The 71,086-nt window shown below is 47.0% G+C and overlaps 1 protein-coding gene across 6 annotated transcripts; it reads right to left on the bottom strand.

The window, feature by feature from the left end:
- Positions 1-19,595: 19,595 nt before the first annotated feature.
- On the bottom strand, positions 19,596-42,543 carry TFAP2A (transcription factor AP-2 alpha). 6 transcript variants are annotated; one of them, XM_013056825.2, is made up of 8 exons: positions 42,363-42,543; positions 33,140-33,197; positions 32,763-33,000; positions 29,606-29,657; positions 27,339-27,570; positions 25,315-25,433; positions 23,260-23,401; positions 19,596-21,366 (listed from the first exon to the last, which is right to left on the bottom strand). In XM_013056825.2, the coding sequence occupies exons 1-8, from the start codon at positions 42,433-42,435 to the stop codon at positions 21,078-21,080; spliced, it is 1,203 nt and encodes a 400-aa protein (XP_012912279.1). In that variant the 5' UTR covers positions 42,436-42,543; the 3' UTR covers positions 19,596-21,077. The 6 variants fall into 6 exon arrangements, with proteins under 6 accessions (XP_012912279.1, XP_012912280.1, XP_004753751.1 ...); XM_013056826.2 differs by lacking the exon at positions 42,363-42,543 and adding an exon at positions 35,468-35,678 and having other exon boundaries at positions 33,144-33,197; XM_004753694.3 differs by having other exon boundaries at positions 32,763-33,197.
- Positions 42,544-71,086: the final 28,543 nt, after the last annotated feature.

A 71,086-nucleotide genomic window follows, 5' to 3' on the forward strand; every position in this document is an offset into this window, starting at 1 on the left:
ATGTGTCAATCCCTGTTAGAACTCACTCCTCTGTCTGTAATTATATTTTTTACGCACCTCCCTCCCCACCTGCCTGGAAGCATCTTAGTGGAATTTTTGAAATACCAGCAAACAGCTCAAAAGTGTTGAATTAGTGAACAAACACGTGAATATATGAATTATAAACACTGACTACTACAACAATTAAGAGGCCAGTATGTCCTTAATAGCCGTGCCTCTTTATTCCTTGACGAGCTGACCCAAGTTTCAAACATTAAAGACCTCTCCAGGCATTGCCCCAGACAAGCACAGAGGGCGAAAAAGCACTCAGGGCTTTTTTTCTCAAACACCCACAAGGTCTTGCCCACTTTTTCGAGGATGACAGGCGCAAGGGGCGGTGACAGAGTTTTTGAGGGTTGTTTGATGTCTTTGTGGCCACTTCTCTACCAGACACAATAAGGTGTGGGAAGTGGTAATTATGTTGTCTCCAAGCCACATTGCAAATGTACTCACCAAAATGAGAACTTGGCCTTTCTCCCTGATGTGCCTGGCTTCGCTACGAGGAGTGATGGCCAACAGCATAGCCGATGGCCTGGGCAAAGCGGAACAGAGCACCCTGCACTTAGGAGGGAGGGGACCCTAAGGATACCGTGCAGGGCGGCCAGCGGTTCTCAGACGCCCACTCCCACCAAACCCTGAGATGCCACCAGATGTAGGGAGGCCACTCAGGAAGAGTCCAGTCATTGCCAGTCATGTTTCTTCCTTTCAATGGGCACTGTCTGTCCTCCTCGGTTCCCTCCAGCTCCATCATCACCCGTGTCCCCAGGCAACTGCTCAACCAGAGTTCAGTCTGTTTCAGGGATTGCTGGTGAAGAGTAGGTTGATGGAGGTACTAGCGATTATAACAGTAATAATAATGGGGTGCCTGGATGACTCAGTCTGTTGAGCTTCCAACTCTTGAGATCAGCTCAGGTCATAATCTCACAGCCCTGAGATCAAGCCCTGGGTTAGGTTCCATGCTGGGTGTGGAGACTGCTTAAGATTCTCTTTCCCCCTCTCCCCTTGCTCCTCCCACCCACCATCTCTTTCTCTCCCTCTCTCTCTCTCTCTCTCAAAAAATAAGAAGAAGAACAACAACGAAAGTACCAGGATGCCTGGCTGGCTCAGTCAGCTGAGGATGAGACTCTGGATCTCAGAGCTGTAAGTTCGAACCCCACGATGGATTTAGAGATTACTTAAAAATAAACTCTTTAAAATAAAATAATAAAAGCAGAAGTATCATATATTCATGTAATATTTCAATATTTACAAATGTTTCTATCTGTACCACACTGTCTATAATATAAACTAGACCGATACTAACTACATTTTATAGATAAGAAAGCTGAGGACAAATGGCTTGCCCTTGATCACAGTGGCTAAAAGTCTCGTAGCAGATGCACTCGCCCTTCTAGTGTCCTAAGTTCCAGATCACAAATTGCCAGTTACTCACAGGTGACCTGAGATAGGTTACTTACCCCCTTCCCTTCAGCCTTGGTTCCCTCCTTTAAAAATAAAGATACTAACAACAGGATCACTCTGAAAGGGCTGTTGAGAGTTTAAGCGAGGTAAAGCCTATAAGGCACTGTGTACAGTAACTGTCAAAAGACACAGGCTAAAAAAAAAAAAAAGATAGTTATTAGTATTAGTATTTGTATTTAGAGGATATGAAATATTAAGCCATGTACACAAAGCTAAAATGACTTGATTTCAGCAACTCTTGAAGGGAACAGGAAAATATTCAAATTGTCCTACATATTTACAAAAAATAAATCTGTTTTTTCTCTTTCAGAAATAAAGCCTTAAGACAAAATGACCCCATTAAAGAAATGTAAAACATCCTCCTTCAAAACATATTCTTTAAAAATGTGATACACACACATACACACATATGCATAATAGAATATTATTCAGCCTTAAAAAACAAGGAAATCTTGCCACTTGTAACAATGTGGGTGAACCTGGAGGACATTACGCTAAGTGAAATAAGCCAGACACAGAAAGACAAATATTGCATGAGTCCACTTATAGGTGGGAGCTAAAACAGTCCAACTCATAGAAGCTGACTAAAACGGTGTTTGCCAAGGGCTGGGGGTAGAGGGAGATGATGAGATCTTAGTGATAGGATACAAAGTTTCAGTCACACAAGATCAATGAATCTAATGTACAGTGCGGTGACTACGGTTGTAGGTTGTAACATTGCTGTATCACATACTTGAAATTTGCTACCTTTTAAGAATTGTCACCAACAAAAGTGAGGTGATGGATATGTTAGTTAGCTGGAGGGTGGTGATCATTTCATTTCACAATTTATACATATATCAAAGGACCAAGTTGTATTCCTATTTGCCCAATTCTTTATCAGTGAGGCTGGAAGAAAACAAAAGCATATGCTTTATATCATGACTTTCACCAGTAGACCTTAAATGTCTTCTCCTAAGCTCCATTTAGTAAAGAGGGATTTGGAAGGTAAAAATTAAAGCTTTTCCCCAAAGTTAGATAAGAAGCCATTTGCCCAGCCATGTAAAACAATACATCTACCAAAACATCCCAAATCAAAATGTCAACTTCATGAGGGGAAGGATTTTTGCCTATTATAGTTGCTTGCTATACCCCTAGTGCCAAGAACTGTTCTTGTACATAATAAGTTATGAAAAATAGGGCGCCTGGGTGGCACAGTCGGTTAAGCGTTTGCCTTTGGGTCAGGTCATGATCCCAGGATCCCTGGGCTCCCTGCTCAGTGGGGAGCCTGCTTCTCCCTCTCCCACTCCCTCTGCTTGTGTTCCCTCTCTCACTCTGTCTCTGTCAAATGAATAAATAAAACCTTTAACAGATTCATATATATATATATATATTATATATATATAATCTTCATATATATATATATATATATATATATATATATATATATAATAGATTGCTCCAGCATCTTGGTCCATCTTCAGATGCTATCAGGTAGATAGTCCATTTCACTTTTTGTTATTGGTCCATTTAATCATTTACTTATGCAACACACAGCTATTAATCCCCTACGGTGTGCCAAAGGCGGGCTGGAGACTGAGGATAGAAGTACCAGAATAAGGTCTGCTCTGAGAGCTTACAGTCCGATGGCAGAGAGGAAGAAGGTGTAATGACTGTCCTGCAGGTTGTAAAAGACAATGAACTCGCCTTGCGGTCTTCCCTCTTCTCCCAGGCATTTCCATGGGGAGGCTTTTCTTGCCTGCATTTGGAGGACGTTTGAGTCACTAACTAGCATTCGGTTGCAACAGAAGAGAAAGAGAAGAGCCTTTCATTTTTATGCTCACTTTGACCCCCCAGCCCCTGCGCCTCGACGTCTTGGGTTGCGGCGCTGCGGCGGCGGCATGGCACGGGTTCCCGTCCAGTGAAACACGGCGGCCAGCCCAGATGGGATGTAATGGTGCGGCGCTGGACGAGAGCTCCAACCACATTAGCCATAGGCCGCATTGTTGCTGCCGCTGCTGTTATTTTAATTATGATTGTACGTTAACTACCACCTTCCTTCCTCTGCCTTCCTTCAGCTGCAATGATGTATGGTACTTTTTGGTAACTGGATTTCATTAACATTTATGAACTCTCATAAAGTAGTAGAAAAAGCAATTTGTGTGGAAGAATTTTCCACCTCATTAAACAGTGTTCTTTTGGGGGTCAAGCTGATATTTTTTGTTGTTGTTGTTGGATTTTTTTTATAGGTCCTTTGTCCTTCCCCGAGCCCTGGGGGATGAAAGGAGAGCCCTCCACTGCCGGCGGGGCCCGTGAGCCCTGCAGAGGGCGCTAGACCGAGCGCGGGCTCCTCGCTCGCCTCCGCCGGCCTTTAGCGGCCGCCTTTGCAGACCAGTCCCCGGTGCCCACTCTGGGTCGCTACGCCCTTCTCCCTCCTGGGCCACGTCTGACTCCTTTCCCGCCTGCGGATGATGTCGCCTGGCTAAGGGGAGTGGGGATGGGGGTGGTCCCCTGTCCTGAATGCAACTCACATCTGGGGCCTAAGAGTGCTGCGGGGCTTTGTCCGCAGCCCACTGTGCTAGGCAGGCGTGGCTTGTCCTCAGCTCGGCTCTGGCTCTACGACACCAGCCTTGCCAAAGGCGCACTGGCGTCCTCCACCCAAACCCCCTTGCCTTTGGGGCGAGCTCCAACCCCACAAGAAAGAGTCTTTTAAAAAAGCCCTTCCCGACGTTTCAAGTTTAGTTGCATCGTCTAGCCACCGGCTCCTGACCCAAACAGATTGTGTTTCTTTTCACACCCGGACTGCAAGCGGAGCCGGCCTCGGTGGGCAGGGGCTGGAGCCAGGCAGTTCTCGGCCGATGCGGGCGACGCCTGCACTCCCCAGTCAACCCCCACGCCCCTCACCACCAATGCGGCACCCACCCTCTGGGCCTGGGCCCGGGACCAACCAGAGGACGTGCTGGAGCCACTGAAGAGGGCAAAGGAAAGCAATGCCCGAAAGAAACTCTCCAGCGGCGGATCCAAGGGAGCTGGGCAATATGGCAGCGATTGCAAGGGGCTTTGGTTAGGGACGCGCTCTGTCCCCAGTTGAGCTTTGTGACCTGCCTCTGGGTGCGGGGCGGTGGGGGGAGAAGTGAAAAGGGCAGGGTGGCCCTAACATTCGGGCAAATAAAGCAGAACCCCGAAGACGCCGTGGCCTGAGTGCGCTGCAAAGTAACCAAGGACCCAGGTGACAGGTGCTGGGGGGAAATTAACATCTAAGAACCTCCTTTCTCTCGAATGTGAAAATGTAAAAACAATAGTCCAAACTCAACGATCTGTGTGTCCACCGAGATTAAAAAACCAAACTCAGCTCTCCAAGAAACCGCTTATTGGGCGCCTGTGGCATGGTTTCCTGCGGGACAGCTCCCAACCCAGATCTTATGACCTCTAAGACCTTTCAGCAGGTGACTGGGGCGGGGGCAGGAGCGCGTCTGCTCTTCAGCCTCTGGACAGGCTCTTCGCATCAGCCGGTTTGGTGTGGACGCGGTCCCTGGGCTTTTCCGATTTGCTGAGTCAGCCCCCGGCGCCGCGGGCTTTGCTGTTTCCAACCCAGGCGACTGTGCTTCGCTGACTGGTGTGTCGACTTGGTGGTGTAATTATTGTTTTGTTTTCTAATATGTAATTACTCTTTGTCGTCGCTATTATGAATCCGCCGAGCCTGACTTGAGCAGCAAGATGGATTCAAGCTTGGGGTGAGGACTCGATGCGTGGGAAATACTAACTTCTCCCCACGCAGTGGGCCCACGCATCTCTCCGCCGCCCCCTCCAGCCCAGCAGGAAAGGGTGCGCCCCCTGGGGTTCCCTGGCTGGCTAGGGGCCCTTAAGCCCGAACTCCACAGGCTGGGGCTCCACTCTCTGTTAGCAGGAATTGCTGGGACTTTTTTCTTTTTCCTCTACTACATATTTATAAAGAGGGAGGGAGGAAAGATTGAGAAAGACGGGCCAGAGGCTGGAGGACAAGGGGGAAGAAGAGGCAGAGAGATTGATTCAGGGAGTTAAGAGACAAAGAAGGAAAGGCACAGAAAAAGGGAGATGAGAAGAAAGAAGCAGAGAAGTTCGCTTACTTTAAAAATGTTTCCTTCCAAGATTTAAAACGAGATACTGGAAAGTTCCCACCATTGCCCACTGTTTTACCACGCCCTGCATTACTAATCCCCACCCCCCCCCCACACACACACCCCCACCGCACACACCAAGTGGCCGCTGGGTCCCAACACTCGGGCACCCCCAACCGTGTCTCCCGCTCGGAGCCAGGCCAGCAGGGTCCGGTCCCCCACCCCCACCCCCACCCGACGGGGCGACTTTCCGGAGGCCTTGAAAGTGCCAGAACAAAGAACCGACGCCGGGAGCGCCTCCAGCTTGGTCCGAGCTCAGTGGGCTCCGCCCTTACAGTCGGATCTCAGGGCTGAGCTGGGCCGCAAAGGTCCCCAACCGCTTCGCGGGCGGAAGTTCACGGCTGGGCTGGGCGCCGCCCGGGCCCTGCCCGCCTGCCTGCAGGGCTGGCGGAGCGGAGTGGTCAGCCCTGCAGAGCCTTTTTCCCAGGCCGGGAAGTGAGGGCTCTGGCCCAGGAAAGCGATCCATTTTCTCTAACCATTTGCCCAAGAGCTGTCAGGTTAGCGCTGCCTCCTCGGCCACCCAGAGAAGAATGTGTTAAAAAATTCTTGGCACGGGAGTCTCCCCAGACCCAAATATACCACACCGTGGCATTCGCGGCGCTGACCGCGGGTCCCTAACCTCGGCCACCTTCTCCCGTTGAAATATGCACATCGCTCTTCAATAATTTAGACACCTGGGAGACTGGACAAGTATAATTTTTTTTCTAAACACACGAGCATCCGGGTAGCCATCAATCATGCTTTTGTTTTATGTGAGATGGGCTTTGGGTTAGCTGCCTGGCTCCATCCTATTTGCATGCGGCTACTTAATGGGCATTTATGTTAGCTTTGAAGATCTGCTTAAAAATCTAAACCCAGAAAAGGGAGGATGGGGCGCCCCCACCCCTTGTGGTTCGGGTGAATTTGCCTCTGGGGCCCCTTCCTTTCAGGAGACGGGCCCTGCGGGTCTCGATTACAGATGAATTTTGATTCCGAGGTGGGACACGTAATGGAACGGAAAAGATACGTCCTTTCCCCCTAAATCTCAGGGTTCTTTCTAGCAAACAATGCTCCAGTCAGTATTTGTGTATGAGACAAGTAATTGTGCTCCAAATGCTTAAATAAATCATTGATGGGTGAAATTACACATGCTCACTTAAAGTGTAATGTGATTAAGAGATTATGAGATTGAAGCTAATATCTTGTCTCCCAGCTCCTGGCCCCAAATCTTGACACCAGAAATTTATCAACTACAACTGTCCTGAAATTTATAGATACAATAGGTGTCTATGGACAGCGAGTCAAAAACAACCTCTAAAAATATATAAAAATATGGACGCGTGCATCCATATCACATTGGTCGTGGTTTTCTTGTATAGAAGGGCGTCAGAAGGAAAGAGGAAAAAAAAAAAAAAGACTGAGAGGATACGGAGAGGGTGTTTGCTTGTTTTATGTCTCATTTTTAAAAAGTAAATGGCTGGTGGGGGCGGGGGGGCGGAGAGGGGCGGGGGGACCGTGGCGGGCGCTACGTCTGCGAGCTGATTACTCCCTGTCTGAAAGCGGCTCCATTTCCCGCACGGTGGGTAAGTCCTTTATCGGGGGAAGCCCCGGCCTCGCCCGCAGCCATCCTTCGCCTCGAGGCGCGCGCTGGGCCGGGGCGCGGGAGCCGCTCGGCGACTCCGTAATGACCCGAGTTCGCCGCAGCTGCGCCCTGACCCTTTGTGATGGCGCAGATAGCGCTCGGATGAAATTATGTCCTTCTCCGGGTGTGAAATTACCATGTTTATTAATTGAGCCAGACATTAGCTTTACCTTTTCTTTTTAAGCCGTGAAAATTTGTGATTCAGGGCAAATGATTCTCCGACAGACGCTGCGCTCCGCGCCCGACCCCTCCCGGCCCGCCACCCCTCCCTTCCCCGCGCTCCCCTCCCCCCCGCCCCACGTCCCGGCCAGTTCGCGAGAGCTTTCTAGGTTTCCAAGCTGGAGAGCCCAAGGAGAAAAAGCGAGCGGGCCTGAGTATGAGAGCGCGCGTGTGCGTCAGTGCGCACGCGGGATTTTTTTTCCACCTCGGGAAGTGTTCTCAAACAATAATAATAACCCCCGACTTGGAATTACAGCATTTCCCCCAGAATTCTTGATCAGTAAAACCCAAATCGTTTTCAAGACAAAGAGGCATCAATCAGCGACAAAGACAGATTTAACGTATTAAATCTTTATTAAAGTGAAGTCATTCTTATTGAAATGATGTATTGGGTGTTCAAAAAGATTGGACTTTTTTTTTTTTTTTTTTTTTAACAATGCTTACGATGGAGTTGGTGGCGGAGAGCAAGAGCTGTGTCTTGCCCTTATTGTTCTGGGCTGAGGTTGGGTTCCCGGGGCTCTGCCCAAGCTCTCGCGCCCCAGGGAACCCTGCCTTGGACTACGGAGAGAGGTTGATGCCCTTCCTTCTGCCTGGCCCCACTCTGGTATCCCGCAGAGCGAGTGCCGCCAGTCCCCTCAACTGCCTACCTTTGTCGCCGCATTAGGGAAACTGGGGTACAACAGACACGGATGCCCATAAGTTCGAGAAGTTAGCGACCCCGGAGGACCTAGAGAGTAACGTCCTAGGATGTCCCTTGGTTTTCTGAGAACAAGCCTGCCTCAGTTCTCTTGATAGCCTCAAGAAGGTCCTTGCGCCCCAAGTCTGAAGGGGAAGGGAAGCTTGTGTTTTCTCCCAACGCATTCTCAGGGGGTCTCCATGTCCTTCCTTCCTCTGGGCCAGGGCCAGGACTCAGGTAGTTGACCTCTTTGCCCTCTAGGAAAGACTCTCCATTTAACTGGCCCTTCAGACCTGGAGTCCTGTCAGCGGTGGGGGAAACCAGGGCCAGAGCATGTTCAGAGAAGAGTCCTCTCTCCCCCAGGGACAGCTGCCCGGAGTTTTGGGCATTGCCTGTTAAATGGCTCAAATTCTTATCTCCCTAGGAGAGGTGGAAGAGGGAGGGGGATCTAAAACCCTAGGCTGCTCCTCAGAATGGCAGCCACAATTTTAACAAGATGTATTTGCGTCTCCACCTTCAGACAACACAGACATCCACCCCACTGAAAATGAACTATTGGAATCAATTTCCTTGGAATACTCCACTTTTTTTTCTATCATATTTCAGCAATGGGCTGAACACTATAGCTCCTTGATTCAATTTAGTATTTGCATAACCAGGAGAAGAAGGTGCCTTTGCAGACTCAATGAATAGGCCTCTTGTTTGTTGTGTGTGTTTTGGGATTGGACTTCTAAATACAGGTAGGGGAGGAGGGCAATGGGAGGCCACATCTAGGACCGTGTTGCTGCCCCATGAGTCGGAAGCAGAGAAGTCACTGCTGGGAGAGTAACAGACTATTGTTCCCTGCCCCTCCGGATTTCTTCATGCCTCCCCCATACCCACCCATAGAATTCTCTACTTTCGAATATTCACGAATTGGATCCTTTTTTTTTTTTTTCCCCCCGAATTGGATCCTTCTTTCATTTGTTCGAGGCAGCCCTGCTTTAAAGAGAAATCACTTTGGTAAACTATTTGAAATAATTCGGTGGCAAGGAGAGATAGCGATGCTATTTTATACTCTGCGTAGAGGAAAGGAACAAGCAGATTTTTCAGGACAGTCTTCAGAAATAGAGCCAGTTTTAATAAGATCCCAACCAGTGCACTAATTAAATATTTCACAGGTCCCAAAGTTAATGTGCTAACATGGGGATTTTTCCCCCCACCAAGTCATACAAATTGGCCTTCTGTAACACCATCCCCTGCCCCCAAGAGCCCCTCCCAACCCCACCCACCCACACATACACACTCCCTGCCGCAAACTCCTACCCACTCGTTTTCTGAATGGCATTACAAAGAATTTTGTTAAAGAAAAGTCAGACTAATTGCTGCCAGAAGACCCGTCTCTTAGAGAAGTCTGGTTTTCATAAACCAGATTCTGTAAGGGTTGTGGTTAAATCTAAGCCTAGTAGAAGGTTCCTAAGGTTTTCTCGGCAGAAGAGGGAAATACAAAGAAACGCTAAGTTCAGCCAGAATGCTCCGTGGGGAGAAAGGGGGAAGAAGATGGTGTGGGAGGGAAATTCAACAGGATTCCCTGAACTTTTGTTTTTTTCTAGATTCCTCTCCTTGGGAGAGCTTTCTCCAAACTCACTAAGACCCACTGAGATCATTTTCCTAAGTACCTCTGGCATTGTACGGTCACAGACCAGTGACTTGCTTCTCATAATGTGGCTGGGAGTTCTACTAGAGAGTATAATAAGAGACTTTCCAGCCCCAAGATTCTCTGTGGCACCCCCTGCTCAGTCAGCTCCAGCCTTTCTCTCAGACCTCCTGACTGATTAGTAGCAAAAGGTCCCTTCAGACACGTGCAGGTAGATACCCCCCACCCCCCATCAAGCCCTGTTGCTGGAGTGGGGGTCCCAGTCCAGACATTCCTGCCAGCCTCTCCCCAGCTTACAAGCAAGATGCTTCTTGGCCTTGAAACAGAGTTAGGTGGCAGTGGTGTAGGTGGGGTTTAGAGAGATCCGTGTCTCTTTAAGTGTTTGAAAAAGAAACCCCTCTCTAAGACAGGTCTCCTTATCAACTGGTGACTGAAGTTTAGATTTTCCTCATCCGAACTTTCCTCCTTTCTGCTATTCCTGAAGCTTTTATGGGCACAGTCCCAGGATGGTGAGAAGTCCCCTGGAATTCATCATCAGAATGGGTCTCCCCCCCCACCCCATGCCACCCTGATTCAGGTGACCCTGAATGCTGGAGCCACCAGCTGTGTCTTGAGATGAAAGAGGAGAAACCTGCTCAACTCCCAGCCTCTGGAGAACTTCATGGGGATCTCCAAGACCCTTCTGGCTTGGAGAAATATCCACAAAGTCAGGACTCATCACTCCCCATGTTCCCTGGTATTCCAGAAAACAGTTTCCTACCTGGGACCTATTATTTGGGGTCCTTCCATTCAATCCGCTATTGAGGTGTGTGTGTGTGTGTGTGTGCAAATAAAACATCCAATAGTGATGCTCACTGAGCACCATTAGGGGGTTCTCCCACTCCTTGCCATCCTGATCTATCATATTTAACTTCTTCCTCCTCCACAAGATTCCTTCTGCATTCCCTTCCCAACCCCCAGTCTTACTGCAGGGTTGACAAGAGGGACAGAGGAGGTCTTGGTGTTATTGTCTTCTTTTTGTTGTATAATTACCAAAGGATCGTGATATAAGCCCATGAACAAGAACTTAAAAATCCCTTTTCATCTCTTTCCCACTGACAATCCTCATGGTTTAGGTTTTGAAGGGTTTTAACCATACTTCAGTGGTTCACATAGCCATTAGAAAGTAATTTTTTGCTCTCAAGATATAAAGCTACTTAGCTTAAGAGATGGGTCTCATTTTCCAGTTTCCAGGATGAGTCAGGACAGCCTTCTGCCCAGAGACCTATCACTTCCCCATCCCACAGGCTGTATATTTCAGAGGACGTAACGCAGCACATTTCCTATTAAAACTGTGGTCATGAAGGTCTGACAAAATAAACACCTGGACCTTGACATCAACAACAAATATGGCTTATCTGCTTGGTTAATCCAGGGGACCTCAAAGATTCATTTGACTCCAGATATGGGTCAAGGCTAGTGGTGTTGGCATTGACGGGCCGTATGTATGGAGAGAATATAACCCTTTCAAGTACTTTATGAAGTGCTTCCTTAGCCTGGGCTTGTGCCAAGGAAGGGGAATCACCAGAAAGCCCCATGTTGTTTCACTCCATAAAGTGCACTGTATTCTAAGACCTTAGAACCCATGGCATGTCCCTTTACACTGCCTTTCTCCTCCTTGATCATCATGAAATAAACTGTTGCAAAAGGAAAACTACCTAAGTCCCTGAAATCCACCTACTATAGGGTGATTTGAGATTTGAAGAAAACTGTTCATTACTCTGACGTTCTCATTTTATAAACAAGCAGCAAAGCTGTGTTCCTATAATAGAGCTACAATGTCTTCTGTTTGTGTATATTTGCATAATAATTGCTACACAAAATCAAACTCCAAGCTTCGTCTTTTGCATTCGGCTTCATTATTTTTTTCACAGCATCAAAAATATTTTGTCTATCTGCTTCTAAGGTCTTTTCCAGAGTTCATCTTTTCACTCTGTCATTCCCTCTTTCTTTTTGGCCTAATCAATGAAAGCATTTTGCTCCCGAAGCTAGAAATCCAGCCCAACTATCAAATCAGGAGACGTAAGACTTGCATATTCACCAAGAGGATATTACCATAAGGCGGAGATCTTCAGATTCAACTTTTATTTGTGCCTGTCACTGGCAACAAAAGAGAGGTTGGATGTGTCCAAGGGAATCAGTGCTGGGGATCTTTTTGTGTCAAAGCTGTGTGATAAACAGACTACCAGTAATATCCTTTAGACAGGATCCTTCCCTGCTGCCTATTTCTGCTGAGCTTGTTTTTGCCTGTCTTTTTCTCGCACTACACTGCCCAAACACTCCACAGAGGCAGTCGATTTCTGTAATTTCAAGGAAAAAAATAACTGAGATGAAACATGTTTTCTCTTTGAGGGTGACCTCTGACCTTTCCTATCCAATACACCTGACACCAGGGCTTTAGAAAGAGACCCGTTTAGGTCTGGGATGCTGATGTTGGCTTTCTCTTTTTCTCTTTCTTTTCTTTTATTTTTCCTTCTCTCTCTCTCTCTCTCTCTCTCTCTCTCTCTCACCCTGTCTCTCTGCCCCCTTCGGTCCCTCCCTCTCTTACTCCCTCTTCCTCTCTCTGCCTTCTCAGAGGCCGAACTCCATGAAAAGTTGGTGCAATCCTCGCAGCTCCCCGCTCCGCCCGGGCCGAGGAAGACGGGCGGGACACGCAGGGCGTTTTGTTAAATGCTCCCGTCGTTCGCAGGGGCTGGGACTTGATAAAAGGAGACAGTTTTCTGAAAAGATTTGATTGAAATGGCGTGTGCCAGGGCTGATGGGAGCCAGCGAGGGACAAAGCGCCGAGAATCCATGGACACCCGAGCAATTATGCCTCCGCGCTGAAGGTGGATTAGCGCGCTGGAAAGAAGCATATGTTTGGCCCGGGGCGACACTTCCCCCCGGCTGAGCTTAGAGAATGGGAGCGCGGAGAGCGGCTGGACCCGGAATATCAACTATCTGCGAAGCCCCCCTCCCCAGCCCAGCCCAGCCCAGCCAGTCTCCCCGCCCCCGCCCAGAAAAGTCGGAGCGCATTTTTACAAAGAGAGGAGGAGGAAAAGGAGGAGGAGGAGAGGGCTGGGAGGAGGGGGAAGGGATGGGGGGAGGGAATCCCAGAAGTGCCACTGGGCCTGGGATTGGCGAGAAGCGCCACCCAAGGCTTTTATCTCGGGTCATCCTACTGGGACGTCCAGGCTTGGGTGCGGAGGTCACCGAAACGCTCCTCCGTGAAATTTCAGTAGTTCAGTCCGGGATGTTCGCTCAAACGGGTGTTGGAAGGTCAACCAAATTGTTGCAATAAAGCAAGGTCTTAATGACTCTTTAAAGATTCAGGTGGCTAATGGTCAATGTCGCGGGAGGGCAGGAGGCGCTGAGCGCGTGACACAGGTTCTCCGCGTCCGGGTGTGTCTAGATGAAGGCAAGGCCTCGGGAGAGGTGTCCGACAGTGAGGTGTTTGGTGAGATGGGTTGAGTTGTGGAAAGAAGCTTGGGGAGGCCTGGTCAGAAAGGAAGGGTGGAGGTGCCTGGGGTCGAAGTCCCACGCAGTCTTAGCTGCTTAGAGACCCAGGCCAGGGATGCAAAAACTGCGCGCCGCCCTGGGAGTCGTGGAGGCAGAAAGTTTCCAAGATCCTGCCTCCGATCATTAATTAAAGCACCGCTCCTGTGAAAATGGCCCTTAAAACTCTGACCCGGAGCCTCCCGGCTCGCTCTCACTGCACCGGTGAGCGCGCGCAGGGAGGCAGGAGGCTCAGGCAGGTCCCAAAACTCTTTCTCAGGGTTTTACAGCAGCTTAATTGGGTCTAACCTAGTCGCAAGGGCCGCCGCCGAGGCCGCCCACACCCCATCCCGGGGCTGCCCTCCCGGCGCCCTACGGTCCCCAACCCCGCCTTCATCCAACCCCAGGCTGGGCTCGAACCTCTGTCTCCCGTTCCACCGTCACCACTCCCGCCTCCCACCTCTAACGCCAGACTTTCAAAATCAAGTTGCACTTTGCTTCCGATCCAAAGAGGCACACGACGGGATTCGGGGGCGAATTTAGCTAGGGCGGCGCCCAGGCCGGCGGGCGGGATCTGGGTGGATCCCGCGGGGTGCGTGGAGGGGGTGCGGATCGTGCCGCTTCCTCCTAGGCTGGGGTCCTGGCGCCCGGAGCTGAGATCTGGCGCTGGGGACCGACTCCATGCTGGGGACAAAGGCACAGCCCAGACTTGGGGGCTCCAAAAAAGATGGGGGTGGGGGGGAATTCTGAAATAGGATTTGGTAGCTGACAAAGCAGACGGAAATTTGATCCTAGCATTAACTCAGCGCCTTAGGGAAAAAAAAAAAAATCTTTTAAGCTATATTAGCTAAATTTAGTTTGACCAAACAGTTCAAATAAAAATACAAATAAATCTGTGTACATAGATGTGTATATTTCCCCAGGAGAGGCTAGATTCTAAAAGGGTGATGAACGAGAACAATTCAAGAGAGAGCTCAGGGGCAGAAACAGGGGCCCAGGCTTCCTGACTTGCAAAATTTGAGATTTAGGGTGGATAATGGGACAGCAGGGCATGGTGGTGCAGAGAGAGGCTGGACCAGGAGACTCCACTTCTGTTTGAGGCTTGGGTTTAGGATTGTAACTGGAATTTAGTGTATATAATCTTAATTTCCATAGAAAAATCACCAGCAGCGAAAGCAGAGCATAGAACTGGGCCGCAAAAAAAAAACAAAAACAAAGAACAACAACAAAAAACACCTGGTGCTGTTGTTGAAAATATTCCCACCTCTACCGGGAAGTTAGTATGGAAAGTCAAAGTAATTCTGTGGAGTTTCCCCAAAGATGATCAGACTCGGTTTCACATTAAAAACTGAGAAACAGAGAGAAAAGGAAGGAAGAGAGGAGAGAGGAAGGAAGGAAAGAAGGAAGGTCCATGTTATAAATACCATTAAGTGTCTCCACTATTGAAAGTTGTTCTCACCTGCACTTGCTTCTCCTCTAACATAGATCTCTCCAGTAATATCCTAAGTGTTACTTTTTTTTTGTTGTTGTTGAGAAATACATCTCTGTGTGAAAATAAAATTGGCTGTGCTGTTCTTTTCAGGCATCAAAGATGAAAAAGAAACAACACAGTTGGGGCGCCTGGGTGGATCAGTGGGTGAAAGCCTCTGCCTTCAGCTCAGGTCGTGATTCCAGGGTAGTGGGATCGAGCCCCCCATTGAGCCCCGCATCAGGTTCTCTGCTCAGCGGGGAGCCTGCTTCCTCCTCTCTCTCTGCCTGCCTCTCTGCCTACTTGTGATCTCTCTCTCTGTCAAATAAATAAAATCTTTAAAAAAAAAGAAAGAAAGAAACAACACAGTTTTACACATGAATAACATTTAAAGTTAGTTGTATTCCCCCACCACCCCGGGGGTTCAACCTCAAATTTCCTTCATTCCCTCCTGTGCTTTTGCAGTCATGATCCCAAGGGGCAGAATATTATTTTTCAAACCCAGGAACCTCTCATATACATGGATAACTTAGGCTTCCCTCCCAATATCCTTCTCTCTTCCCACTCTGGATAACCATCCTGCTGTCCTCAGTGGGAAACCCCAGTTACTTCTTTGGAGGGAGAATTAAATTGTGTTGGTGATTTGATTGAGAATGTTTCTCATCTATATACACGTGGGCACAGATGAGTTTGGGCTACTGCTTTGGTAGAAAGAAATCAATGTCATGTTCAACCATACAACTGCTCTGTTTATAAATACTCCACCTCGGACTAATTGATCCCTGCCTTCAGAAACACAGTTGAGTAAATTCTGATCATTAATGGGATTTTCAGTTCTAACTCAGGGTTAATTTGGCAAATAACGTATCTACAGACAGGCATCTGAGAGGAACCCATAACAGGGTCAAACTTTTTCAGTTTCTCTCCCACAGAGTATTCACAAGGAGGACAGTATCCTTAAGAGTAGTAAGTAGTAACTGTTGGAAACTGAGATGGCTATCTGCGCAGCAATCAAGGTTAGTATAGAAAAGAATTGTTCATTGACATTCACAAGGAAAAATACCCCTGAGCATCCTAAGAGGTGATGCAGGGGTGTGAGAACTGCTGTTACCTGGTGTGTTGTGTGGTTTCATTCTTCTCGGATGGGTGGTTGGGTGAGGGGAACAGTTGACTTGGATTTGTCTGTGGTGCGGGGGGGGGGGTGTATTTTCTCTCCTTGCATTTTAGATTTCTTTTTTACCATATGACACTAAGTGATGGGGAAACATAGATGTGTTTCTTCAAATGCCCAACTTGGATAATCAAGCACATTAAAGAACAAATTTCAGTCCTCTGGCCTCAGGACCGCTGACATCTCTGCACCTGTAACTCAGAGAATGAAAACGCTGGTTATTTATGTCGTACTTTCCGCCTCTTGGATCTCCAGCGAGTTGACCCGGTTTTTATGGCCCTTTTACCCAAGCAATGAGGATTCTTCCCCTCACTTCTCCTCCCTCCCACCCCCCCAACCCTATAACTGAGTGGCTTAGGAGATCTGTAACTGGGATGAAGCAGCTGTTGGCTTCATGCCGTCCTCTAACTTGATTATTCTTTGGACACGTTAGGCAAGCATTAGTGATTGATAATGACGCTAATTAACCCCTTTCCTTTCCAAACAGTAAACTGCTGCCAGCAGGATGCTACAAACAATAAATATAAAACACTGCATACATCAATTTCATTTGGGCACATTTAACCACACTGCTTTCAGTTAACAATTTCGCTGTTTGTCCAACCACTTCTCCAAAAGCCAGAGGGAGAAGGCAGAGGAAGAGAGAGGGTTAAGAAAAGGAGCCTGCGGCTTTAAGACCACAAAATGCTGTCTTACCCGTCAGCTGCAACAAAGTTAAGCTCTAATGAAAACCATGCGTAATTTTTTTTTTTTAAATTTCAGGTCAATACTTTTTTAAAACTTAATTAATCCAGCTCTGTTCTTAACCTATTTAAACTTAACGCAAGGTTGATGACCACATAGGACTTTTTTCTTCGTGGGGGAAAGTAGCTCTCCTGCCTGCCATTAAATTAGGATGAATTTACTTTTTGATTGAGAAAGAAATGGGGAGACCCTGTTTCAGAAAGACTGGTAGAATTCAGATTTTTAGCAGGATTTGGGGAAACCAGGGCAAATTTGATCTGATTGTGCAGCCTAATATAACCTGAGTTGTAAAGAAATGTACATTAAATTTGGAATTTTGATAAATGAATATTCCTAGCAAGTGAATAAAATGTATTCAATTAACTAAAACCCTGTGCACTTCTGAACTGAAGTGGAATCGACTGTAATTGATTTATTTGAAACCAGAGGTTAAGGACTGAATTAGCTAAGTACAACTGGGTATTTCAAGCCACTGACTTCTCAAATGTCAAATCCCTTCTATTTTAAATATTATTTCAGCTGCGGGGCATTGCAGTCCTGATGGTAGTTCCATCAAGAACTCAAATTATATTAATATTCGATTTTAGGGAGGAATGGATTGGATTGTGATTTTTCAAGGGTGTTGGAGAATAGAAGGGGTAATAAAGGAGCATTGTGTTTTTATAAAAATTGGGTGTGGTAATTAGCATAGCCTAGCAAGTATCCTTATAATTCAAGTATGTATCCTAATTTGAGTTAATCCAAAGAGAATCACGGTTGTTAGTATATAAACATGTGACCTGTCAAGAATCACCATGTGATTTAAAAAATACACATTGGTCACAATAGACAAAGTAAAAAATCTATATAGTCTTCAATTAGTCCCATAAAAATTTCTAATAATAACCCCTCTACTCCTCCCTACCCCTTAAAATATATAACTTCTTTTAAATTTTTGTTTAAAAAGAAAGAAAAAAAGTCACAGTATCCTACTTCTCAAAATGTCCAACTACAGAATAAAAATAACTAATTCTGTGCATTTGGAAACCATTGTTTATTATGACCTTGTAATGTTCTAACCCACTATTTCCTTTCTATCTTTCTCAGGATGCAAGGATTATATTGGGTTCAGGTTTTCCAACATAACAGGCATCTGTAAATCCAGATATGAATGAATGGTATTTAATAAGATTGTTTTCGTTTTAAAATGAGTATTTATGTGTCGTTGGAGAAAGAGCAGCAATGTATGGCTGTTTATGAATGCTATTGTGCCTGAGGTTAGGATCCCCCACACAATCTGAGATGCAGCCAAGAAAAACAGCCCTGATAGACAATGCTTCACTTCACCTGCTACGATGCTGTGTGCATTTCATTTCTGTCAAGAGTATGTACAGTTAGGGTTCATTCGCCTCATTATTTTGTTACATCTACGGTTCCAGTTAACCAGTCTCTCTAGGAAATAATAAATAACCGCTTTAAAAAACAGTTGCCGCGTGGCTTTCTAAGGATACACTTTCCATTTGGAAAAAAAAAAAAAAATTTTTTTAAACCCACCATTGTTGTGAATTCTCTGGCTTTGGAAAATAGAATTTAGACTCCACCAACTCTCGTTCGTCTGTCGAGATTGATTTCACACAGCCTCCCATAAGGAGATTAGAAGGCAAAAGGCTGCAAAATGGACACTGTCTAATGCTTTGCTTCCTTAGTCCTTCGGAATGTCAAACTGGATGAACAAATGCTAAATTTCCTCCAGTGTGTATACCTAGACACTTTTTCTATGACCTTTCCTATAAACCTTCCAGTTAACTACCCCCATTGTCTTCTTAAAAACCATTTAAAATCTCCCTCACTTCCAAAGCAAGGTCTTTCCAAATCAGACTTTATAAAAGCACTAAATTCGCCATTTTTACGTACAGGAAGTCCTTCCTGCTCTAAGAGCTGAGCACACAGCCCCGTTACTGTAGAAGACAGATAGGAAAGGTCTGGGAGGCAGGACGCACAGCCCTCCCCCATGCTCTCCATCCCACCTCAGAGCACGGTGGGTTTGTATTTCTAAAAGGTCCTAGGAGGAGCCCCTTCGTGATAGAAAAGGGTGGGTCAACATTTAGGGAGGGCAGGCAGAAAAGATTCTGGGAATCCACATAATTCCCCACTCACCTCTGCTATCTCAGGAGATCCTAAGAAGAGCATAGTGGTGAACTCATCCCTAAAGAAAATACTAAAATAAATGAGAGACAAGGTACTCTTTCTCTCTTCATGCATTTCTGCCACTATTCCTTTTCTCTTTCCAGAATACCAAAGCTAGATTTTGCTCATTTACATGTCTTAGGCACAGAGAAGCCTGAGCTAACAAGTAAAGGTTTAAGTGGGTATTTCCTTTGTGCTAATGAACTAACAATTCAAATTTCAGTTATTCTCTAAGACAGGTTCCAAAGTAGTTATGGGGATGGGGGGGGCAGGGGAGGGTCTTCTGTTCTGTTCTTCATCTTCCTTGTCATCCTTAACGTTTGGTTCTGAAGGTTTTATATTGTGGTTTCCAGAACACAAATGAAAACCTAAAGGATCAACATAAATAAAATAAAAACTTTATTTTTAATAATAAAATTATTGTTTCTAGTAAGGAAAAGATAGTATGTCATTCCTTTAGCAGTACAAACAATATTTTATCCAAAAGAATACATTGGGTTTTATTGTGTCATTTGTCTGAATACAGACTCCGTGGAATATCAAAATGATACCCTGCTCTGAACTCCAAGTTGAAAGTAAGTTTTTATTATACTTGAGGGAAACAGTGGGTTCAGCTGCTTATTGCAAGGAGCAATTGTCAAGGGAGAGTTAAACTCAATTACTGTAACCATACTGAATAAAAAATACTGCCAAGAACAAAAATACGCCTGGGTAAAGACAGCCACTGAATAAAAAAAAATCGACATAAAGCGTATCAAATATTTATTTATCTGGGCAACAAAGGACTATGATACATTGACAGGCATGGAAACTACGCCAGCACAACTCAATACAATACAACTCGAACTGCTTCCAAAATGGCCAGTGAAAATACAGAATACCAGGTGGTCCCAAATGTTTGAAGTTCTTTGAACAAAAAGAGAGAGCGAGAAAGAGAGAGACAGAGTGTGGGGGTGGGGGGAATCCCTTACCCTTGGTTTAAAGACAATACTCATTTATTGCTCAAATGATGCTTTTCAAGGGAGGATAGTGAAATAAAATAAACTTTTTTTTTTTTCTCCCCACAATACATAGAAGGGTTATCAAACCACTCAAGTTTAAAAAATCTTTCCAGGGTCTGATATCAACTTTTTTCTTTCAGTTCAATGAAATGCTAAATGTAATACTAATTATATATAAAATTTTATTTTACTTTTTAAAATTCTGTTCAGCTGTTTCATTGTCATCTTTAACATGCTACAACAGGGCTAAATTCATGAATCCCAGAGGGGGGGAAAAAAATCCCCCAAACCTTGAATTTCTAAATAAGTACCATGAACCACATGAAGAACTAATAGGGAAGATTCAAAACCCACTAAACAAGAGGTAAACGAGATCACCAGATAAATTAAAAAAAAAAAAAAAAAAAAAAGAGAGGCTTAAAACAGACTCACCATATTTACAATTCCCATTAAATTACACATAAATAAATATATACAGAGACGTGAACACGGATTCCCTTATATAACTGTGAATCGTGTTGCCAGAGAAAGTTCAAGTTGGTCGCTTTACCTTGGAGAGGAAAAAACTTCTACAACTGAAGACATGACATGGAACTTCGTGTATTTGTGTTCAAGTTTATTCACAATACTGATAAAAATGTCATTTTCCTTTACGCCTTTTTTTTTTTTAAAGTATGGCTACAATCTGAAGTATGTAAGGGAAGGTGGTGATTCAGTCCCATGAAGCGCATATAGTATTTTTTTAAATTTTTATGTTATTATTATTATTATTTATTTTATTTTATTTTTTTAGAAAAAAATGTTTTTAGCTTTTTTGTGGTGGTGGTGGTTGTTGAGTTGTTGGGTTTTTTGTTTTTTAAAAAATCGTTCACAAACTTGGACAGAACTTTTCTTTGCTGGCTCCACGGCCTGTTCTGTTCTCTTAGGCTCCACAGGAGGGCAAAGGGGAGTTGGTGCCGACGAGGGACTTCGAGGCTGGGGGCCCAGTCAGCAGGTGCTGTCCCGCTGACGGCTGAGAGTCCCCCCAGCGTCTGGGGGACTGAAGGTGGTGGCGGCAGCATCAGCAATAGCAGCAGTGGGGAGGGGGGCGGGGGCGGGGCGGGGCGCTGGTCCCAGAGCTGTCACCTGCCCATGGCGGTAGGGGACTGGAGACGACTGGGTGGGTGGGCTCGCCGGACTGCTCGCCGGACTGGTGAGGCGGGAGAGGCAGGGCAGGGAGGACAGCCTCACTTTCTGTGTTTCTCCTCTTTGTCACTGCTTTTGGCGCTGTTGTCCGTGTGGCTGTTGGGGTTGTTGCTGAGGTACATTTTGTCCATGGCCTTGAGGGCCTCGGTGAGATAGTTCTGCAGGGCTGTGACCGCGGCGCACACCGCTGGGCTGCCGAAGCCGTGGGAGATGAGGTTGAAGTGGGTCAAGCAGCTCTGGATGCCAGGCTCCAGGATGGGGTTCGGCCGCGAGTTCCCCAGGGGAGATCGGTCCTGAGCCAGCAGGTCAGTGAACTCTTTGCATATCTGTCTGCAGCACAAGTAAAGCAGAGAGAAAGGGGGGTTGGGGAGCGGGAAGAGAGAGAGTTGAGGCTCCCCTGTGGGCAACGTGAGCAGCAAAAAGAAAACCTTTCTCCCTGCAGAACCCTGACCTGACCCAACGCCCCAGAGACAGACTTGGGGGCGGGGGGCACAAGACGGAAGACCCAGTCACCCCTCCATGTCCACTGAATGTGGCCCCTCCTACCTTCACAAATTCTCCCTCTCTCGCTCCCCAGCTACACCTAAGGACTAGCCCCCTTCTTTCTCACTCACACCAAACACCCCTGACACAGAGAAACATTGCACATGTTTAGAAGAGAAACAAAGGAGGAGGAGAGGGATGAGGAGTCAGAAACAAAAGCATTTCCCAATAGCCAATAGCATGCAGCCATCAGTTGTCCTGTTCAAAATATCAGAGAGACCTGCTTCCTGCTCTGTTCTAGAGAGACCTCAGTTGGTTGGATGAAATCCTACAAATAAGGCTGGATGCAGACAGAAAGGCAAACTTTTCTTGGGATTGTTTGCCTTTAAATAAATGCACAAAAAATCGGTTACTTGGGGGCAATGCAGACTGATATTGACAGCCAGCTCAGAGAGACAGACAGACAGAGTGCTGGGGAGGAAGAGGGACAAAGGGAGCTCAAGCAGGCTCCAAGCCCCAGTCTGAGAGGCAGGGATAGATCTCAAGACCCTGAGATCGTAACCTGAGTTAAAATCCAAAGTGGGACGCTTACCCAACTGAGCTACCCAGGTGCCCCTCAGACTGATTTTTGAGAAGAAATAGATGCTTCAATTTCAATTTCCCCATTCCAAGGGAAAATTGTGAACACAGGTGTGCTTAGGAAGCTAAGGGAAGAGAAAAAGTTGAAATCTCAGAAAGGGTCTTGAGAAGTCGGAAATACAGACAGCGGAGGCCTGTACACCGGAAGCTGTGAATCTGGGAAGCAAGGCCTAGGTGGGGTCTTCCTGGGGCACCAGCAGTCTGGAGGGGATGGGGGTACTGGTATGAGGCAGGTGGGGAAGAGGGAGAATGGGGGAGCACTTGGCAGGCTGCCTTCTCCAAGGCCAGCTGATGTCCCCAGGCTAGACACTGCCCCAACGGAGGCCTCACAGCCTCTGCCCTCTGGTTCCAAGCCCTCCTGTGACATCAACTTTGATAATTAAGGGCTTCCAAACAAGCCTTTTAATTTCCAGAAAACATATCAAAACAGTCATTTTCTTTTCACACACCACCTGGAAAAGCCTATTCAGCCCAAGCACTGACGGGAATATAACTTGGGCCATTTTGAAACCTATTTGACATCTCACCTGTAGGCTAAAACTTGTGGGCTGTGTGTGTGTTTGTGTGCCTGTGAGAGAGACAGAGAGAGTGAGACTTTCCAGGAGGGAGGCGAAAGAAAGGCAAGAAATGGGATAAGGGATTAAGGCTGAAACTAGGACAACTTCTGGCTTCCACATTTTGCAGGCCACTGCTTAATCCTTGCACATATTGATAGGAGACAAAAACTGATACAAGCGAGCCTGTTTTACCCGTTTACAGACTCAATGCTGGTCTTTCTAAAACGACAGTCACCAATCCACACTCAGCTTCCATCAAACCCCTACCATACTCCACCCCCATACACACTTTTTTTGTTTTAACTGAAAAGGGGGAGCAGAAGAGTGGATAAGATTAGGAGCACACCAAGAATCCCACTTACATTTATTTCCCCTTTAAGGCTGAGTATGGATTCTAAGACTGTGTTGGTAACTTCAATTATTTATGACAACAAAACTGATGAACACCAAACGAAGAGAGGAGAAAAGTGGGACCAGAAACAATTCTGGTTGTTTCTCTTGACAGTAAGACACAGACCCCGGAGAGGTAAGGTAAATGCCTTACTTTGTAGCCAGAAGCATGTTTTTTCTTGTCACTTGCTCATTGGGATCGGAATGTTGTCGGTTGAGAAATTCAGCTACTGCTTTGGCAGGAAATTCAGTTTCACACACGTACCCGAAGTCCCGGGCTAGGTGGACTGCTTCTCCTGGCAGGAGGAGAGAGGGGAGGTGAGCACAAGAGAATGAGAAGAGTTGAGGTCAGATTTTCCTTCCAGCACTCTTATTTTCTTAACCCAGATGTTTAAGAAAACACAAACTACTTGTTTTCTCGTTTCAGGCATTTTATTTCCTTCTCTGTAGGATCTGGCAGATGAATTTATCAGGAAAAATGGCCACTTGTCCCAGTCAAGCCAAGAGGACTTGAAAATGCATATCCCATCCCCCACCCACCCTGATCCCTGATGACATTTCCCCAACTTCTCTTTTAAAATGTTCCTTGGATTCCAACCTCACACCTATCAACACATTCATAAATGATATTCATAATTACTCGCTGAGTTTTTCTGTAGGGGAGAACAACTAAAGGTTTACATTTTAACTTGATCGCATATAATTATCTGTTCATCCAAACCGATTAACCAAGAGGATTTGAGGGTCACTCCACTGAGTCTGTCTGTGTTGTTGATTTTCGAATCTTTGGTTTTAATTTCCTGAACCAGTTGGTTTTTACTGCAGGGCTTCCTGCCATTAGCTCCAGCTCCGGAAGAACGCATGCGCCAATTAGAGCATCAAAGCCCTCTCTGCAGAGCTTGTTTCCATAAAATGGAGCGGATCACAAACAATAACAGTTCTCCAGAAACTGCCTCCCTGGAACAGGACTCAACCCCCAAACTCATGCACACTCTCACACTACACCCAAAGCCACTTCGACCATTTCCTTTGCACTTAATTCTTTTGGGGTATGCATAGTAGGTTCTGTATGTACTCATGGTATTTTTAATGCAAAGCTACTGTTGTTGAGCTTCTGGCCCCGAAGAACTGCATATATTGTTTAACAGTTATCATCTTTAACGCTGTTCACAGATTGCCTCCTGGGAGTCCTCCTCAAGTGCATGATTTTAAACTTTACTACAGTTCTTTATAAAGCTGGAACCCAAACTCCACTGTGATCTATCTCCTCAACTGTAAGGTGTAAAGAAGACAAAATGCCTTCTTTAAATATAAATGGTAGTTTTGATATCTACCTGATCATTTAAGGGTCTTTCTTTTTCCAATGGCAGGAGACATTTCCAACACAACACAAAGGAAAACGCAAGACAGCTTAGACATTCCTTCTAACACATCTAAACTTAAGCCAATTTACTATGAGAAGAACTTAAAAGGAATCCAGAGGAAGTAGGAATGTGAGTGGATTCTGATGACAGTGTATCTAGAGCACAGAGTGAGAACAGGGGTAGCTTTTGTTTTAAAGGGGTTGGAAGCTTTGTGTGTGTGTGTGTGTTAAAAACTGCCATGAGGAACTTTCAGCAAGGCTTGTTTTTCTTTTTTCTTTCCTAGCCCAACAATTCAAAATCTAAGATTGCTCACTTTTCTTCCCCTCCACTAGAGAAGCACCATTAAGTAAGAGATAAGGGAGCATATGTTTGGAAAACAAAAACCTAAAAGGGCATATAACCCTGAGCTTTCAGGACGGTCTTAAATCAGGATGCAGGTCAAAGATTCCCAAATTAATTCAGGAAGTAATGGTCACGCATTTCTCAAACGCAGATGTCAGAATAGCTTAGGTGATTTACTGCTGAGCTCTGTGGAGGAGACAGGAACTTGGAGAGAATATGCAGTTCTTAAATTTTCACGTTGTTCAGGTCAGAATTGGGTTCAGGGAGGTGGAATTTTATGGCAAAGGGGAAGAAGAAAGGACAGGAGCAAGTGCAAATAGTTTCTTGACGTGCCAGGATTCTGTTCCCTTCCAGCTCTACTCGCCAGGAAAAAAAAAAAAAAAAAAAAAAAAAAAAAAGAAACTGACCAACTGACACAAAATACAACCAAACATCTGGCCACAGAGTATTACCCATTTTCCCAGAAGACAGTTCCCTTCTTGTTAGCAAGTGGACTCGCTTACCCTCCACTAGTGACGTGAGCAGGGTGACATTGGCAGCTTTACGTCTCCCTGCTGGCAGATTTAATCCTATTTTGTCCAGTTTTTCTCTTAAAGATCTTCCTCCATTTTTAGACTTCGCCCTGTTTCACAAATACATGCAAGAAAGGGATTTAGAAAACACTGGGTGGCTCTGAGTCACATTATAGTCACTTTAACAACCTCCTAACATGTGCTTTTTAAAGTTGAGAATCATAGCCCCGAGATACTTAAGGGAGGGAAACCTAGGAAGGAATGGCAGGGAAAGATCATGGGAGACAAAGGCTAAACTGTAAAACACCCCCTGTGTTCAGTTATTCCTGCAGCCCTGGTGGCAGGTTGGAAGGTTTTGATTCCGCAACTCTCTAAAGAAGAACCACAAACAAACAAACACGGTTCTCATCTCTGGGGTTTGAGTTATTTTTGAGTTCAACTGATTACTGTGTATTTTCCCTGTTGTTACAATCACAGAAATCCCAATGGGGTCTTTAAATTGTCTTTGCAAGAATCACTGTTAGGCTGTTCAGAGTAACCAAAGTTATCATCACTCTCACGTTTCCTGTTCTGGCTTTAACCCCAATGGGAAATTCATTTTACCAACTGTTTACATGCCATGTCAGTAGCCTAACTGGAAATGTCAAAAGCCGGTATCGGCCTTTAAAAATTTCACTGATTTCAGAGACCACGGAGGTGGTTCTTATAAATAGATGTCTAAATAGACTCCGGTAATCAGAAAGTGGTTAAGATAAATTGTTTAAATAAAACAGCAAATTAATTAATTTCAGATTTTATTCCCTACTCAAGTGCTCTTTAATTGTGTGGATTAGATTATACTCCCCTAGGTAAACAGTCTCCAATACTGGGGGTGGGGGAAGGGGAGGAAAAAGCAGAGGTTTCAGATCTGTCAGAGAAAGATTACAAAAGGAAGCCAAAATGACTGTGAAGGAGGAAGAGGAAGAAAACACTGGAAAAGCCGATGTCTGAAACCTTCCAAAAGTGGTTTAATACGCTTTGTGTGGAGCATGCCCACCAGAGCGGGACTATGGGTCCAATGATGAATAAATAAATAAACGGCAAACTTAAGTTCTTGGTCTACTTTAAAAAAAAAAGGAAAAGGAAAAAAAGATCACCTGGGAAAGTTCCGGCCAACACCCACCACTCACAAAGCTGGGTGGAACCCTAAGAAGGCGAAGCCCAAAGCAGGGAGAAACCTGCCCTGAGGGAAGGTGCTTCACCTCGCAGACCCTTAGCCAATCTTATCTAGGAAACGAACCATTGCGACCTCGCAGGGCCGAGACGCGTATCCCCAGCCACGTATGTAACGCGCACTGGTGGGTAACAACTACACAGAATGCACGTACACGTGTCCTGCGTGCTGCCTGGAGCACGTCGCGGCCGCAGTACCTGGGAACCACTAACGTGAGCGCCTTAGGCACCGGGAGTCGCCGTCTGGCCAGAGGTGACGGTGACGGTGACGCGGGGTGGGGGGGGAGGGGGCTGGGACTCAAATGAAAGCCAATGTCTTCTACTTAAAACCCTATTCGAGGGACGGTGGGTTACCTTCGGAGACCCTACACGGACGTAAGGCAAAGTAAGGCGCCTGAGAGGAAGTTTTCCAGGGCGTGCAAGGTATACGCGGGGAGGGAAAAGGCGGCTGCACGGCGCCCCGCCGCTGTAGCAGCCGGGACTGAACCCGCGGTGCAGTGAGCTGCGCGTGCGCGCGAGGAGTTGGGTTGGGGGCGGAGGACCTGGGGAGCGCGCCGCGGCGACGAAACCGAGCGCGCGCCAGAAGCTCGAGCGCGCGAGAAGGCTGCGGAGAGCGCAGGCGCGCACCGCCTCATCCCGCCCCTAGCTCCCACCCACCCCGTTTTACGCCCTTCTCCCCGCCCCTTTCCTTTCCCGCGAAGGGAGGGCCACGGCGCGAGGCCCGTCTGCGTCGTCGCCCAAGCGCAGGCGCAGTGTTTCCCCGGGCCGCGGGGCGGGGCGGGCAGGGCGGTGCCGGGCCTCACCTCCGCAGCACTCCGCCCAGCAGCGAAGCGTTGAGACACTCCGGCGGTGAGAGGCGCCGCTGTACTTCCGCCACCGTGACCTTGTACTTCGAGGTGGAGCTGAGGAGCGAGAGACGACCCGGAACTGAACAGAAGACTTCGTTGGGGTTCACGACGCCGCCGAAGAGGTTGTCCTTGTTTATGGGGATGGCGGAGACGGCGTTGCTGTTGGACTTGGACAGGGACACGGGGCCTGCGGAGACAGACGGGGAAGCTGCGTGTGGGCGTCGGGGGTCCCTCCCAAGTCCTCCCCGACCCCGGCTCTCGGCCCGGCTTGCGCCGCAACCCCCACTTTCCTTCCAGCCCTGAAAAATCCTGTGGTTCCTTTCCCCCACCTTCTGCCTTATTCCCTGCTGTACTCCCGTTCTGGGGAGCAAGCCTCATCCCCTCGGCGCACCCCGCCCGGCGGCCGGGAGGCGCCCCCCACCTCGCCCCACCAGCTTGGACTGTGCTTCTGCCTCGACCCTTTCCTGTTAGCCGTCAGGGTGCTGTCTAGAAATGGTAGTGAAACTGTGACCCTCAGGGCTCTCATCCGAGGAGAGGTGCTGCAGTACGGGTATAGGGTGCAGGGGAGGGGATTACGCTTGCACACCGAGAGCAAGCTCCGTGTACTTTGGAGGTTTTGTGGGGTGGGGAGTTCAGTGTTGGGGAGAAATTGTTACAAAGATCAGCAGAGAGTTTAGATGGCTGAAGTGGCCTGTATGTGAACAGCTAAGGCACCAAACTGGGAGGTGGTGGATTCTCTGGTCACACACAGGGGAAGTGCCCCATCCTTTTGATAAATAGGCCCTTTCCTATGTTTAGTTTTAAAAAGGACCCTTTAGAAATGCATTCCACAGTCCCATTTTGAACTGGGAGAGAAGAAAGATAAACAGGCCTACCATAGGCTCTATCAATGCCCTTCTGTTGAGCAAAGAGTTAATATCCTTGTCTGCTTGAGTGTCTTCACTGGCAAGTGGAGAGGATATATTCTTAATAGGCAAAATCATAAGCTCTTCCTTGGCCCCACCACAGAAAAAAATTCAAGACCAGGAAAAAGTGTACTACCATGTTACATTTCTCCACACCAGTATAATTCAGATGCATTCACCACCATTTACGTCCTGTATGCGTTTGTATTTTAAAATTCCACAAGGAGACATATATAACAATATGCATACATTCTCCTCAGTACTCCTCCCTCCTTAATGGGGATAGTCTAGATGTATGGGGAGGTGGGAGGCTCTAGGTTTTGGATAGATCACTTGTGACATTAATAGCTCTGGGGAGGCTAATAGAGACAATAGGAGTTAAACGAACTCTTGAGAGATTACTAATAAAAGAGCCAATTATCATGTCGACTTGGAAAGAGCATCTCTTAAGATTTATCCCTTGCACATCTAATTTGACGTGACAAGGACTTCACAGATGCAAAAATGAAACTTTAAACTAGCTAACAATATACTGATTGGGGTTAGAAATGAGAACAGTTTTATATAGCATCGTCCTCTGGTGGTGCCTAGAATTCTGCAATGTAACATTGCTACTATAACAACAACAAAAAAAAGCTGCTGTGAATAGCATTTAATCCAGTAAACTTTATTTCTACTCACTAAACACAATACAAATTACAAATCCATCCAAATCACTTGACACTTTTTAAAAACAATTTCTGCTCTGAACAATTATGCTAATAATCCTGACATCTTCAAGATGCTAATTTTAACCAAAAGCCAAATTTTTGTTAACCTAATTCACAAAGTTTAAAAACCCTTAAACAGCTAATGAGAAATTAAATTGAAGAACATGAAAGTTTTTTTTTCTTCCTCTGCTAAGGAGTGGTACAAACGACACAACTCTCATAGTGATGTTGAATTATTTGCACTATTTTAGCATTATACACTTCTTAATACTCATGGCCACTTACACAATGGATTAACTAAACTATTAAACCATTTCAAAATTGAAATGCCACTTCCAAATCAGTTCAACTATTACACATTTCATGTGTCTGTCTAGATATCATTAAACTAAATTAAATGGTCAAATCATGAACAAAGCTAGCCTGTTGCCATTACTAACATACTGAAAGCCGATCATTTAAAGCATGGCTGTTCTATGCCATCTATTTGCTAATTCTGAGCCTTTAGGAAATCCTATTTGAAAAAAATAAATACAGCTCTGAGAGTTCTTTTAAATAGCAGTATGCCTGTAAGGACATGCCTGGAATGTAGAAGGAAATGGCTTACCTTTCTTAATTACAGTTTGATCTGGGATGTTAATACCCGGGTCTTCTACATGCTGCAACAAAAGGATACACATGGATGTAAGTGTGTAATCAAAACAAAAGGAAATGAATATTCTGTGCAAGATGGGGGGAGGGGAAGGTGTAGAATCAAAATTTCCCCCTCCTGTATAGTGACATTTATATATAAACATCTCTTCTTGGCTTATTGGAATTTGAGGCTTTGGAACTCAAGAGGTTTCACTGCACACCCACAGCCAATTTCTCCTCCCCCAGCAAATAATCCATGTTTGAAGGAGATGGGGGTGGGGAATAAAACTTTCTTTGGAAATTAAACCAAGTTTTGGAGCACCTAATCTTTCTCACAAAGTCAGTTTAACCTTTAAAAATGCACCTAGCTTTAGTTTGGCGCCTCAGCGGCTTCGGACTTTAGCGGTTCCAGTGTTCAAGCAGCAAAAGCCAGGGAAACACAATAGAAATGACAGAGGCCGGAGTAACAGGGGAGTGTTGTAAGCATTTTAGGTAATGTGATAAAAAGCAAAGGTGTATACACACCTTCACTTATGGAAAATTAAAATTGTTTTTAAAGACGATTATAGCCTAAACTAGGTATGGGAAACAAATAGGAAAACGATTAAAACAAAAGCAAAAACCTCTGAGGGTATTTTTTCCCCCTGTTGTCCAGCAGCGGGTTTGTTGGTGTGGGTTTTTTTTTCTTCTCCCCCCCCCCTTTTTTTTTCCTTTACAGATGGATGGGTATATGTGTGTGCTAGAGTCAAAACGTGATTAGAAAGTAAAATGAAATCATGTTTTCTAATGCAGAAACTGACAGGCAATATAATGTCTGGCTGTGTTTACAAATTAGCACCAGGGCTGCTGAGATAGAAGATTTCGCAATCGTTACCAAACACAGGCATTACCATTTAAAAAACTATTACTTCCTTCTCTAGTCTTTGTCCAACAATAATACTGATTCGAACATTTTCCATTCTGTCTTGGATTTATGCTCCTGTTAATTGTGCCTGATCGCAATGATTCCGGGTGGATGGTACTAAGTTGCTTTATTACAGGTTTTATTATACTCAATGCTCTCATTTGTAACTTGCCTAAAGTGCTTCTGGATTTAAGTATAATTAAATTGAGAAATGTTCAGAAATGACTACTGCTGCAGTTCTTGTGTTTTAACTATATGGGGAAATATGATCCCTTTATGCATGCACCCTAAACCCATAAAGTAAATGTAGTGTGGCATAATACTTTTATTTGTGTTATTTCTAGACCTTGTCCATACAGGGAAGACTGTTAAGTTTAAAACCCCACTGAGATATTAATGATTAAATAATTTTCACCCATCAATTTGATTTTCTTAAATATTTAGCAGTCATTCTTATTAAAGGTTAACTGTTGCAGCAATGGGAAAATTGAAAACAACCCTTTTCCTGACCCAAATTCCTTTGAAAGAATTTTTTTCTTAATAGGTGGGGGAGGGTGGGGAAGAGCAACAACTGGGTTTCCTTGTTTTTATTTATCTTTTGGTTAATTTCTCCTACTGACTAATTTCACCACAAAAAGTGACTATACAGGTGTTAAGAATTCACACCAGCCACTTTGGAATTTTTGCAAAGTAGAGCAATTCTAATTCACAGTAATTCCAAACGGCTGCAGTGCATTTTGCAATTCAAATATGTCCAAAGAGCAGGTTAGAAAAAGGATTCAGAGACTCTTTGGGAAGGAGAACTGAAATGATCACAACTTCCAGGTTTGTTTTTTAATTGCTTTTTCTCAACAACTGCTCCTCTTATTTTACTTCCCAAGAAATGCAGTTTAATGTCAGTTTCCAAAAACATTTATGAACACAGACATACACACAATGCTTTCTAAACCCCACAATGGATCAATTGCCTGCTTTCCTTCTTTCCATGCAAGGCTGCTGAATATAACCAACAAATTTCAGTGATTAACTGGGCCAAATGAGAGCTGTAATAAATTTTCTATTTTCCTATGTAACTTAAATAATGTTTTAAATTCACCAAGCAAGCAGGTAAGTTCATCTGACCATTTTCTTTGCAATCTAATGCAGTAATCATTAAACTGTCAACGGACATATTGCTGCAATATTTGATGCACTAATTTGAAATAGCATTTTAGTAAAAATCACATCCAGATACATTTCCTCTCCAAAGAAAAGCAGCATTAACAGAGCCTTTACAGCTTTAATAAAATTATTGGCTCATTCTAATTCCATTTCAGGAGGGTTGTGAGGAAACCATAAATACGTAGAACTGAAACAGAGATGCTGGTTTAAATTTAATTTCAGAAAGTATTTTCAAATTATCAATAGCCTGGTTTACACTGTAAACAGTAAATGTGCTAATACCATGCTTATTCAGAAATCGTTTTAAACTGCATTTATCGATAACTGGATTAGAACTCAAATAATGTATTGCCCAATAGTCTCAAAACATTTAATTTAATATAGGGTGTAGCAGGTTCTGATAGGAGTTGGGAACCCAGCTAATGATTTATGAGGTCAGCACTTAGCACCCCTAGGAGAAGAAGGAGGCTTCATTTTAATGTCCCTCCGCTCCGATTTGCTACTTAACTATTTATTCTTTAATCAGGGTAAGCTACACACAGAACTTTTAGACATCACTAGTGCTTATGAAATCCGGTAGAAATAATTTTCTTAATATGTTGTTCACACTTTATTTTAAACTCCTAGGGTATTTAATGAGTTCTTTTGCTTGAATTGAACATCTTTTCCAGGACAGGGATAAATCCCGCACGCCAGACGCAGCGGTGGAATTAGATCCTCTCCCAATCGAAACAGTTTACTGTCCTGGAGAGGGGCAGATATTGTTAATGGTGACATTCATCTGATTTATTTCTGTGTCGGTGGAAATGGTAATGCAGGCATTGTTTGAAGGAGCTCCAGGAACCATTGTTCTAGGGCTATAACTCTCAACTACTTTTTAATTTTTTAATTCGGTCGTTTATGTGGGTTCTCCAAGTGTCCGCCCAAAAAATAAAATGGAATTTTGAAGAAGTAAATGCCACCGAGGGAAACCCCGGGCCACAGTCTGTATGTCCTGATTAATCTTCTCTGGGGGTGGGTGAGCAGGGGCTGCGTTCACCCTCGCGCCGCCCGCGCGGCCTCTTACCGGGACGTCCTCGATGGCGTGAGGTAAGGAGTGGATCGGGAGGTCTCCGAGTCCTGAGCTAAGCCCGTGTGGGCCGTGCAGGAGGTCTTCGTGCCGCCGGTAGTCCCTGCGAGGATCCAGGCCCGAAAGCTGGTGGGGCAGCCCCCGGTGCGTGTGCAGGAGCCCAGACTCCTGGCTCTGCCTCTGGCCGGGCCAGCCCGGGTGCTGCGGCTGCGGCTGGGCGTGCAAGGGGTTCAGGCTGTAGGGGTCGTTGACGTGGGAGTAAGGATCTTGCGACTGGGGGTAGATAGGCTGGTAGGGCGGGGGGAAGTAGGGGGGCTGGAAGTCGGCATTGGGGGTGTGGGACAGCGGCGGGGCGCTCGTGTAGGGAGATTGACCTACAGTGCCCAGCTGGGGCAACCGCGCCGTCCCGTTGCTGGTGCCGTCGTGGCGGTCCTGAGAGAGAGAAGAAGAAGAAGGGGGGAAAGAACAAGAAATCAGGCGTCGAGTTACATCTGTCCACTCTAAATCCACTCCGCAAGACTGCGTGGGAAACCGTTCATTCCCGTCGGCAGGCCGCCGAAAGAAATGAGCTCTAAGTTGTTCATTTCGGTACCCCCGAAGTGAAATGGGCTTCTTCCAAAAACGCAGAGAATTAGATCGTGCAAATGTGGGAGCATAAGAGGCTCTGTTTAGGCGTTTGTTTCAAAGTGGGGGGGGGGGGAGTGATAGAAAAAGGCCTTCCAGAATACAGCCCGTTAAGCTGCAGCATGAAACCTCCCTTAAGCAAAATTAAAATTCCTGCTAAATATTTAACAGTAGAAGCGGCCTTTTCTTTTTCCCCCGGATTTGAACCTGCCTGCCACTGCGTTATTGTTTACCCTGTTCCATTTAGTTGGAGGGGGCAAAAATCATACACCTTCAAAGACTATTACCATTTTCATGACTATTTAAATAGAAACATTTCGTAGAGGGGCTGTAACGAAAGCACACCTTTAAATTGCCAGCTTAAAGAAGGTTTTAACTGCAAGATGGGGTTCTGTCTTTTCCGCTTTCTCAGTTAGGAGCATTTTTCTCAATAGGGTCGATTTACAATATGGATGGGGAGAGGGGGGACGTCCAGTCAACGTTTAAAATAGAAACATTCAGCCTTATTGGGTTTAAAAGAGAGAGGTGCAACCCGGCGCGGAGGCTCCCGCCCCTTGCACCCCAGCCCCAAAGGGCAGAAGAAACGCCAGACTTTATGTTCCTCTATTGCAATTCGCTTGCCAAAAAAGCGAATAGAGTTGATTGCAGGGGGTGCGAACCCAGGGAGGTTCAGCCCCGGCCCCGAGGGCAGGGGACACACCGGGCAGCGTTTTTCCTGCATATGGATTAAGCATCAAACGTTGAGAACACCTCGGAACAAGTGAAGACGCAAAGAAATAAGGATGAACGTGGTTAGGAACACGTCTGGGGAAGTAGCGGCGAGGTAGGTCTGCGCGCCGGGAGAGGTCGAGCGGGGGCGGGGGAGGGTAATGCATTCGATTAAAGAATGAAAAAAGCGAGAGAAAAGAGGGAAAGAGCGAAATGCAAATGGAAAAAGGGGTGCCCTGAAGGAAACCTGAGCGCGAAACCCGAGGTTGGGGCAGCTCCGCAGCACCAGGTTTCCAGAAGAGAATTCCTAAGGAAACAGGGATGGGGGTGGGGATGGGACTCACCATAGCTGAAAAACTGTGAACTAACATCTGCGAAGAGTCTGGGGTAACGAGTCAGGGTGGAAAAAAACAAGCAAGCCTGGAGAGCCCGGCTGCCCCGCCGCCCGAGCGCGCCCCACACAAAAGGCGCCGAGAGCCCCGCGCCACCCAGGACTCCAGTCACGGCGCAGACACTCCCCCGAGCGCTGGAGCCCCGCTCTGGTCCATCCGAACTTGAACCACCGATTCGAGCGGCGCCTTCAGCTGGTCGAACCCACGGTCTCTATCCTGCCGTGATCGCTTATGATTCAAAGTTCCTTAAAAAATGAAAAACCCCAAAAAAAGGAAAAAGAAAAAAGTGTGTGTGTGTCTGTGTGTATGTGCGTGTTCCTTAATCCGTGTCTCCCCTCTTTTCTTAGCGGCGGCTTCGCTTGAGCTTCTAATAACCGCGCTGGGCAGCGTTCCTGGAGCCTCCTAATAGCAGATATTCATGACTATTAATATTACACGAATACTTAATAAGGGAAGAATGCCTGGAAATCGAGCGTGAAGCGGAGAGGCAACTCGCGCCGGAGCCGGCTCTCAATGCAGTCCATTGACGGGAGCCTCAGTGTAGCAAATCGGAGGTGGGGAGAGGGAGCGCGAGAGACAAAAAGCGGGCGAGAGAGGGAGCGGGCGAGCGCGCGGGGGGCCGCGGCGCGGCGTCTGGCGAATCACAGGGAAGGGGCAACATTTTAAAAGGTTGCAGGGCATGCAAAAGTGAAAGAGAAAGAGGGAGCGAGGGAAATCGAGGGAGAGAGCGCAGAGAGGGAGAATGTGTCTGCGTGCGTGTGTGAGAAAGAAAGTGTGGGTGAGAGAGTGGAGCCCAGAGTGGGGAGCGGGGAGGGAGGGAAGGAGGGAGAGCCCGAGAGGAGGAAGGGAGGGAAAGAGGGAGGGAGGGAAGGAGGGGGAGGGGGCCGAGCCGGAGCGCAAGGAGGGGGAGGCCGAGGGGGAGGGGGAGGGGGAGAGGAAGCGAGCGAGGACAATCAGACCTAAAAGGCTGGGGCAGACCTCGGGATACCGTGGGGGCCGCGCGTCGCGGGCAGGAGCTGCCGGGGACCGCGTCCGAGCATTCATCGGGCTCTCGGCGCGGGAGGTGCTGCCCGGCCCTCTCCGGCCGCGGGCTCCTCCGCTCCGCAGCCGGGCCTGGGACTCGGGATTCGTCTGCCCGCCGCCGCGCCGCTCTTCCATGGCCCAGGGCGCCCCGCCCGGGACCGGCCAGCCCGCCCGCTCCACCGGCCCTCGCCTCGGCCACCGCTCAAGCTTCCCTCGGACAGCCCCGGCCGTTCGCTCTGCGGCAGCTGCCGCCCGCCCTCAGCTCTCCCGGGCAGGAGCTAGGGGAGGGAGAGCCGGGACGCGGTCCGGGGCGCGCAGAGACGCTAAGCGGCCCAGCCCGGGCGCCGCTGGCAAGGGCTCCCGGCTCCCGGCGCAAACCCGTCCGACTGGCTGGGCCACTCCCGCCCGACGCCCCCCCCACCCCCATCCGCTGACATGGCTCGCTCTCTCCCAGCGCGGCAAGGCTGCCGCCGCTGCCAGTCCGCCCGCTGGTTTGTCAGAACAAGCGGCACCTCGCCTCCTGCGTGTCCCTGCAGAGCCCCGACATAATTAGACAGCCCTGAGCCGGCTCGGAAACCCGAAATCCCTGCTCCGGCGCTCGCCCACCGCATTCAAAGTTGTTGAAACATCCCTCACTGTGTTCTCTCTTTCTCTCTCTCTCTCTCTCTCGTTGCCTCACTTACACACACATTCACACGCGCCCCCACAGGGTCCCTCCAGTTCTTTGCCTCCCACCTAGGTCTCAAAGGCGCCCAGCGCCGTGCAGAGGTTCGAACCCCGCACGCCGAGGGCTTGGCACCCAGAGCTGGGTTTCGGCCTCCGCGAAGGTGAAACGCTCGAGCCTCGGGCCAGAGCCCTGGCGGGGACAATTCACCTGCGGAGACTGGGGAGCAAACTCGGACCAGTTCGCGGAGCACCGCCCCCCCCCCCCCGCCTCGGGCCTGAAAACAAAGCGGCTAGTGTGCCCCGGGGTCTCTGCGCCCCGCACGGCGCACAGCAGGAGCCCCCAGAGATGAGCCCGTCCCCGCGGGATGTCACCCTGCGCCCCATGGGGTGAGGGGAAGGAGAAAAGGAAGAGCCCGGGAAAGGAGAAAGATTTTTAAATAGTCGACGGAGAGGAGAGGGGGAAGGGAACCAGTGACACACCGTTCACACAAACCCGGGTTCTGATTTCAAGTGAAGACGAGACCCACGCTGCTGCGCCCACACAGACCTCTGCTCCAGACATTTCCAGCTCCAAATGCCAAAGAGAAAGAAAGGAACAGAGAAGAAAAAAATAGCGAAAGCTGGGACTATCACCTATTTAGGTAATCATCGGCCTCGGGCCCCCTCCCCCTCCTGTGACTCCTCCGCTTATTTCAGCGGGGGTTGTGAAGGAGTTCGGGGCCGCGGCAGCCAGGCCGGTTCCCAGCGCCTCCCGCGGGCGGGCCAGTGGTGTTGGGGCTTCCCCGGCTGCTCCAATAAGCCGAGCTCGGGAGACCCTGGGTTTTAAAATGGGCTCCAAAGAGGCGCGTTCCACCGGCGCCGCGGGCTCCGCACACCGGAGGTCGAGTGCAGCCGGGTCAGGATTCCCACGGTCACTCAGCCGACTGCCCGGCAGCTTCAGGGCCCGCAGCTTGAGGACCCGGCAACTAGGCGGCTCCACGCGGTGCAGCCCTCCCACCTTCGCCCCAGGGATGCTCTCAAAGTATCCCTTAGAAGGAGAAGGTGCTTAGAACTTCTTCAGCAACACAGATACCCAGGGCGAGCCCCGCAGCAATTTGGGAGAGGGGCGCTTCCAGACTGAACCCGATAACTGGGAGGTGCAACACAGGTCAGAGCGAAGTGTGCGGGTGCCTTCTCCAAACAGAAAAGACCCTTCCTTTTTAGAAAGGGGGAGGAGGAAGATAGGAAGGAAGGAGGGAAAAATGAATAAATAAAAGAAGGAATATGAAAGATCGGAGAGGACGTAAGGAGGGAAACGGGATTTTCTCTTTTCTTTCTCTTTCTGGTGACTCGGGCTCCCAGAATCTCGCTCAAGACACACGCAGGGTGCACAGACGCGTGCCCAATTGCCAGCAACTGCCTCAAGAACCCATGTTCCTCTTTCCACTCTTCAGCAGTCCCCAAACTGGCCGGAAAATAGAAGGGGGGAAAGTGGGACACGAGCTTCCAAGGAGGAAAATGAAAGAAGACAGCATCCACATCCTTCCTCTCCAGCTTCTCCCTTGAGTTCTTGGGGCGAATTGGAGAGGCGGGCGCTGCGCTGGGGAAAGTTTGTCCCACCCGCATTTCGCAGCTGGCTGCGAGGAAAGGAGGAGGAGCGGGAAGGTAGAGCTCGGAGCCTGCGGCCGCAGGGATAGCCAGCACCGCGCTTACCTCGCAGTCCTCGTACTTGATATTATCCGTCAGTTTCCAAAGCATTTTCATGGATCGGCGTGAACGGATTTGCCCCCTTCTCCGCCTCGCACCCAAGTGGAGCTACTCTCTGGGTAAGCGCAAAGTGTCGGCTGCCGGCGGTGAGCGCAGGAGGAGGAGGAGGAGGAGGAGGAGGTCGAGGAGGAGGAGGGCGAGGGCGAGGAGGAGGAGGAGGAGGGCAAAAAGGAGGAGGAGGAGGGCGAGGAGGAGGAGGGTGAGGAGGAGGGAGGAGGCGAGAAGGGAAAGAGCTCCCGTGTGCGCTCGGAGATCTCCCTCTAATGGTAGAAACTTTTCCCTTTTCCAGCTCTTTACCAACAGCCTAATCGCCTCATTAGCATATCAACAATAGTCCAATTGCTCGCCAGCACCGCAATCTGCGGCCGGCCGCTCCGACCCAGGTATAAAGGCCTCTCCGAGCGGCGAATTTGCTCCTAGAGCGCACGCCTGCCCGCGAGCCCAGGGAATCTCCCCTGAGACCAGCCGCGCGCCCCGGTCCCCGCCGCCGCGCCATTCCGCCCCTCTCCTCTTCCTCTCCGTCTCCTTCTCGAGGGAGATGCCTTCCGCAAAAACCCGGCACCGTGCAGGGTCCAAGAGGCTGCGCCTGGGGCTCATCTTTCACCACCTCTCCCTCACCCCTGCCTGCGCTAACCGCGCTGTCCTTTCGGCCCCGTCCAATTTTATTAGAAATTATTATCCCTTTCGCAATTAAATATAATCATCAAACCAAGACCGGCAAAGTCACTCCAGGATTTCTGCCCAACAAGAGATCGCCTCCGCTCGCGGCAGCCACCATCTCGGGCCGCAGCGCCTTGGGAGTTTTATTGGCTTTGCGCTTACCCCCCCATACCCCCCCACCCCCAGGTTGAGAATTTTGCCAAACAGCTCCAGTCGCGCGGCTGGGGTTTGCGATCCTTTAATTGCTGCGTGTAAAATAAAAATTGTACCCCGAAGAGGTTAGTTGACAGCTCCAGGGGTTAAGTGATTTTCCTCTCATTTGTATGAAGCTAGGGCTGACTGATAATTCAACGTGGTGTTGGGGCTAAGGGTTTCGTAGGTGCGATGTGGACAAAATACAGAACTCCTACGGAGACTCACAGTCGCTCCTGGAGTTGTGCGGAAATACTGGCATGTGTGCTTCGTGTCATGCATGCATCAAAATAAATCGCTAGGAACCAACTCTTCGCTGTGCTAATCTGCTCCAGTTTTCCCAAGATCCCCCTTTTTAATTAAAGCAGGGAGAGTTCCTTCATGATTTGGTGATGTTACTAAAGCGGGCGCGCTTGCGGCGCAGTGCCCGGCTGACGCGGAACCCGAGGCCCCCGGGCCACCCCCTGGTCCAGGTTGGCCAGTCCAGGCTTTCCCGGCTCCACACAGGGACTGGCTCGCCCCAGCGGGGCTTTATAGATGTTTTCCTTCTGTTTTGGCGAATTGTTTTAAAGAAGAAATTAAAAAGAAAGACGTGATGTAATCCTTTGAAATACGGAGTAATTAATTTTTCTGGTCAAACTTCTCATTTGCCCTCCATAAAAAAGTTTTTGTGTGTCTTTCTCTCTCTTGAATACTGCAAATTCATCAACAGTAGGTCTGCCTCAGAGTTGCTCTAGGAACGACTTCTGATTCCACCTAGGCCTGTCTTTTGCAAATCTCCAGGCCTCCCAAGGTCTCCAAAGCGTGTCCTTGCAGAGGGGGTAAAGGGTGTTGCAAATCCAAGATTTTCTTAACAGGTGGAAGGAAGGCCGGAGGAGGGACGACCACCTACCTCCCTACCCCACCCCCCACCCATTTGCTGAGGGCAATTTCTCCTTCCGGATGGCTGCAGCAAATTCCCCAAGCCAGGCAGAGTAGGCCAGAGGCCCTCCCAAAATTTAGAGAAATGGCTCGAGCTGGAAGGGGGATTTAGAGCATGAGGGACACCCTCCTCCGGCCCTGCCCTGCACTCCTTTTCCCCACCTGCACACTATCACAGTTCTCTGGCTGAACACAGCCCGAGGTTAAGCGCCACGCTCCACCCGGAAAACGGTCAACTTCCAGCACTCGCACCACTCACCCTGAGGGGCTGCCCCAGGGCCCGCCGCCCAACGCAGTGGATTGAAGTCGGGAGATGGGCCGCCGCGAGCATTTACACCTTCCCAGCAAGCGGCCACAGCCTCAGAGCATGAGCTGTAGGCCAAATCCTAAACCTGTGAGCGTGGGATTTTTACACCCTCGGACGTTGCCGCACAGTGCTTAAGGAAACTTCAAGTTTCGCTTTCTTTCAGATTGTGGGCTGGGGAAGGCATTCAAGGCCCTTTATCTTCTCCACCCATCCCCCCTTGCTGACCGGCGCCCAGCAGATTTCTGGCTCCGCACCCTCTAGGGCTTGCTAAACTGTTGTTGTATTCCCGCCGAGGGTGCCTTTGAGGTGCAGATTAGGGCCTGAGGGCTCTGCGCCACCGCTGGAGTTCTGGGCCTTCAAGAAAGGCCCAGGCGAGCGCCCCAGTAGATCCTGGAGCCAGCGGAGCCGCATTTGTAGGAACGTCATTACCACGACAAGTCTCTTCATTGCATGTCAATGCTCTGTCCCCACCGGCACCCCAGGGCAATAGCGCCAGGCCTGGGGCTAGAGGTGGGGGGTCCAGGCCTGAAGTGGGGGCGTGAAGAGGCCGTTGGAGGGAAAAATGAGTATCAGTGTGAGACGGAGACACTGGCAGAAACAAAGAGACAGCAAGGGGTCTGACTGACTCTTCTCTGGTCCTCACCACTCAGTGGGACCCGAGGGCGCAAAAGGCCAAGCCTGAAGGATCCAGCCCCTCCAGGCCCCAAATCCACGTGCCCCACCCGAGAGGCAAGCTTCCCACCACTTGCCAAACTGTGAGCCCGAAGGAGCCAGGCCCAGGGTTCACTCCTTTCCCCTTTGGGCCATATTCTCACTGCACCCGAATGGTAGGCCGTCTGGAGGCTCAGACCCAGGATGATCCTCCGCTACTGGTGCCTTCTCAGACCCGAGGAGTTCGGCTGGGAGGTCTACCGGTTTTGTGGAGAAAACGGCAAGGACCTCACCCCAAGACCTTCCCCAGTCTACACCCTCCAGAGAAAAGAAGGAAGAAGGGCCCTGAGGCCCACTGGAGCAAGGGAGGGAAAGGTGTGGATTCCCAACATTTGTGTTTGGTGTGGGTCTTGCATCCTTAAACCACAAAGTCAGTCTAATTTTGGGGATAAAATTGCATTTTCGTGAGATTTAATTGGGAAGAGAGGTATAAAAGAGCTCAGGGTTAATAAAAATAATAAATAGAAGGAGAGAAGTAAAAATCGCAAGACTATTTCCTTTCCCCAAACTCCAAAGAATATAGAAAAGACAAGACTTCTGAACTTTATTTCTAATGGTATGAATCTGAAACAAGAAAAAGAAAAAGAACTCGCCCCTGAAAAGGGCAGAGCCTTGACTTCTCTCTGGGGAGTTCCCCACCTTTGGTTCAAATCACCCTGCAGCCTTTTCTGCGCACAGATTCTTGCCCTAACCAGGCCTCCTTGGCCAGGAGATTCGGTGGGAGTGGAGGGAGGGATATAGGGTCCCACGGTTCCCATGATGAAATCCGCCAAAGAGGAGAGTGTCTGCTACCCTCACCAGCCTGTGCGGAGCTGCCCTGGTTTCCACAGGGGAAATGTCTGGAAGTTAGGAGAGAGCCAGAAGAATGTTCCTGTGGCCCGGGTTGGGTCAGGACTCAAGGAGGGCAGGATCAAGGGCCCATTTGGCCTTGAGGTACCCGAGGCCTAGCCGGTGGAGTTTGGCAAACTTCGGTTTCTGCAAATTTTGGACCTCCCTTATCATCCATCATTCACCCCTTATCCAGTCACCCCAATCTGTAGCCCAAGAGGCGAAAACTGGCTTCACAACTCGGACCGAGAGAGAGGCTAAACTTTGTACAAACTCTTTTAAGTATTTCCCCAAAGAATATTCTCGCGGGCGCGCCCCGTCCATCCGGACCCCTTTCCATTCTCCACACCCACTAGGCCCCCCAAATTGGAGACAGAAAAAGAGACAGGTGCACCAGAACCCCACCTCATGCGTCGCCCTGGGGTCTAGGGCAAGAACGAAGGCGTACAGAGTAGTGAACCTTCCTTACCCCGCACTGCAACCCCCGCCCCGCGCCCTTCCCCCTCCCGAATTAGTCATCCTCCCTTGTTCCCACCGGGTGGGGAGGGGGGGCGTTAAAGGCCGCAGCGCAAACCACAAGTGACCCCCGGGGCCACCTGTGGAGCGTGTGCCGGACTTTGCTCCGCTCCGGGCCCGCCGGCAGCGCATGTTTTTTCTGCCCTTTCTCTCCTGGGAACTCTCCTGGGCGCTGCCAGGCGTGCCTCGCTTACGACTCTCCTGCCCAGGGCCAAGGCTCTTCCTCTCCGCCTCCCCCTTCCCGGCCCCCTCCACCCCTCCACCCCCGCCCACTTCAGCCCCAGCCAAGGCAAACCCCCGTACCTGCCAGTCCCCCATTTTGGCAAGTATGGACATCGCGGCTCGGCGCTCCAGGCGATGGATCCCCGCCGGGCATGGGCTGTAGGGCTCGGCCGGGCCCGCTCCCTGGAATCGCTTAGACAAATCCTCCTTTTTTACCTGCTCACCAACATCTCACCTGGTCATAAAGAGCTGGGTTGCTACCTGCCGACGCATGCGCGCTAGCCCAGGAATTCACTCCGCCAGCTCTCGTCCCAGCGCCTCGCAGAGCTGACCTGGGAAGTGATGGATTTATAGCCGCGGCAATCTCGCCATCAGCTCCAGCTTTTCCCAACAGCCCCAACCCGCTTTCCCGGTCAGTTTCTGACCGGGGAACAGAGGCAGACTGCTTGCTGGGGTGTGCAGGGCTCGATGCGAGTGTGAGTGGGTGTGTTTTCGCACTCAAGCAATGGGGGCATCTATGCGCTCTTCCCCAGACTCTCCCCCCCCCCCCCCGCCTTGGAACTTTGGGGCTGGGAGTCTCCACCCCGAGGTGGGGAGAATTAGAGGTGGGGAGGGGAAAAGAGCAAGGCCCGGAGATTGGGCCCGATCCAATAGGTCCGGCACACCTGTACGCTTGCGGTTCGGCCAGACCCTAGGCCCGGCCTCCCCACTAGCTCGGGAGATTGAGGACAGTCCGGGCCCTCGCGGATCGGAGTCCGCAACCCCCAGGGGGTTCAGCGTCCAATCCCAGATCAAAATGTTTCCCAGTAGGTGGAAACGTTCGCGATTCTGTTTCACTTCTGGCTTCTAGTTCAGTCTCCTCCCACCGCAGACACACAAACACACACTCTTGCACACTCATACACTTACACTTCTATTTAAGGTGGTCCCCTCCCCCACTCCTCTAGGAGTTCCCTGCTCTTTATCTTTTCCAATAATAAGTCTTTAAAGTAGAATGGGGGCGTTGGTGGTTCTGGGATGGGCAACTGAGGTTTGGGCTGGGGTTTGCTTTCCCATGACAGATAAAATCACTCAAGTGATTTCACCGCTGCTTCTAATTAGAAGGGAGATTTAAAGGAAGCCACAGGATTTGGGGCTCCCGAGGAGCTCACCTCCGCATCAGGAACCACACCTGGTTGGGAGGGAGGCCCGGGTGAGGAGCTTAGCCTCGGGCCGCGCTCCTCCGAGACCCTGCCCGCTCCATCCCGGCAGCGACGAGATGGGAGAATCCGGGGCTTGGGCCTGTAACCTCCGGGACAGGCTCTGAGGCAGGGCCGTTTACCCTCCCCGGCTGGCTGCCGTCGCGGGGACTAAGAGGAACAAAGAACCAGCTTCAAATCTACCACGACACGTCAGGCAAAATGTGTAAGAGGTCAGCTCAGAAGCTGAGGAGTGAAGACTTGTCCCCATACTCAAACTGCCCCTTTCTAGCTCTGAGCTCGAGCCTCCATACCTGCCCCACTGGCCTTGTACCCTCCTGGCATGCACAGAGATGGTGTGGTTGGTGACTCTCAAGGAGTCCCCGTGTCGCCTAGGCATTTGAGTCGTCCCTGGGCTGAGGGACTCTCATCCCTGTGCCTATTCTCTTCTGGATTTGAAACTTTCTTGGACCTGCCTTAGTACCTTGCTCAACAAGTTTGGTGTGTGTTTGTGGGTGCTCTCCCCCCCCCCCTTGCGAGAACTTTAAATAATTAAAATTAAGGTCTTTTTAACCCGTAGTATCTTCACTTCACTTTCCCGGCTTTCTCCATACTGTCAGAGCAGGTCGGTGAGTGTCGAATTCTTTAAAGTCCCCAGACAGACGCGGGAGGCGCGTCCCGGAGATTCCGGCGGGGGGCGCTGTGCTCTCTTACAAAATGAACACCGTTCCCGGCCCCGGCGGCCGCACTGCTCGCGCGCACCGGTGGCGCAAGAGCTGGAGGGACCTGAGACCCGCTGGCGGGGCCCGGCCGAGCTCGGGAAGGACCGGCGAGCGTGGGCTGGGGCTGGGGTGGGACGCAAAGAGGACCGTCTCCGACTCTGGTACCTTTTAGGGGCAGGGGGTGGCAAGGCGTGTGCGGGAAAGAGAAGACAACGCTACCAGCGCGGTTAAGCGCGAAGCCACGCTGCTCCGCTGGGCTGGATGGATGGACGAGATTTGAGATCGATGTAGCCTAGGCCTTGCATGAGGGTTTCTGTTCGGATGACTGGGGCTGGGGTCCGGGTGGGGAGGGGACTGAGAAGGAAGACTCCGGAAGCAGCCGGGAGCAAGCATTTCGCTTTGGAGAACGATCACTCGGGGTCCAGACTCCGCGCAGCCATTTACATTTACAGGCTGAGCGAAGTTGCTGAGCTCGTTTGAACCTCAGTTTTACTCATTTGTAGAATGGGTAATTTGTTGTGAGAATTCACTAGAGGAAAGCGCTTAGCACAGCACTAGCCCACGTTGCGCTCTCAAGGAAAGCCGCGAAGCCTGGTCAAGGACCGTTTACTCCGCCCATCCCCCACCCTCAGAGTACCTGAGACTGGTTCAGTTCAAGATGCTGTCCACTCCATTGGCCCCCCATTGGCACACTGCATGCAGACACTGTGGTCAACGGCGCCTCCAGCGACTCCTTCCATAAAACCCTCTTCTTCATGTGTGGGCCTTCCCCCTTGTTCCCCAGATACCCATTCCCGACTCCAAGCCTTTCCCCTCTCCACCTCCTCCCGAGGCCAGCACCAGCCTGACTCTGCCTCCAGATGGGAGCCTTGGGGGGCAGGCACCTCCCAACTTCACCCAGCACCCAGACTCGGGTCAGATGCACCCAGTACCAGGGCAGTCCCAAGACCACTGGCTGCACTTGGTGACCCACGTCAGCACCTAGCAGTCTCCAGAACTGTGGCCTCAGGCCTCCTGCGAATCAGAGAAAAGTGAGACTTTTTTTTTTTTTCTTGTTTCTTTTTTTCTTGCTGGGTCAAGGGAAAAGACATCAGCAGTCCTCCTCCTCCCCTCTCCCAACCCTGCCTCCGAAAAGCAGGTTCCGCAGCTAACAGGTCCTGGGACTTCTTGACCCAACCACAAACTTTTCTGTGCGCTGCTCAGTGCAGGTGGCCAAAGCTGTGGGGAGAGGCTGGAAAACTTGATTTCAGCTGGCACCAATCTCCCAGCTTCATCTCTTCTCAGGCTCTCTGCAGACCCCGGTGCCCAGAGGTATCCGGGTGGAATTTTTCATATCCTGTAACCCGCCTCCCAGCTCCAGGAGCCCCAAAGTTACAGCGGGAGCAATCGCTCCCTTAGGGTAGAGCTGTGCTCCAACCGCATTCCTCCCCACCCCAGAACTTTCTGGACTTACCTCACCTTTTCGTTTTTTCACTCCGCATCAAGTGCCCCTCCCCAGTGTCCCCCAGCCCGCCCACTGGAGGCTCCTTAAGGCACTTGGAAATTTAAACTTAAGTCTGAGCAATGGGTTAACTCAGAATTTCACACCTGTGGTGGCCTCAGCTTGCTTTTCCCTTAGAGGAGTCTGGAATTATTGCGACAGATTGGATGACGGCTCACTGCACCTGGAGCTTCTTCCCCTGTAGAAGTTCATCTTTCTGGCCCTTGGACCTGAGAGAACCTTCAACTTTGGTCATTCTTGGGCCCCTCTCAGTGGTAAAGTGGACCCTAGGATCAGAGCAGGGAAGGGAAAAGGTTTGACTCTTCTGCGGGAAAAGTGAGGGGAGCTATGGGGTGATTTGCCACGCCAGGACCCTCCAGCGATTCCTTCAGCACACAAGAGCCCTCTCAACTCTCCAACTGGATTAGAGCAAAGGATTAGGGTTACCAGTAACCGCAGAGGAAGCCAGACCTCTAACCGAAGTTGCCCAGGGAGAGTGCAGAAGGGACACACCGCTTCCCGGAGCTGCGCTCACATAGGTGCCTCCCAGGCAGGCACACTGAACTGGGAGTTCTTGGAGCATTGGGTACAGAAGGCCCGAGGGGAGCAAAGGCAGGAGGCCCAGAGGCCAAAAACTTAAAGGTGCCCTAGAGGTCAGAGGACCGTGACTCCCTCCACGCGTGGCCCGTGTTCCACCAGGCCCCAGGCGACAGGTGCAGCCGCAGCCTCCGCCTTCCGCTGTGCCAGGGCTGCCACCGCTCGCTGGTGCGGAACCACTATCGGAACGAGTTTGCGCTTCTGTTTACAAAGCAATCCTGCCATCAAAAGAGGAACAAAATCACCACTTATCACACCCTGTCATAAAGTAATCTGCCCCAGAGGGAAACCCTAGCGAAGAACCGCGAGGAGTGTGTGTGTGTGTGTGTGTGTGTGTGTGTGTGCATGCGCGCGTGGGGCGGAGGATACGGGGACAGCCAAGGAAAGGGGAATTCGCCCAACTCTTCCAGAGTAAATCTCTTGGACAGGCAGCGTCCCTCCAGGCGAGGAAAGACTGAGGGCAGCCCCAGCTCTGGCTCCGGGGTGTGATGGGGAGCCCGGTCCAGGACTGGTAGGGCAGAGTGCCCGATCACTCTCTTCGTCTTTGGAATCCACTCATTTGCAGCTCTCCTAAAGGGATGCCTACTTTTCTAGGGTCTTCAAAGATCCTCGACCCCCACTCCACCCCCCACAGATGAGCAGAGAGGAGAGAAAAGTGAGTTCTTGGAAACTGCGAGGTCCCTCTTGATCTCCTTCCCTATGGGGGCACTGCAGGGTTCACTAGCAGTCTTCAGTAATTCCTAACCAGTGGCGGAGGGTCTTGTTCCCTTTAATTCCCATGGTGCCCCCCACCCACCCACACTTGTTGCTGAGGAGGATATGGTTAAGGCCGCTCTGGCAATACAGACCAAATGGTCTGAAAATTGGGGGATGGGTGCAAAATTATTGGGAAGTTATAAGCAATCCCCGTGAGTGTCCAGTCTCTTTGGGTTATCTTCATCCCTTGGCTTGTCTAGAGTGAAATGAGAAATCCTTCCGTCGACCAAACCTACGCCCAGCAGAGTACCTCTGGGGGTTTCCTTTGGGGCACAGGTGTCTCTGCCCCTTGTGTCACCCTTGGACACAGAGAGCTGGCTTTCCCACCCTCCCCATTTCCTTTCCATTGTGAAGACTTTTCTAGTCTAGCTGTCAGTAATTCAAGACTTCATAACACAACCAGAGTTTAGGCGTGGCATAGGTGATCCTCAAATCCAGTACCGCTCCCCTACCCCCACTCTCCTAGTCAAGGGTGCAATTTCCCCTGCAATCACATTAATGTACCACAACAGCATCTGGTGAATTCGTATCCAAGTGCCTGTGATCTAGCCTAGATTTGAGATTCTTGGGCTCCAGGACGCTTGCAATCACTAACCCAGAGAGATCACTTTGGCTCCTAATGGGATATTCTTGAGCTGGGGCATGCAGAATTATCAATGAGAAATTATCATTTGTATTTTTAAAACCTCAGGGGAATTGTTTCGTCCTCTGTAATTCCTATATAGTTGAAAACAGAGAATCCACGTCATGCTTGCAGCACTGTGCAAAACATCTGTAAGGCGGGGGACTTGTCTTTCCCAAGACTGGGGCGCTAGATCTAATGCTGGCAGAATCGCCAAGAACAGAATGGGGGAAGGTCCTTGTCCCCCTCTCCCCGCACACAAGTTATTGTGTCATCTTGGGACAATAAGTGACTTAGGGCAGTTGTGTCCAACCTTTGCTCGATAGTAGAATCACCTAAAGAATGTGAAGCTCCTGATACCTGAGTGGCACCCAAATCAAAGGAATTAGAATTTTGGAGATTAGGACCCAAGTATAAATATTTTTAAAAGTATCCCAGCTGACTGCACTGTGCAGCCAAATTTGAGAACTAATGGCTTAGGGCAGTGGTTCTCAAAGGGTGGTCTAGAGGACAGCCAGGCGAGCATCATATGGAAACTTAACAGAAATGCAAATTCTTAGGCACCACTTTAGCTCTGCTGAAAACTCTGAAGGTGAGGCCCAGCAATCAGTATTGGAAACAGCCCTCCCAGCCAGGCTGGTGTGCGCTCAAATTTGCGAACCACTCCCCTGGGGAACTGTACGCCTCTAACCGAGGCGGCGTTTGCAAGCCGCCGCTATTCGTCTTTGTCTTAGCGAAAAACTGCGACCCCCGGGTTTTACCTGTCCATCCTTTGGCAACACAGGGCTTGTCTCGGCTGTAGGTGCGGAGACGTGTCAGTCTTCCAGCAACTTCCCACCATTAGAATAAACCAACTTAGGAACAAGTGCGACGTCATTGCTAAACAACCCCCTATAAACCCAACGTTCCCCCGCCTCTCCAGGTGGCGTCGGCCGCTTTCGCGGGTTACACTTTAGAACGACACCTGGGTTTGACTTGGGGTCAGATGGAACTTTTTACTCAACCTCTGAGCTCTGGGCTTCTTTTTCTTTCTGAGTCTTTCTTTCTCTACTCTTTCTCTCCCCGTCGCCCCTCCCCCACCCGCAACTCCTGGAACCCTGCTAGGCACCTCTGTCTCACTCGCCCAGGCCACGTGTCTGGGACCTGTCCCGGGAATCTGAAGTCCGTTCACAACTCTCCCCCATTCTCCGACTTCTTCCGGCACTGCGGGCGTGCAGTCTCCCTCCTCTTCAACTTGCCCCCAAATCGGTCGGGTTAAGTTTGCTGATCGGTTGCGCACCCAGTCGCCTCTCCCCCTCAGACACCCCGGGCCCGGTTCCTAGGGCAAGCTTGCCGGATCTGTACCTAAAGGGCGCTAGGTTGGCTGGGCGGAGCGGCTCGGCGCCTTTCCCTGCGGCGGGCGGCCGGCGCGGCTGGGTCCCGGTGGCGGCTGGCACCGCGGGGAGCGCGCCCTGCCCTCGGGGCTTCCCACGCAGCTGCCCCTCGGGCCACGCAATCTAGAAAAAGGTGCGCTCCCGGGTGCCCTGCCGCGCCCCGGTCGGGGCCTGGTCACCATCCCGGCTCCCAGTGTCTATCCTTAGGGCGGCATCTGGGCAAACAGGTGGGAGTGCTCCCAGGCGGCGCGGAGGCTTGCGCGGGGGCCGGGGCGAGCCGCGCTCCCGGCACCCCCCTGCCAACTTTCGGCTACCGAACGGGTCTTCTCCGGGGTGCGGGGTCCGGGGGCGGAGGGAGTGTGTGGCGAAGGCGGCGGCGGCGGCGGGAGGAGGGGCGCCGCGCGGGGAGTTGGGCGCCCCCGCCGGGCGGACGGTCCCCGCTGCGCACGGGCTTCGGTCCGGAGGGCGTTCTGGCGCCAAACCCGGGCGGGCCGCGGCGGGGGGGGGGGGGGTGGGGGGAGCCGATCGGGCTCCCTCCCTTTCAGAATTGAAAGTCTGGTGGAGACAGAGAGTCTCCTAAATTGAGGCACGTCTCCTGAAAGTCTGGGAAGGAAGCCTCAAAACTTTTCGCATGCAAAGCCGGGGCTGTCCGAGCGCTCGGTCCCGGTTCCCTTTGTGCGGGCGCTTAAACGCTCGCCCATTTCCCGCTGCCCGGAGGGGTCGGCCGTCGTGGCTGGACTCCGGCGAGGCTCCGGTTACTTTCAGTTTGTCGTAGCTGCCTAGTGGCAGAACCGGCTGCGCTGCGCGCTCTGAGCTTTTCTCAAGGATTTGCCCCTTTAATTTAGAAACACGAGGTAAGGCCTTATTTTCCAAAAAGTGTAGATCGGGGCTTGGTCTTTCTGCCTTCCTCAAGGAAGCTCCTGATGGTGGGTCAATCTGGCACACGCCAGATTCCACTGCTTTTTTTCACGCGACCACAGACTTTAAAAGAGCAAACTTCGGTTGCCATGAAAACCTGTCCGACTTCCATGTTGGGATCTCATGCAATTTCCTAATAATGGAGCCTTGCTGCTTTTCACGCGCTGCGGGAAGACTTGCCCTCAGTGGGGGTGCTCTGCCGTGCGTTTTGAGGCCGTGCAAGACTATCAGGGATCTCCAAGGAACAGGCCAGCTATGTCTGGATTTCCAATTACATGTTCCAAAATCAAAGATGTGTGTGTCTTGCTTCTTGAGTCTAAAGAAAAATATATTTTTGGAAGGTTTTTTTTTTTTCTCCCCCCAAATAAAAGGATGCTTAAAACGGCTCTGGAAACTTGGAGGGAGGCATTGTTCAAATGGTATTGTGTTCTACTGTATTTATTTCTACATGGCAAGTTGCATTGGAAATTTAAGTTGATAATTGAACAAGGCCAGATCAAGCATGTGAGGTTTTTAGAAAATCGACAAGGCACACATCTCTTCATCTGTTTCCAAACTCAAAGTGTATTTTTTCTAAATCTTACAATGTAAATGGTACAACCTTCCTAATTGGATAATTTCAGCCCTTATGTTGTGGATATAAGAATTATACAATTGTCCTTTGAAGTGCAGTGCTGAGGAAAATGGAAAGGAAGTTTTTTTCTTGGGAAGCGATTGCAAACAAACACCAGAACCTGACAATTTATACACACAGTTCCCTTTCTGACTTGACCTCCCCTCTCTGAGAATTACTATTTAAAATACCAAAGTTATGGGATACTAAGTTAACTGTGGTCTTCATTTTAAATATTTGATTTCTCATTTTGAAAAACTCATTTTCATTTGCTTCAGGAACTTTTGAAGGAAAAATCGTCTGAGACACTTTTTTGAACAGACAATAGCAGTTGACTGATTTTAATTTCCAGTTACCTTAAATTTTTTTAAATTTTCTTTTTAAAAAAGATATTTATTTTTTTTTTTGTAGGAGAGAGAAAGAGAGAACACAAGCAGGGGTAGTGGGAGAGGGAGAAGCAGTCCCCCCACCTGCCCCCAGCAGGGAGGAGGATCCAGGGCTGGAACCCAGGACAGGGGATCAGGACCTGAGCTGAAGGCAGACACTTAACTGACTGAGCCACCAAGGGACCCCAATTTTTTTTTTCTAATTTTAAAACTACACCTAGAGGAAACTCTCAAGTGTATGAATAAAGGATAAAACTTAAAAACTGTTTAAATACATATTCTCTCCTTTCATTGTTGGAGCGCACAAACACCTTTATATAAAATTCAGATTAAGTAAAACATAAAAAAATACATATCCAGTTTACATATTCTTATTGTGTTCAAATATTTACACACAACCCCACCTCCCAGGATATTGACAAGATTTTAGCATTTTTTAAAAATTTTTCATGTTCTGCTAGAAAGAGAAACTAACAAAGCAAAAATTCTTTAAACAGTAGGATTTCCTTGGCCCTGGTATATCTCAATGCCAACACTAGCTAGGAACAATCTGATGTGATTTTCAACAGCAGCCTGGCTCAAACCTCCCAAAGAGTGGGAATTCAAGATGCTTTCCCTAGTTTTATTTCAAGGGAGAAAGAATCATTATAATGCCCTTCACCACAAAGTGTGTTCTGAGCTTAGTACTGGTACAGGTTCTGAGCCCAACACCATTCAGCTTGTTGGTAGCCCAGGGAGTCGGGACTAGGTGTCCAGGCTGGTGGCCTTTCCCTTGCCACACCTGTTCCCCCATTGAGTTAGTCCATGACACTGTGTCCTAGACTGTGCTCGGGATTAAAGGCCTGATTCCAATACCCTTTTAACTAAATGTTTGTAAACCTAAGTATCGAACCCTCTTTAAAGGAGTTGAGATTAAATATGACCTATGTACCCATTGTTAATTGCAATGGAGAATGTTCAGTGTTGATAGAAATGACCAAGGCCTTGATTCTGGTGGTGCTAGAGAGACGGCTCTTGGATTTAATGTTGATGTTGCACTGGTGACTGTTTCCCACCAAACAGTCAACCTCTACTGAAAGCTACAAGAAAACCAGAAAATGTAAAACACTTCTAGTCCAACTATGCCTGCAGTTCCCTGTCTCATCAATGTCTCATCATTGTCTAGACGCTTGCTTGATATTTTAGAATACACAATTCTAGTATTAGCAGCCCACTTCTAGTAATAAGTGGTGGCAGGAAAGCAGGACTAATCCTTCTAGATTATTATAATCCTTCTAGACTATTTGGGAAGAATTATTAGAGAGGGACAAGAAACAAGCAAAAATAAGAAGAAAACATTAAATGAGTAGGAAAGTAAAAAATTGAAGTATCTACCAAAAGAGAATGTTGATTCATAAGTAATCATAACAATGAAAATGGGTTATAATAACAGCTGAAGGAAATCTTCACCAGCAAGTTCAACTAATAAGTTCATGTGACATAAAATCTTGTTAACTTCTTTAATAAATTCTTTAATATTAACAAACATTCTGAAGAAGGCATTCCATTTATAAAAAGAGTGCTTTTGATCGTCTCTTAGCGGTGGCACATTTGGAAGCAAAATTGAATCACCGTGACTACCACTGTCTCTGAAAATCTCTTTTCCAAACATTTTCCAAATACACACACACACACACACACACACACACAATCTCCTACATGTTAGATCTGGACGTTTTTCCTAAACATTTGCTGCCCCCATGTGTTCCTTTAGAAAACTGAGTGTTAAGGCTAAATAACACTAAGGGTTATTTAGCATCTCCTAGACAGCATTCAATTTTGATATACAGAACTACCATCAGAGAAACGCTGAAATCATTGTAGGAAGAAGCACCAAAGACAGGGCTGGAGAAAGGTGGAGAAAAGATCTCACTTTTGCAGCAGACTTCTGATGTAATCTCTAGGAATTGCATAACTTCTTTATGCCTTTGCTTTTTAAAAAATTCACATGGGTGGCTGGTTGGCAGGACGGGGCGCGAAGGGAGCCAGATTTTCTTTAAGGTCCCGTCAAGCCTCATGTTTGGTCATTCTTATTGAGGATAATAAAACAGAAGTAGGAAAACCTAGTGATTCCATTTCTGGCTAGGTAGTTAACTTGGAGATGTGCCCAAAACTCATGAATGAATTTCCTGTTTCATCACTGGAATCCATTACCTTGGCCCTCTGTCATCTTGACAAACCTGCTTCTCAATGTCTGAGTAGCTCCAAGCCTAAGGAGACAAGAAAGAATTCATTTTCTTTAATGACCAACAATTATGAAGCCGACTGCTTGTGATTTGAAAACTGAAAATCATCTTCACAGTTTATAGTACGTATTAGGAACAGGTGCTTCTACAGTTTTAGCTGTTCATAAATCTTCTATGCAAACCCATGGTAGACTTCACAAAACTATTCCCTCCCCATTTCCTTGATAACAGAACCCTGATTTTACTTAGTTATCAGGCCACCACGTGTTTCAGGAAAGGCTGGGTCCCTCCCTTACCCAAGGGGATGAATCTTGGTTCATCTAAGAATTAGGCTACTCACTTTCACTGCCTTCTTTTTTTTTTTTTTTATTCAGAAGTTTTTGTTTTATTATTATTGTTATGGAGGTGCAAATGACATAGATTAGTTTCAGCTGTACATTATAATGGTTTGATATTTGCATGTATTGTGAAGTGATGACCACAATGAGCCTAGCTAATGGTCACCACCATGCATAATTACATTTTTTTTTCTTGCAATGACAACTTTTAAGTTCTACTCTGTTAGCAATTTTCAAGGAAGCAATACAGTATTAACTAACCCCAGTTGCCATGCTGTACATTATATCACCATGACTTATTGCTTTTATAAGTGGAATTTTGTAACTTTTGACCCCTTCACCCATTTTCCTAACCCTCAGCTTCACTCTGACAACCACCAATCTGTTCTCTGTATCTAGGAACCCAGTTTATTTATTTTTTTTTTCGGATTCCACATGTAAGTGGGATTCTATGGTATTTGTCTTTCCTTGATTTATTTCACTTAGCGCCTGTTCTTAAGGTCCATCCATGTTGTCACAAATGGCAAGATTTCCTCCTCTTTGCAGCTGAATAATACTCCTGTGTGTGGGTGTATACATATACACGTACCACAGTTTTTAAAAAATCCATTCATCAACTGATGAACACGAGGCTGTTTCCATATCTTCGCTATTGTAGAAAATGCTGTAGGGGCACCTGGGTGGCTCAGTGGGTTAAGCCTCTGCCTTCGGCGGCTCAGGTCATGATCTCAGGGTCCTGGGATCGAGTCCCGCATCAGGCTCTCTGCTCAGCAGGGAGCCTGCGTCCCCCTCTCCCTCTGCCTATCTCTCTGCCTACTTGTGGTCTCTGTCTGTCAAATAAATAAATAAAATCTTTTTTTTTTTTTAATGCTGTAATGAACATAGGGGTTCATATATCTTTTTGAGCTAGGGTAATTTTTCTTTGGCTAAATACTCAGAAGTATTGCTGGATCCTATGGTAGTTCTATTTTTAATTTTTTGAGGCACCACTATACTGTTTTCCATGATGGTTCTGCCAAGTTACATTCCCATCAATAGTGCACGAAGATTCCCTTTTCTTCACATCCTTGTCAACACTTGTTATTTCCTGTCTTTTTGATATTAACCATTCTAACAGATGTAATCACTGCTCACTGTTAATCAGAATTTTCTGAGAAGCGCTATAAAAATACTGACTCTCAGTCTCCCCCCAGAGATTCTGGTTACTTGGTCTAGAGCTTTACTGTTTTTGAAAACTCTCCAAGTGATGCTAGTGTGCAACCTGGATTGAGAATCACCTGTCTAACCCAGTGATGATCATTTCGTTCACTTCTCTGGCAGTTAGTTTAGGAATGAACACATGATGCAATTTTCAGCCTTTTAAGAGGAAATCTGATTGCAGTGGGGCATCTGGGATAGTTTTCCCCACTCTTAGAAAGGAACAGAAGATGAGATTATGTCTTTATTTTTCCTTCTAGGTTTTGGTTATTACCATCTGAGGGTAGAAGGAATGTGATGTCTGGAGCTGCTGCAGCCACTTTGTGACCATGAAGGAAGCTCCCACCTTCAAGGAACAGCTGAGTGGAAAGACTGAAATAATTCCAGTCTTTGATGATCTTGTTAAACTGCTAAATTAACTAACCCCATAGCTGTCCTACCTCAGGACTTAATATGTATGTGAATAGAAGACATTTAATTTAGAGTAGAAGACATTTGATTTAGTCATCATCCTGATACCCTGATTTTTTTTTTTTTTTTTTTTTTTTTTAGAAAGCAGGCACACTTATTTTAAATGGGATTCCTTGAACAATGCACATGGAAATCCTGGGAGTTCATGGAATTCTGCTAATATTGTATAGGGATGTTTTCTAAGTAGGATTCTCTAGTGGGTATGTATATCTTAACATAGTAAAATGTGTGATGATATAATTTCAGAATGTTATTCCTTTCACTTCTGTCTTCAAACTAAAGCAGTCTATTCATTTGCATATACAAAACCAAGACTGGGGCAGAGAACCTACAAGTAGAAACTTTCTTATTTACCTGGATAAGATTAAGCCTAAAGATAAAGAAATTTTTCTTACAATTCAGACAAAATCCCTAAACTATCATAATGTGTACAATTGCCATTTAAACTACTATCCTCTTCCAAGTAATTATTAGTGGTATAAACTTCATTACCACTTACCTTGAATATGTGAATCATTAAAATGATACCAGGATATCAAGGTTTCCCAATTGTTTCCTTTCTTTTTTTATTTTTTTTTTAAGATTTATTTATTTATTTTTGAGAAAGAGAGAAAGCAACCATGAGCAGGGGGAGGGCCAGAGAAAGAGGGAGAGAGAGAATCTTAAGCACACGCGTCACTGAACCCCGACCAGGGCCCACTCAGGACCCCAAGATCATGACATAAACTGAAATCAAGAGTCAGATGCTCAACTGACTGAGCCACCCAGGTGCCCCAAGATTTGCTGATTGTTTCTTACCAATTGCTTAGCTTTAATGACCAAAGTGTTTGAAAATTCCTGTACTCAAATCTGTTTTTCTTTTAAAGAATCTGGCCTTCTTTTTTTTTTTTTTTTTACTTTCGGCTTTGGTTTTCATGTTCACCATTAATGTACACATCACCATGTGATGTACTGTGAAGCCCTTTGACTTTTTTTTGTGTCTTCTTCTTCGCACACATGAAACATTAATGCGGTCGCTACATCCCTAGGGCACAGGGTTCTAAGTCATACTCAGATTTATGAGCCCTCCTTTGAATATCATATATTAGCGCTAGAATATTCATGTGCTAGCATACTATGCCTCACAAAACAATGCGGTAAATGATTCTACCCTCGGTTGCTTGGAGGAGCTTGATTCTGGTCTTCCATTCTTGTGTTTCCTAAGCATTACTGGCATATTAGTAAAGCACATGTCTTGCTATGTGAATTATATGCAAGTGTACCCTGACTTCAACAAGTGCATATATATTAGGGAGGTATTACTTTTAGCCGGATTACCATCTATTACAATGTGAAATTTAAAAAATCCAAAGCCCCAAAGGCATTAAATGTAACATTTCAGGTTAAACGTAGGCAGATTTTCAAACATTCTCTCCATTACCAGGTGGCTTAATATATAACTGAATAGAAAACAGACTTAGGGTGTAGGAAATATTCATTTTTTAAAAAGATTTAATTTATTTAGTTGTCAGACAGAGAGCACAAACAGGGAGGGCAGCAGGCAGAGGGAGAAGCAGGCTCCCCACTGAGCAGGGAACTGAATGTGGGGCTCGAGCCCAGGACCCTGGGATCATGACCTGAGCTTAACTGACTGAGCAACCCAGGCGTCCCAATATTCATGTGTTCTTATCTAAATAGTGTTATTCCACTTCTCCCTCTGTACCAAGAAACCAATGATATTTATAGACATTATTAACAATTTTAACCAGAAGAATCTTCTGAGAGCCACTGGTGTACTATGTGTCCTTGGAGCAATGGGCAGAGGGACAGGCGCGAGGTAATGACCTTCAGAGCCCAAGTTCAGTTTGGTGGAGGAGCCAAGTGCTGGGTCTGATTGCAGTCCACTCATTATTGCGAGGGCTTTGTCATTTTTGTAATGCTTCTCAAATGCCAGCCCCATTCCTGTGCTATGCCCATTGTTTCCCAAAGCCGTAGGACCTGTTTAAAAATAGAGAACCTAGCCTTCTAAAAAGGGCTACTGGCACAGGTGGGGCCATGCTCAGTTTGCAGTGGGTAGGAATGTGGGGGTTTTCTGAGCAGCATGTAATGAGGGAAAGGGACTCAGACTGGCGATGAAAGAATGGGACTCTAATGTCACCCTTGTCACAAGCTACCTGTATGTCATTGGGCAAGTGGCTCCATGTCTTGAGGTCACATCTCCTGACTTGGAAAGTAAGATGATCTCTGAGGCTCCTTCCAGATCTAAAAACCCCTTGAGTCAGATTCACGTGTCTGTCAGCTGAGTTCCCAAACAGCAGCCTAGAGATCTCTTTTCTGGAAGGGAAACGTACAACTGAGAAACATCGTCTAACGCATTCAGTCCCCTTCAGAGGAAAGTGAGGTTAAGCAGTTCAGAACACATGAAAGTCGGTCCTGTTTCATTTTATTTATTCGTTTGCTTTTTTGCTTTTAAAGATTTTATTTATTTATTTGACAGACAGAGATTGCAAGTAGGCAGAGAGGCAGGCAGAGAGAGGGGGGGAAGCAGGCTCCCTGCTAAGCAGAGAGCCCGATGTGGGGCTCAATCCCAGGACCCTGAGATCATGACCGGAGCTGAAGGCAGAGGCTTTAACCCACTGATCCACCCAGGCACCCCTCGTTTGTTTGTTTTTTTAAGGAGGTTCTGTGCCCAGCGTGGAGCCCAATGCAGGGCTCAATCCCAGGACCCGGAGATCAAGAACAGAGCCGAGGAGTACCTGGGTGACTCAGCGGGTTAAGCGTCTGCCTTAGGCTCAGGTCCTGGGATCCAGTCCTGCATCGGGCTCCCTGCTCAGCAGGCAACTTGCTTCTCTCTGTCCCTCTGCTGCTCCCCCTGCTTGTGCTCTCTCTGTCAAATAAGTAAAATTTTTCTAAAAAAAAAAAAAAAGAACTGAACTGAGATCAAGAGTCAGATCCTTAACTTACTGAGTCATCCAGGTGCCCCGTGAGGTGGTCCTGTATTTTTTTTCAAGATTTTATTTATTTATTTGACAGACAGAGATCACAAGTAGGCAGAGAGGCAGCAGAGGAGTGAGGGGAGCCGGCTTCCTGCTGAGCAGAGAACCTGATGTGGGACTTGATCCCAGGATCCCGAGATCATGACCTGAGCTTGAAGGCAGAGGCTTTAACCCACTGTCACCCAGGCGCCCCTCAGTCCCATTTAAGATTATCTGATATTAGGCAAAACATTTTTTTTAAGATTTTATTTATTTATTTGACAGAGAGAGATCACAAGTAGGCAGAGAGGCAGGCAGAGAGAGAGGAAAGGAAGCAGGTCCCCTGCTGAGCAGAGAGCCCGACGTGGGACTCGATCCCAGGACCCCGAGACCCCAGGACCTGAGCCAAAGGCAGTGGCTTAACCCACTGAGCCACCCAGGCGCCCTAGGCAAAACATTTTTGCCTGTGATATCTCTCTCTGTATCCTAACTTAGAAAATCCAGGTGAGTTCTGCTTCTCCCCCTGCCTACTCCTCTCTCTCTCTCTCATGAATAATAAATAAAATCTTAAAAAAAAAAAAAAAGACTACATTTATCCCTATCCACACAGTTCTGGGTGCGCGGGCCTGGAAGAGAAGCTAGTCAATTCTTCCTCTTGCCTTTACACAGAGCAAAGGGAAATATCAGTAAATTTGGAAACTATTCTATTTTCCAATGTCCTCAGATACTTGGTTGTTTTTCTTTAGAGCTTATTGCAATATTAAGGATTTTCAATATCTGGTAGTTTGTTTTTTTTTTTTTTTTTTTTAATTCTATATAATCCTTCATGTTAGTGGCTCACATCAAATTTTTTCTTGTTGTCTCTGTGTGAGATGTAGACAGCTGTTGGGATTCTTCGTACTATGACCTTTCTTGTTCTTAGCAATTACCTCTGGGTGGGGCAACATGGTCTGGTCCTTTCAATTATTCAGCATATACTCATTGAGTATCTTCGTGTACCATGCCCTATTATAGATTGTGGGGGTAGGACAGTGAAAATAAAGGACGGAAATCTTTGCCTTTGTGGAATTTATTTCTAAAGAGAGAAACCGGACAATAAACCAGATAAATAACTAAAATATATAGTATGCTAGGCAACGGTATGGGCGAAGGGAAATCTAAATGAAGAAAGGGAGTTAGGAAGTACTGGGAGAGTGCATGATATGCATTTTAGATAGGGATGCCCCCAAGGATAAGGTTACATCTGCATCACCAGGGAAATCAGCAAGTGCAAAGGCCCTGAGGCAGAAACGTGACTGTCTTATGTGGTTAGAGAGGCTGGACAAAGGAAAGAGTAGTAACTGATCAGACCAGAGAGAAATTGCGAAATGTTGGAGGCCTAGGAGCTGGAGGTGCTCCTGGCAAAGGGCCTTCTGAGACACTCTAATGACCTTAGCTTTTCCTTTTGAGGTAGAGAAGAGTCTTTGAAGGAGTTTGTGCCAAAGAACAACACGATCTGACTCATGTTTTAACGGGGATGCCTTGACTGCTGTGTCACCATAGGGAGACAAGTGTGGAAGCAGGAAAACCAGTTCGGAGGCTGGAGCAATTACCAGGAGCCCGCTTGAGATCACCTGGGCAGTGCTTTCAGATAAACAGGAAGAGGCCCGAGACCGAGCTCTGGGGTTCTCCAACGTGTAGTGTCAAGGAGGTGCGGGGCACAGTAAAGCACACCTGAGAAGGAACCACCAAAGAAGGAAGAGGAACGCCATCGCGCGTGCACTCTGGAAACCACATTTTCTGAAGAGGGAGTGAACTGCTCTGTCAGATGCTGCTGACAGTTTGAGCTGAAGGTAGACCCCTGGCCGTAGTCACAGAGAAGTCACTGCCTGCGGTAGAAAGCGCAGAGACATTCCGATCAGAAAGGCCTCTGGTTTTAGCCAGATTCACTACATAACGCGTGGCTATTGCTAAGCTATTTACTCATCTCTCAGTGTTCTCACTGGTAAAGAGGTAGAATAATTCCTACCTCAAAGTGGTAAGAACCTGAAAAAGATAATCACTGGGTGTTATATGCAGTTAATGAGTCATTGAACACTACACCAAAAACCAATGTTGTACTGGGACACCTGGGTGGCTCGTTCAGTTAAGCAACTGCCTTTGGCTTGGGTCCTTTCCCCTGGGTCATGGGATGAATCCCGAGTCCCGTGTCCAGCTCCTTGCTCAGCAGGGTGCCTGCTTTTTCCTCTACCTGCCACTCCTACTCTCCTTGCTTGCTTGCTTGGACAAATATAGAAATAAACCTTAAAAAAAAAAAAAACAAAACTAATGATGTATTGTATGTTGACTAACTGGATTTAAATGAATAAAAAATAAAAATAAATAAAATGCATACAACTAATAAAAACAAAAAATAAAAAGGTGATGCTGAGTAAGGATGTATTGGTATGCTCTTGCCGCCATAAAAAATTCTAGAGACTAGGGGGTAGGATACAGTCTGCAGCAAAAACAAAAAACAAAAAAAAAAACAAACCACTACAGTCTGTGTGGCTTAAATAACAAAAATTTATTTTCTCATAATTCTGGAGGATGGAAGTCTAAGATCAAGGTGTTTCAAAGTTGATTTCTCTTTCTTTCTTTCTTTCTTTCTTCCTTTTTTAAGAGAGAGAGAGAGCAGGAGAGGGAGGAGGGTCAGAGAAAGAAGCAGACTCCCCACTGAGCAGGGACTCCTGATGTGGGATGTAATCCTGGGACCCCAGGAACATGATCTGAGCTGAAGACAGACACTTAACCAACTGAGCCACCCAGGCACCTAAGCCACGGTTGATTTCTGATGAGAGCTCTGACCTGGCCTTTATACTGATACCTTCTTGATACATCCTCCAGTGGCCTTTCCTCTGTGCTCCTACAGAGAGAGACCTCTGGTGTCTCTTCCCCTTCTTCTAGGGACACAAGTCCTAGTGGATTAGGGCCCATCTTTATGCCTCACTTAGTCTTAATTATCTGCCTACAGACCCTATCTCCAAATGCAGTCACATTGGGGTAAGAACTTCAACACATGGATTAGGGGATGGGCAAGTATATTTCGGTCCATTACAAAGCCCTTAACACTTCTTAGTACTCAAAAATGTTACTTCCCGGGGCCTCTGGCTGGCTCAGTCAAAAGGGAATGCAACTCTTGATCATAGGGTCATGAGTTTAAGACCCACGTTGAGTGTAAAGAATACCTAAAAATAAATAAACTTAAAAAAAGTTATTTCCTATCTCACTTACTCTAGTATTTTTGTTTATGTCATTAAGACTTAAAGGTTTTTCTTATTTTTAACTACTTTCTTATTTAATTCAATTCAAATCTTATTTTATGTTATGTTAGTCACCATATAGTTAACTCAATTTTTATTTATACATTTAAGAAATAATCTAACTTGAGCGTCTGGGTGGCGCAGTGGGTTGAAGCCTCTGCCTTAGGCTCAGGTCTTGATCCCAGGGAGCCTGCTTCCTCCTCTCTCTGCCTGCCTCTCTGCTTACTTGTGATCTCTGTCAAATAAATAAATAAAATATTTTAAAAAGAAAGAAGGAAAGAAAGAAAGAAAGAATCTAACTTGCCCAAAGTTTCATTAGCATCTTGAAAAACGAACGTTAAGAAAAAAAGTTGGCCAATACTGCCATCTACTGGAATTTTCTCAAAAGCTCATTTGTTGGATTTAATTTATTCATACCTTATAGGGTGTGACTTGCTCATTTTTCTCTTTCTAATGAGTGTAAAATTGGATGATTTTGTTCTCAGTTTAATCCCACTAAAAGAAATACATAAGTATTCTAACATGACAGATTTGATCTTTTCCTACTTTCAGGATCCACTCTGAACATGACAAAAGTAAGCTCTGATCAGGAAGACCTAGATGGAAAGTCTTAGCTTTTGGAGTATGTGCCATGATGGGTAGATAATGGTGTATCATTTTTTCCTATAGCAAAGATTGGAAACAATCTAAATTGTAAGTAAGATGCTTTAAGTAACTTATAGTATAGTTACATAAAGGAATACTGTTATGTTACCAGGCGGAGGCACTTCTCTGCACTGAAATGGATGAATCTCCAAGATCATAGTGTTAAAAGAAAAAGTCAAGTACACCTCTGTCAGGAATTGTATTTTGGGGCACCTGGGTGGTTCAGTCAGTTGAGCATCTGCCTTTGGTTCAGGTCCCCATCTTGGGTCGCACGGTCCTGTGATCAAGTCCTGCATCGGGTTCCCTGCTCAGAGGGGAGCCTGCTTCTTCCTCTCCTGCTCCCTTTGTGTGCTCTCTCTCTCTCTCTCTCAAATAAATAAATAAAATCTTTAGAAAAAAAAAAGAATTGTATTTTGCTTCAAATAATAACCTCATAATAAAGGTTTAAGTGACTTCTCTTGCCAATAGGAGGAAATCCAGATGTAGGCAGGTCATAGCTTACAGGATTTGATGAACGTCAGGATGAGCTTTTTTTTTTTTTTTTTTAAGACTTCATTTATTCACTTAGAGAAAGAGAGAGAGAGAGAGAGAGAGAGAGTGCACAAGCAGGGGGAGAACAGAAGGAGAGGGAGAAGGAGATTCCCCAGTGAGCTGGGAGCCAGATGCAGGGCTTAATCCCAGGACCTGGAAATCATGGACTGAGCCAAAGGTGGTCTCTTAACCACCTGAGCCACTCAGCTTTCTCTAATTGCATTGATCTGCCATTCTGAGTGGGCTGCTTCAAGATCTAGTCATCAAGGACACCATCCAGCCTGCAGAAAGAAATTTTATAAGAAGTCTGACATACACCTGGGCTTCCATTCCAGTATCTAGAACTGAGTTACATGGTCAACATTACTGGCTAAAAGAAAGGCTGTTAAATGCAGTTTTTCAGCTGGATAGCAATGAGCTGCCCCAACTAAACTTGGGGTACTGTTGTAAGAAGAAGGGGCATAAATAACATGTATATGTATTTGCTTGGAAACAGTTAGACTATCTAGAAATACAAAAGTACCTAGCAACAATGTTGTCTTTGCAAAGACCTGAACTGACTGAAAGAAAATCCAAGAACGGAGATCATTTTTGCACCTAACCATTTTGTACCTTTTGAATTTTCTAGGATGTTCATTTCTTCTATAAGAAAAAGTTGAATGCAAAGACATTGGGGAAGTGCAAAGTGGTAAACCACCTGTACCCCTGGGATAAAAATATATGTTTATCAAGGATAAAATATTGCAAGAAAAGTTGACAAAAAGGTGTCCTCAAACTATGTAGGATTGAATTGCAAATGTTGCACTCCTGCAAACAAACTTACACAATGTTATAGGTCAATTATAGCTTAGTAAAAAAAAAAAAGAAAAGAAAAAGAAAAAAAGAAACACTTGACTTTGAGATTTTTACATTGAACCTACTTTGTTAGCTAGAGCATTCCCAGAAGGAATAAAGTGGAGAGGAGAGATGAAATCCCTTTAATGGAAGAAAAGACTGGGAGAAATATGACTGTGTTTTCATTATGCCCACTGGGAAGAAAAGAGCTGGAGTCTGGTTTCAGTTGACTCCCCCCCCCCCCATATGACTATCTGGCTAGCACACGTGTATCTCAGCCGAGATGAGGTTTGATAAGAGTTTGCAAGAACAGAGAGAAATATCAACTCAGTGGGGGGAAATAAAATCATTGTTCTTTAGCACTTTCATCTTTTCCTTTATGATATACCTGTGCTCTGACATCTATGCCATCACATTTACAAATGAAAAATACACGTTCGAATTTTGGAATCAGGTAACCTGCATGGAATGCCCAGATCAGTTGAACGCATTAGAATGTTGACATTTTCCTTGCTCTAAGAGGAAGATTTCAGGACCTTGAAGGGTTTGCCCAAAGCATCAGCTCATTGCCCGGACTGGCCCTTTACCCCCTTTGCTTGCCGATGCTTGAAATTCTTTTAACACAAGATAAACCCTCTCATTCCGCAATTTGGAGATAAATCTTAAGATCTGATTGAAGGTAGGGCACATGAAAACGGAGCTGAAATGACAAGGCATAGAATCCCAGAGAAGCTGACAAGGGACAGTTAGCATGCTGCCGTCCCCACTAAAAGAGAGAGGGAGCATGGCGTATGGTTGGAGCCAGCAACACAGCATGGTGTCACAGAGCAAGGTTATCTCTGGGTTCATGGGGAAGACCATCAGCCTAAGGCCCTGAGATAGAAAGAAAGACATTCCCTTGGGGGGCACCTGGGTGGCTCAGTGGGTTAAGTGTCCCTCTCGTGATTTCGGCTCAGGTCATGATCTCACTAGTAGTGAGATGGAGCCCCAGTCTAGCTCTGCATGTGTGGGGAGTCTGCTGGGATCCTCTCGCTCTGCCCTCCCCATACTCGTGCTTGCTCTCTCTCTCATAAATAAATAAATCTTTAGAAAAGAAGAAAGAAAGAAAGAGAAAGAAGAAAGAGAGAGAAAGAAAGACATTCCTTTAAGAGAAACCTCTCTGACTGAGCCAAGAAGCTTAGAGGAAGAAAGCTAGCAGTGCTAAAAAAAAAAAAAAAAAAAAAACTGTATTCCATTCCTAGAGGAATATCCATTGTCACTGGGGAACAGGTTTAACAATCTATATAGTTAGGGCACCTGGGTGGCTCAGTCAGTTAAGTGCCTGCCTTCGGCTCAGGTCATGGTCCCAGGGTCCTGGGATCGAGTCCTGCATTGGGCTCCCTGCTCAGTGGGGAGTCTGCTTCCCTGTCCCTCTGCCCCTATTCTCTCTTTCTCTCTCTCATAAATAAATAAAATCTTTAAAAAAAATCTATGTAGTCAAAACTTACAGACTCCTATTTATAAAACAAATAAGTTCTGGGAATATAATGTACAGCCTGGTGACTATAGTTAATAACACTGTATTGTGTATTTGAAAGTTGCTAAGAGACTAGATCTTAAAAGTTCTCATCCCAGTGAGAAAACATTTGTAACTACATATGGTGATAGACATTAACCAGATTTATTGTGGTGATCATTTTATAATACATACAAATACTGCTGTATTATATTGTATAGTTTAGACTAATATTATATCAATTATTTGTCCAAAAAAAAAAAGATGTAGAATTAGTAATGAAGGTGTCCTCTAGCAGTGGGCAGTGGCTTAGAGCTTCCATTAGTCAATGGAACTCTTTTCTATCCACTACAAAGTGCACAGAAATATTCACCCAAAGAGTAGAGGGTGTTGAGATACTTAGTATTTCTTTTTTTTAATATTCTATTTATTTATTTGACAGAGGAGACACAGCGAGAGGGGGAGCAGAAGCAGGGCGAGTGGGAGAAGGAGAAGCTGGCCTCCTGCTGGGGAGGGAGGATCGGTCCCAGGATCCTGGGATCATGACGTGAGCTGAAAGCAGAGGTTTAATGACTGAGCCACAAGCGCCCCTAAAAAGTCTTTTTGATTATTATTATTAAAGATTTTATTTATTTATTTGACAAACAGAGATCACAAGTAAGCAGAGAGGGAGGCAGAGGGAGAGCCCGATGAGCAGAGAGCCCGAGGTGGAGCTCGATCCCAGGACCCTGAGATCATGACCTGAGCTGAAGGCAGAGGCTTTAACCCACTGAGCCACCCAGGCGCCCCTAAAAAGTCTTTTTGAATGAACGAATGAATGAATGAATGAATGAATGAATGAACAAAGGAGACATTCCTAAACCAGTGACTGTGTAAACTATAAAGGAAGAATGCTCCTAACATGAATTTTACAGAAAACACCATGAGGGAAAACACACATAAACCAAAGAATAAGTAAATGTCTGAAATTGTTAGGTCTCAACACTCACTCTATCAAATGTCTTGAAGGAGGAAGGGGACCAAAAGGGGAATTTGAAGTGATATCTAAGATTATTGCTTTTTTCCTTAATTTAGATCTTTCTTCAATCGTGAAGCACACACTAAAAAATCTTGAGAAAACATACGTTACTTCTTTTGGGAAAGCACATTATATCAGAGGTTTGGGGGTATGGTTATAATCCGTTCTGCTAAAAACTGGTATATTCTGCTTCATGGGCCCCTCAACACCCAGAGAGTTTGGGAGAGAGGAGTGATCCATTCATAGGCTCTCCTAAGAGAACTGACATTCTAGAATTCTCTTTAGGCTTCGGTGGTCATGTGATTTGAAAATCCCAGAGAGGGAATGGCTGTGTTGCCTCAAAGTTCATACTTCTTTCCATGAGGTCAGGGCACAGGAAAAGTGCCTAATCCAGGGATTCTAGACCCGGGGTGCACATGGGAATCTTTAGGAGAGTTTTATATAGTATTGATGAAACAAAAAAGAGAATTAAAGGTGAAGTCCCCCACTGGACCAACGCAGTCGGAATCTGTGGGATTGGGACTGTGGTGAAGCCTGATTGTGCAGGCAGGATTGAGAGCCAACAGGACAAGACACTCAAGACATATGGAAAGATGGCACTGCTGGAGTCCTTGAAGCATGTTCTGGCCTGAACTGGAGCTCATCATCATCAAAGTTAAGGGGGGAGGGGCTCATTCTAAAATAGGGAAGTTGGGGTGTTTGGCTGGCTTGCTCAGGCTGTTGAACTTGGAGCTGTGAGTGTAAGCTTCATGTTGGGTGTAGAGATTACTTCAACTAAAAAAAGGAATAAAGTAGGGGCATCTGGAAGGCACAGTTGATTAAGCATCTGACTTTTGCTTTCAGCTCAGGTCATGATCTCGAGGACCTGGAATCGAATCCTGCGTTGGGCTCCCCGCCCAGCATGGAGTCCACTTGGGATTCTCTCCTTCTGCTCCTCCCCACACACATTCTCTCTCTCTCAAATGAATAAGTAAAATCTTTAAAAAAATTTAATACTTAAAATAATAGTCATAATATAAAATAAAATAAAAAATCCTGGCAACAAATGGATCAAATAGTGGGGCTGACATCTTGGGAAATAGAAAATAAGAATAACAATGCTTCATCTATCTATTTTTTTTTTTTTTAATTCTGTATTTTCCTCTCAACTCACCTAGGTCTTCTTATGTCATTCCTCCAAATAAACTACTTCCCTGGGGTTAGGATGGCCCCTGATTTTGGACTTTACTTATAGGCCTTTGAGTTAAAATTACTCAACTTCTTGGGCCTTTAATCCTTAGAAGTCTGTCTTTACGTCTACACCATGTTTGTATCACCCCCAAAGTCTCTGAAATTAGCCTTGGGAATGTATCTGAGAAAGAAAAACTCTGTTTATCCCCAGAGGATGAAGTAAACACCCAATTATTCTTTCCCCAAATGCATTACTTCTTAAAAACTTGAAGGTATATTATCTTTTATAGGTTCCTATATAAACAGCATGAAGACCGCCAAGCACTTAAAGCTCTTCTATTGTTCAATGTCTGGGGCGATTAAGGTTGTGTTCTTTCTTGGTTTTGAATAGTTTCAGATTGCTTCTTTAATACCCGAGTGGAATTCTACTGTCCAAGAGAGCTTGGGGGACAAAGAGGAAGCCTTTTAATAGGGTGAAATGTATGCCCATGGACAACAGATGGGGTGAATCAAAATCAAGGCAAGATTTTTTCCTCCCAGGAGTCTCAAACTTTTCTTTTTTTTTCTTTTAAAGATTTTATTTATTTATTTGACACGAAGATCACAAGTAGGCAGAGAGGCAGGCAGAGATTGGGGGGGGGGTAGGTTCCCTGCTGAGCAGAAAGCCCAATGTGGGGCTCGATCCCGGGACCCTGGGATCATGGCCTGAGCCAAAGGCAGAAGCTTCAACCCACTGAGCCACCCAGGCACCCCTCAAACTTTTCTTTCTTTCTTTTTTTAAGATTTTATTTATTTATTTGACACAGATAGAGATCACAATTAGGCAGAGAGGCAGGCAGAGAGAGAGAGGAGAAAGCAGGCTCCTTGCTGAAGAGAGAGCCCGACGCGGGGCTCGACCCCAGGACCCTGAGATCATGACCTGAGCCAAAGGCAGAAGCTTTAACCCACTAAGCCACCCAGGCACCCCTCGAACTTTTCTCAGACTCTAGATTTAGCACTTTCTTTTTTGTCCTCATATCCAAACAAGGCAATTTTCCCCCCAACTTTTTAAAAAAGTAAACTGAAATCATCAGAAAAGCTGGAAAATGGTATACAAGCACACAAATATCCCTCATCTAGATTTAACAATTCTTATTACCTTACCATTTTTGCTTTTTTCTCAGACAGATAGATAGACAGATGATGTGAGATAGATACACAGATAATAGATGATATGTGTATGTGTTTATGCATATGCATGTGTGAGAGAGATTTATAATTTTTCTAAGTCATTTGAAGGTCCGTTGTAGAAACCATGATACATTACCCTGAAATACTTTAGAATGCGTCCCCTCGAAATAATCCATCAAGGCTATTTTTTTTTTAATATTTTATTTATTTGAGAAAAAGAGAAAGCATGAGCAGGGGGCGGGGCAGAGGGAGAGGGAGAAGCACAGACACACTGCTGAACAGGGAGCCCAATTTGGGGCTCTATTCAAGGAGACCGTGAGCTGAGCTAAAGGCTCATGCTTAACCAGTCTGAGCCAAGTACAGACCTTGAGAAGAGAAAATACAATGCCTTTTTTAGGTAGACTGCATCATCGAAGGAGACTGTGTTCTGAGTGTCAAATTGCAAGAAGTTAGGCTGGAGTTCACACAGCCACGGAGCCTGCAATTTAGACCTGGATTGGATTTTGTAAGTGACCCAACAAAATGGCACCCCTGTTTCCTAAAGCACTAATGCTCTCCCTTCTGGGTGAAGCCTGTTGAGTCTTAAGAGTTCCTTGTCAAGCTAGATTTGGTGAATAAAATAGGTACATCTTAACTAGCTGCATCCATGTAACTTTTACCCCAACCCCCCCCCCCCTTAATTCTCACATCGAATTAAGAATAATTTTGCACACCAGACAACTGGTTGACCATGTGCTATACTTTGATCCATTTGAGGGTCTAAAAATACTGTATCAGAACATGGTCACAATATAAATAAAACTTCCTGGCTCCCTCCCCCTCTCCAGCAGTCCATGTTTAGGTAGCAGCAGGAATTAGCAACATGTTTATGAGCCCTCCCTTTGATGTAGGTTCATTCATTTCAAGGCATTCATTTGATACAAATTATAATTCTGTCCTCAGTTCAGGACATTGGTCTCCAGAGCAGTTTTATTGTACTTATGTGTTGATCAAATACTGCTAATGTTGGGTTTCTTCTCTTTTTTAAGATTTTATTTTATTTATTTGACAGAGAGAGACACAGCGAGCGAGGGAACACAAGCAGGGGAAGTGGGAGAGGGAGAGGCAGGCTTCCCACCGAGCAGGGAGCCCGATGGGGGGCTCCATCCCAGCACCCTGGGCCCAAGGCAGACGCTTAATGACTGAGCCACCCAGGCGCCCCCCCCAAGCACTGCCAATATTTCCCCTTAAAGTACAGTATTATGATGTCAAAATTGGTTCTAGGTTTAGTCCAACATGTCAAAATGTATTTTTCTGTAGAAAATTTCAGAAAAAAAATAGTGGCTTGAGTTTAAAAAAAAAAAAATCTTTTAGTTACCCTGATGTAGATTTTAGTCACATTTATATTCCTTAATGTTCTATTTTTATATCCACTCCATTAGAAACTCGGGGAATAGATACAGTTGTTCTATTTACTGCCACAGTAAGCAACATGGAACATCAAAAATAATATGTATTCATAAACAAGAGCAAAGATGGTATGGCACTATAAAATTAAGAAGGACATTACAACTGGACTCTGGGAAGAGCCTGACTGATTTCTTCCAAGCAACGCATTTTCATCCAAACTCATACATATTCAGTGAAGCAAATAGAGGGCTATGAATTCAATGAGCTGTCAACTAAAACCAAAACATCCATTTCCCAGCATCTGTTTGTGGGGATTATGTAAAATACTTAATGCAATGTGTTTTCACTGCAATCCTTTTTTTTGTTTGTTTCCCAACCCGTGAATGTTCATTTAAATCAATATGTTTACCTGAGACCTGCGTGCACACGTTTATTGGCACCGAAATGCACTGACAGATACAGGCAACATGTCCGTGGCCAAACCAATGCATTTTGGTGCAACTCAGCCAATTTTCCACGACATGCACCCTGTGTCTCTAGGGAGAGAGAGCCCCCTGTATGGGTGAATGCTTCTGATTCTGAGGGAGGGCCAGAGAAACTGATGTCCTGGACTCGAGGGACATCCCACAAGAGCAACGGCCCTCTTAAAACCTTGTTACCCCACAAGTGTCCTGCAGAGCAGCAGCACTGGCTCCCCTGGAGCTCCAGCCGGCCCCTCCCCAGACCTATTGATTTGGAATCTGCATCCTAACAAGCTCTCCAGGGAACTTGTTTGAAGGGTAAAATTGGAAAGGCTCTATTTTAAAATAAACTTTTGGGACACAGGGAGTGGGGGTGGGGGGGTTGCCATCAGTTAAGCATCAGACTGTTGGATTCGGCTCAGGTTGTGATCTCAGGGTCCTGACACTGAACCCCGAAATCAGGTTCCCCACTCAGCGGGAGTCTGCTTGAGATTCTCCCTTCTTCCGCCCCTCCTGCTCATGCTCTCTCTCTCTCAAAAAAAAAAAAAACTCTATGGGGCGCCTGGGTGGCTCAGTGGGTTAAGGCGCTGCCTTCGGCTCAGGTCATGATTTCAGGGTCCTGGGATCGAGTCCCGCATCGGGCTCTCTGCTCAGCAGGGAGCCTGCTTCCTCCTCTCTCTCTGCCTGCCTCTCTGCCTACTTATGATCTCTCTCTGTCAAATAAATAAATAAAATCTTTAAAAAAAAACTCTAAATAAATAAAATAAAATGAAATAAAATAAATAAAATAAAATAAAAACTGTTAAATGCACACTGTTATTTTTAGAGTAATACTCAAGGTTCTAAGGCAAGTACTTTTTCTAGTGGAAAGACAGCTTGGCGAAACCAACTTGCTTTACAGGAAAAGACAACCCCCACCTCTTTTGTCTTTTTATTGCACACTCCATTCATGACTGCCTTTCTTTGTCAAGAATCAAACTA

This window comes from Mustela putorius, unplaced genomic scaffold (assembly GCF_011764305.1).
Source record: "Mustela putorius furo isolate JIRA1106 unplaced genomic scaffold, ASM1176430v1.1 tig00003870_pilon_pilon_pilon, whole genome shotgun sequence".
Taxonomy (NCBI): domain Eukaryota; kingdom Metazoa; phylum Chordata; class Mammalia; order Carnivora; family Mustelidae; genus Mustela; species Mustela putorius.

What these genes read in the sequence shown, in the direction of transcription:
- TFAP2A (XM_004753692.3), bottom strand. Translation starts at nt 35,647, where the DNA reads ATGGAAGAGCGGCGCGGCGGCGGGCAGACGAATCCCGAGTCCCAGGCC. An exon ending in ACGCCATCGAGGACGTCCCG is followed by an intron (nt 29,658 to 32,762) that starts GTAAGAGGCCGC and finishes CTTTTGTTGCAG; the next exon opens with CATGTAGAAGACCCGGGTAT. An exon ending in AACATGCTTCTGGCTACAAA is followed by an intron (nt 21,367 to 23,259) that starts GTAAGGCATTTA and finishes CTTGTGCTGCAG; the next exon opens with ACAGATATGCAAAGAGTTCA.